This window comes from Sinohyriopsis cumingii, chromosome 1, assembly GCF_028554795.1.
Source record: "Sinohyriopsis cumingii isolate HCF-2022 chromosome 1, ASM2855479v2, whole genome shotgun sequence".
Lineage (NCBI taxonomy): Eukaryota > Metazoa > Mollusca > Bivalvia > Unionida > Unionidae > Sinohyriopsis > Sinohyriopsis cumingii.
In genome coordinates this window covers 35,598,163-35,670,251 of record NC_142961.1, presented here as the reverse complement: position 1 = coordinate 35,670,251, position 72,089 = coordinate 35,598,163, and the positions used below count along the sequence as shown (strand labels likewise).

The 72,089-nt window shown below is 37.2% G+C and overlaps 1 protein-coding gene across 1 annotated transcript; it reads left to right on the top strand.

The window, feature by feature from the left end:
• The first annotated feature begins 29,393 nt into the window (after positions 1–29,393).
• Positions 29,394–51,789, top strand: LOC149806695 (uncharacterized). The gene is made up of 3 exons (XM_089956686.1): positions 29,394–29,813; positions 47,714–47,835; positions 48,725–51,789. Exons 1-3 carry the CDS (start codon positions 29,647–29,649, stop codon positions 49,003–49,005), a joined length of 570 nt encoding a protein of 189 aa, XP_089812812.1. The 5' UTR covers positions 29,394–29,646; the 3' UTR covers positions 49,006–51,789.
• The last annotated feature ends 20,300 nt before the right edge of the window (positions 51,790–72,089 follow it).

Sequence of the window (72,089 nt, the reverse complement as noted above, 5' to 3'; positions counted from 1 at the left end):
GGATCCCATCTTAAGAGTGAGCGAATGATGACCCCTCCTAGAGTACCGCTCCCTCCAGGTTTCAAAATGATTTGTTTTTTGGTTTGAGTGTCGATGCGGGGATCGGCCAGTTGGACCAAAGCGACTTTGTTTCGATCGAAAAAGCGTTGGGTTTGATGAGGAATCTGAATGATTCCTTGGAGTAATTGACGTGCCGTCACCGTGAACCATCGTAAGACTTCTTTGAGACTAGCTTCTAAGACACGGGCTCGTGTTTGTGGATCTTTTTCTCGACTGATGCCATACAAGGCACGAATCAATTTGACGGGAAGATGCGACTGAAGGGACGTCATGTTCACACTGTGTGAGACAGACGAAAAAGGGTCTGAGGTTTTTATAGATTTTTTGATGGGGAGTGAAATGAAGTCGAGGACGGAGACGTGTACAGGACAGGCCCTCCGTCTTGGCACCAGTGGTGAAACAAGTGGGTACGAAATCGCAAATCCTCGGGGGTCGTAGGTTTCAAATCGACGAGTAAATAGGCGTGTGGCGTTTGAGTGGCATCGTCGTACGCCTGAGTCAGCCAAGGCGTTCCTAACTGTTTGGCTAAGACTTGCACTTGCGATTTATCTCGAGGGCTTTTAAACAAGACCACGTAATGCGCATTGAGACTGATGGTGCGATGGGCTTTACTTTGTTGAAACAAATTTTGGGTGATGTAAATGACACTGGCATTACGGTGATGCCCTTTGCGCGTGAACCACAATTTAATTTCTTCTTCGTCTTCTCCTAACATGTCGTCGAAAATGACCAGATGGGTTAGACGGGAGTCAGAGACGATGCCGTCGTCTTCTTTAGGAATGCCTTCCACAAACACGATGGAATCGCCTTGACTTTCTCGCAAAAGGCTGTACGCCGATTGCCACTCTTTGCAACACCACACGATCCGTTGAGGGGGCCGATCGATCAAATGATGTTTATGTTCGATCAAACGTTTGACGAATTCGGTTTTGCCTGAACCGCTAGGTCCAGCAATGAGCATGTTAAAGGGATGGCGAAGATACAAAGCCTCCCAACTGGCACGATCTAAGTGTTCGTCGATGACTTTGACAGTAGAGGAAGAGGGAGCAGAGACAGCAGAGGTAGCCATGGTATGAGAAATGTCACTTGTGACACGAAAACAAACAAGACAAGAGTTTATATACTTTTTCAGAACACGTTTATTGAATGTTTCAAATATGAACACGAAAGACAAAAATACATACAACCCAAATAGTGATGTACAGGAATATAAAACACAGCAAAGCGATCAAAGTGGAATATAAACAAGTGTCTGTACAACATGTTTTGGGTAACCAAGATGTCCTAGGGACAGTGTGTAATGTTCTTACAGTCTCTACATGAGGTATTGTCACACAAGTGTCCTCTCGGAATGACCTTTCAGGAATGTCCATGACAGTCCTGTCCTGAAGCGAGTGGTTGTTCTCGGTGACGGGTTCTTCTGGCACCGTCACTAACACAGGTTGAAAAGTAACTTTTTTCCTTGAACAACTCTTGTGCATACTGGGCCACTTCTTGGGTCCAAGCCTCAAAACCCCCCTTTTTCCAATCACGAACATCTGTCCAATGAGGGTGTAAGTCACAAGCTACACACACATCGTCATACACGTCTTGGGTCGCTAAAAGTTGACGAATCTTTTTTTCCTGTTGAGGTCGAGAAGTATCCAGATGAAAACGCAAGGCTTTGAACAAAAGGAGTTTTTCGTGACCATTTAAGGCCATGGAGGTGGTAAGTACTGATCGTAAAGAGTCCACAAAGAATCGGCTGGTAAACGAAATCCCAGAAAACAAGTCACTAAGACACACACCACTTGTCGTCCAAAATTGAATGGATACAGTTCTTGTAATAATTGATGGTAATGATCCACGGTTTGAATATGGTCATTGAGTTCCTTCCACGGAATCTGTTGGATGACATGTGACATAAACCGTGGCATGACAGCCTGTTTTTATATTCTCTTTTTTTCGGATGCAATAGACGTACTTTCTAGCCAGAGATCTTCGTTCTCCAGTAGGGAATCTAAATCTTGCATACTGTAACCGAAACGTCAGAGTTCGTTTAGGTGTTTCCTCTTCCTCTAAGTAGATTCCACGTAAAATATGTTGGTAATCCTTTAACTTGTCTTCCTCAATGTATTGCTGTAGGTGAATCTCGAAGTAACCATAATCATGAACATGTCGATCATTAGCGACCTCAAAGTTTTGAACAAGGTCTGACCATTGAAAGAATTTCTGACGAATCAGTTCTCTTATACCATTCAGGTACCAGTGGTTAAAGATCTGGTGACGTATCGGATGCAATTGTTCTTTACGTTTCACTTGTATTTTCACCAGCTCTCGGTAAATGCGTTCTCTCAACTCCACAGGCAAAGCACGAATGTTCTCTTGTAAAGTATCCATGAATAGGTCATACTAAATCCTCTTTGGTCTGACACAAGAAATGTACTCTTTGCACAAACATGGTTTCACTTCAGTGTCGAATTTAAATCGTTGAGTCACTAATCTACACATTACAATTCGTTCAGAAGTTTCCTCTTTCACCAAGTTGACATTGTGTTCAAGATGTTGGTAATTCGTTAACTCTTCCTCTGGAATTCGATGCAGTACGTTTACAATGTAGTAGATAAAATCGTCAATACCAAACCATTCCTTTTTATAACCAGGAGGTCGTTGATCAATGTCTGTCCAATGGAACACTTTCAATTGAATCAGTCCTTGTATAGCCTTCAGGTACCAGTGGTTCAAACACCGGTGACGTATCGGATGCAATTGTTCTTTACGTTTCACTTGTATTTTGACCAGTTCTCGATAAATGCGTTCTCTCAACTCCACAGGCAAAGCACGAATGTTCTCTTGTAAAGTATCCATGAACAGATTATTATGGTAAAAAAGTTACTTCAATGTCTCGGTCCCACTAAAGGTAAGTAATGACAATTCGGTGACCATCGAGCATGTTCTACGTAGGCCGAATCTTGCGGTTCCCAGTGGTGAAGTGACACACTGCAACTGAAGCACTTGACTTTATCTCCTTCGCCCAAGTAGAAAAATCCGGCTCTGGCTAATTCTTCGGGGGTCGGTCCTCCCAGATACTTAGGCCATTTTCCTTTGAACGATTGAAGACGATTTTCAAAGTCGCAGTATTCCGACAAACGCACAGGAAACGAATATTCGTTTTTCACAGGTTCATTTCGATGAGGGTTGAGTGAAATGGGCAGGAGTTTGCTCAGGGCTGGATGACATCCGTAGGGAGGTAAACGTGAAGGTCGACATTCCCCTTTAAAACGAAACCCAGTAAAATGTCCAAGAGGACGAGCAGCATCGCTTTCGCATCCCTCAGGTTTGACACGCACAGCATCACTTTCCATGACAGGGGTAGTGAGAACAAAGTTCCCATGATGCTTTACGGCATCGCTCAGGTCACAACGTACAGCATCGGTCCCATCGCAAGGCTCACAATCGCACTCGTCTGCAAACTCCGTTACGCAATTACAATGGTAACCACATGGACAATCGCAGTTTCCTTCCGGACATTTTCCGTCGCAATGCATGGGTCTTATCCATCCAGTATTAGTCACACTAGAGGAAGATACAGCTTTTTTACAATCCCCAAACTGGAACGATGTCTTTTTCAAAGTATTCATCTTGTTCGCTCGGTCTTGGTAGTCCCAATGAACTATCGATCTTGCCTAGGGTTCCTTTTTTATATACAGACCAATACCGATGTGACCGTACGGTAAGGTGAAATGATTGGGAAGTCGAACTCGCTTCTGGTACACAATTTGATAGACTTTTTCCAGGGGTCGACTGACGATGTGGTGAGTGGGTAAACGTACAATCTTGTTCGGTTGGTAAGTGGTCACTTTAAAGTTTCCATCCTCTCCCGATTGCAAGGCTTCTTTCAATACCCCAAAATTGACCACTCGACTGGTACGATAATTCAGAGTCAGTCCTTTCACTTTGCACGTCGTGTGCACTTCTCCTTGTTTGTCCCGGTATTCGTAGCCGTAATTTTTGGGACCGCCACTGACAAAACTTAGAATCTTGTCGTCGGGATGCTCGTCTGTCCAGGCTCCTAAACGGTCTCCTTCGATGTTAGGGTGATGTTGAATCGGGTGATGGATGTAAATGCAACTGTCCGTGTCAAAGTACAGGACGCGTTCTTCTAACAGTTCTAAAGCTTCGTACAATTTTAAGCGAGCATGGGCTGTCACGTAAGCCGCAATGATGACATTTCCAAAAGGGTCGTCTTGCACAAAGTCCAGATCTTCTTCGTAATTGACCAAGATCAAATTCTCTCGAACGACGTCCACGTGTTTCATGTATTTGGTTTTGTCGTGAATCATCTGGAAGTAGCGGGAAGGTTCTGTCAAATATTCCGTCTTGGGTAAACACGGTCGTTGTGCCATTTTACCCCACAAGCAATTTAACATCACTTTGGCAAACGATCGCCTGCCTTCGTTTTTCTCGATGTGGTCTAAATTGATGCCTTCTTGTTCGTAGTATTTCTCTTTGAATTGTATTTGGTCTTCGGGAGTGTGACACCAGGAAGGATAGCCGCTGGCTTCTTGCTTCAGTTTCAAAAAGGCATCCACGTAGTCTGCGAAAATGCCTTTCTGACTGGGATCACCCTTGCAATACTGTTGTGTCTTGGGAAAGTGGCAAATTTCGTACACTTCTAACAGTTGGTATCCCATGTCCAAAGCTTTGAACAATTCTACGCTGACCCAGGTTCCCGTCAAGGCCCGTTCTTCCTGACTGTGCTGACAAGGTTGATCTTGGTTGCACGTTTCGGCACAAGTACGGCACAAGGGAAACATCAATTTGCCTTGACAATGGTGAGGTAAGACGGGATGGTATAGGTTCGTGGGAGGCAAAACTTTACACTTGATCAAGCCTTCGTATTGTCGAATGTTTTTCAGGTCGATGTGTTCCGTTAACAATTGCGGGTGCCCTACAGGAAAGCGACAATATTTGCACACGTAGGGATACAGCGAACACACGTCCAAGTATTTGATTTCTTCTCCTATCTCTTCGTCGGCTTGGTACAGCAAACAGGTGGCATTGGTCCTTCCTCCGTACAAACTATCCCTCGGGTTCAGCGGGTCCATGAACTGGTAACTTTCCACGAGGCGTTTAAACTCGGGATCGGTTTTCATACGGTGATCGTACTCGTGTTCCCACATTTCCACCACTTGGTATCCTTGCTGTTCTAACTTTAGGCGTCGCTGACAAGTGTCCTGGTACAAATCTTCCATGGTTCGTTGCAAAAACTGATTTTTAGTGTCACGGTCAGGGTAGCAGACGGGACATCCGTGAAATAAGCAACCGTTAAACTCGTACACGATCTTGGGGTTTTCTAAGTCCCAACCATCGACCGAATACGTTCCGATGGTCTTTTCGCCCCCTCCGTTGCGGGCATGCTGAATCCACTTGTCTTCCTTGTCGCACAAGTAATGTAACCAACGTAGGGCTTTGACCGAGTATTGACGTTTGACAAAGTGGGTCGTTTGAGGGCTGATGACAGCCACTGTGTTTTCAGGCATGAATCGTTGTCGATACACTAAGGAACACGCTTTGGCAATGGTGCAAGCTTCTTTCAAAGGATCGACCCCTCCGTGTTCCATGAACAGTTCTCGAAATTTTCCACAGCAACGCCGTAAAATGTCCACGTCGGAACGACAATACTTTAGCATTTCTTCCTGAAAGTCGAAAGGGTCCGAGGCGTGAATCTGGTACCAAGCGTAGAAAGCTTCTCGTTGTTCGGTACGCATGTTGTCGGGGTCGTAATAGTGAGCCTCAGGTAAATGGGGTAGAACGGCGTGTTGATTGGCTTCCGTATTGAAAAAGTGTGGAAAGTACCCTTTAGCCATTTCTGTCATTCCAAACGTTTTAGGCATTCGACTCAAAGGCATGGCCAAATAGCTCATCGAATCTTTAAACTGCACTTGTCCCACTTGCATGAAAATGATTTTGGCTCCGTTCAAAGTCACTTTAGGACGCTCGGTGCCTTGTTCCGTATAGTATCTGAGAAGAAACTGTCCATCGTATCCGGAAAAATTATGAGCCATCACCGTGGCATGACGATGACAATCTCCGTAACGTTCGATGTCCTCTTGGCTCCACGTCTTGTCGACGGGGTCTAAGACCCATTGGGCAAAATCGGCTAACGTGTTCGGTCCCCGAAAGATTTTTTCACGTCCTCCAGGAATCTTGCTGCAGTGAGGGCAATGACTGAAGATAGGTTCTTGAATGCACTTCTCGCACGCTCGATGAGCCACGCAGAAATTAGGGATGTGAATGCCAGTCTCTTGCATGCATTCGAAATCGAAAAAGATGAAATTGCCTTTCTTCTTGTGACCGTCCTCTTTCTCTGGTGGGGGTTGGTATTTTTGCACGTAACATTGGTGTTCCAAGTCCACGATGTGGTGACAAATGTGACATTTTTTCTTTCCTCGACATACGTGTGCCTTGGCATTGTTGGTAAGTATGCCTTGTCCACACGTAGAGCACAATCTCAGGAGTTGACAAGCACATTTCTTCTGTGAACCTTGTGTTTTCAAATGATGTTGGTAACAGGTAGGGCTGACAAACGTGCGCAGACAAGTGGAACAAGGCACTGGTTCTTCGCTCAGACAGGGTGGAGAGGCCAAACATCCTGAGCATTTCCATCCACAATGTTTGTGTTGCTCTCGATTATTATAACCATAGTCACATTTCTCACAGTAATAACCGTATCCCAGGAATCCGGTGATACTGGTAATGGTATCGAAATGGTCATCGTGATGATAAACATGAATGTATTTTCCGTCCTTAAAATCTTGGCCTCGAAACAATAGAGGCCCGCGCATTTCTTGAGGGTGCACTTTCAAGGTGTAGCGTGGAGCTAGGGCATCTTGCAATTTTTGCATCTCAGGAATGCCACAGGGTGTGTCTTTGGGCAGTCCGGCTTGTTGTAACAGGAGTTCTGCTTCGTTTCGTTGTTTGGCTCGGTCGGAACGTTGAATAGTGTCCCAGGTTCTTTTCCATTCTACCGTGTCGTTCTTGTTGGCATAGGTTCGTCCCACCACGATGGCACGGGCTAAACACATCTGGTCTTGAGGGTTGTTAATTCGGACGAGACTCTTTTTGGTGTTGCGAAGGTCGTCCACCAATAACATCTTCTTGCGTCCTGTCCCTTGAGGAGGAGAGACGTGGGTCATGTCCAGTGTGGCTTTACCATCGGTGATGTCAAACTGATCATTAGATTGTTGTACGTGTTGAATCTTGTCCATGACTTTGGAAGCAGTCAATTCTGCAGGGGTGCTAAACTCGATCCAAACAGGGGATTTCAAACCGTCGTGTTGTATGGAAAGTCTCAAGCGATCGTCTTCTTTGGGTTGACATTGTCGCTTGAGTGCAGTGAGCAAAGAATCCCACACCTCGGTGATGAACACTTCTGCTTTCTCTAACGGCACTTCAGCCTTGAAATCTTTAAACTTCACCGTGTATTTGTAAGCCGTAGTTCTAAATTTTCTAGAGGAGCGCTTTTCCGTCTCTCGAATGGAATAATACTTTTCAGGGTTGACTAAGGGTGATGAACTTGGTTTAGAGGGTTGGGATTCTGGTTCACTCATGTCCTCTTCAAAATCACTGGCATGAATTTGTGCCAAGATTTCAGCCCTGGTACGAGGCGATAGATCACGTTTCTGCCTCTTACTTTCTTCTTCTTCTTTCTTCTCGAATGAATGGGATCGTTTCATCTTGAAAGCAAAAAGTCAAATGACTCAAGTTCAAACACCATAAACTACTTTATAGTCATAGCAGACCAGCGTATATAAAAGGGTGTGTGTCTTGTCCTTTCACTATTCATTTCACTCTCAAGCCGAGCACAACGATGGAAGAGACTAACCAGATGGAACGTTTCGTCAGAGCTTTGCGAGGGGTCATTAGAAAATTCTCTTCAGACCAGCCTACGGACTACTCTCCTTCCTTTAGAGATAAAAGTCAAGATACTTGCTATATCTGTCAGAAGAAAGGGCATTGGTCTTCAGAGTGTCCAGACCGTCAAAAAAGAAAACAGGGGATAAAAAAGACAAAAGTCAAGATACCTGTTATTATTGTAAAGAAAAAGGACATTGGTCTCCAGATTGCCCCAAAAAGAAACAAGAGGAGTCAGAAGAAAAGAGGAATTCTTCAGAAGAAGAGAGGGATTCTTCAGAGGAAGAAGAGGAAGAAAAAAGACAATTCTATTTAAATGAGGCAAAGAAACACGAGAAGAAAAGAAGAAGGGAAGAAAGCGAGGAGAAAGAAGAAGAGGAAAAGAGTGTGACAGTGAAGAAATTCAAAAAACGGAGAGACTAAAGAAGGAGAAATCAATGAACTTTTTATTAAAGTGTTGTGTTGTGAATTGTGAATTGGATTGTAAAAAATGGAGAAAAGAATAAATGAATGATATAAGGTAAGAGTCTTTGAGTTCTGATTTTAAAATAAGAAGCTACACTCACGCACTCATACACAGACACGTACTATAAGGGTAACATGGGTGAGTTTTTTTTTTTTTGAGTTATTGGCAAATTGAAATTGTATTTCTTTTCGAGAAATGTGGGTGTCCCTGAAAAGGGCCTTTTTTCTTTATGGTGCAGGGGTGAGTTTAAGCAATCAATTTTAACTGCCTTAAGCCTTTGCCACGGCCAAGGCCTACTTCTGGACTGCGTAATGATGATAATGATTGAGTTGAAATCACTAAGGGTGGTACGGTAGGCTTAGTCACAGGGTTGACATGTTTGGCTCGGGAAGGTCGTATTCTCTTCGGTCGTGATAAAGAAGTCTGATACATTTGTTTCAGACTTCTTAACTCCGCTAAAATGTCCAACAGTACCGTGACCGTTTGATTTTCACCCTCTTGTTTCTTTGCTGCTACTTCTTCTTGCTGTTGTTTTTTTCTTACCTCTTCTTCTTGCTGTTGCTGTTGCTGTAGGAGAAAAGCCTGTTCCGCTTCCTTTTGTCGTTGTATAAATTTCTCCAATTCTTCTTTCTGTCTCTGTCTAAAATTCTCCACTTGCGGTAATGAAGAAGGTAACGAAGGTTCCGGAACAAATTCTTGCGAGGAGAGAAAATCCACAAAATCCCAATTCACCTCTTCTGAAAGTAAGTCAGGGTTCCCTTGGGCGGTCTCCCCTGCTGGTGCACCCCACTGGATCGTTTTCTGAGTTTCCGTCATGTTGAATCACTATCGCATAGATTGACTGCACACAAGCGCTAGCGAATCTATATTGACTACGTGACGTCACAGACTGCTCTCTTCGGATTGGATGCGGGCTGACTGAATTCTGTAACGCGTGTTCGGATTGGTGAATGAACTCAATCCGTTTCAATCCTTTCTGTCCCTATAAATAAGCGCAGTTCACTGCATTGATTCACCTATTCTCGGAGCCTCAACATGTGGACCGACGTTGAATCTTCAACCCTTGTGTCAACGATGATGTTCAGGACGGACATGCTCATGTATGTCCGATCCAAGTGGACCGTTGTCTACAGGACCAACAGCAGCCTGTGGATAAGAAGAGTCTATATAGAGAGACAAGGTTGCCTCAAGAGGACTCTGATGTACGGCCCTGCTGTAAGACGAAGTTTGAGGAAAAGAAGATGTCGCAAATGTCCTTTATGTTAAGGGAATATTAACATAAACCAAAGGCCCTTTTCAGGGCCAGCCATATTTCTCGAAAAGAGATAGTCTTTGAATTGCCTACCCCTTTTTTTAAAAAAAATTTTTAAAATTTAAAAAAAAAAAATCCCATGTTAAATTCCCCTTGTCCGTAGAGTGTCCCACGATTTATTCCCATGTTAAATTCCCCTTGTCCGTAAAGTGTCCCACGATTTATTCCCATGTTAATTCCCCTTGTCCGTATATGTTCCCACGATTTTTCGCCATGTTAAATTTCCATTGTCCGTAAAGTGTCCCAGGGGTGTTTTGACTGGAATTTCCATTGTCCGTAAAGTATCCCACCTTACTACTTATATACGCTCCTTCAAAATGGCGTATCCACCACAAGCAATTTAAGAAAATAGAAGATGGACATAAAGTGTAATGAAGGATGTCACTTCAGAAATTGGAATTCACTTACTTGGAATAATTTTTAAACTAGAAGTATGCTTTTTGCAACAGACGAGTCTTCGAGGCCATAGTTAAATTAATCTAGAATGGGAACATAGTTCTTTCCTGTAAATGCTTGTCAAATTAGTTTCCCATCATTGCCAGGTTATATTTTGTTTCTAGTTTTAAATTCAAGATTTAAGTTTCAGTTTTCAAGGGTAATTCGAATTTTATGATTTAAGATTCAGTTATCAAGAGTAATCCGATAATGAAGATTTAAGTTTTATCTGTCAAGGGTAATCCGACATTGAAGATTTAAGTTTTATCTGTCAAGGGTAATCCGACATTGAATATTTAAGTTTTATCTGTCAAGGGTAGGCAGACAACCTTTAATTTACACAGCATTGTTAAAATATCTGGTTATTAATCGAGAGTAAGTGAATAAAATTATCCATATTATTTTCTCAATCCACGTTTAAAGTCCCCACTGGTACAACATCAGGGTGTATCTGTCTATATGTCTGTGACAAAAATATCGGCTACGAAAACGTTTATTGTATTATTATTATTATTATTATTATTTACCGGTGAAAGATTTCCACATATTTTTACAAGCACTCAGATGTTCTAATTCCTCTCGTGTAGATTTATTATTATTATTATTATTATTATTATTGAAACTGATGTCAACATTCAAAGTTTCGAAATTAATATAGTTTACTCTTCCATCGTACTTTTTATGCATCCATCAATCTCTTTTGCAAAGGTTTTGTTATCTTGCTTGGCAGCTGAAATGAAGCTATATTAACTATGATATGCATATATTAGCACATGTTAAAGTTCGGTAGATACCTTTACTAGTCGCATTTTAAATACAAAATGGTTTTAAAAAAATTAGATTTGAAAGAAAATAAAACTGAATCAGGTCAACCGGTGAATGAGAAAGGGAATCTTTCCCCAGGCTTGGAGTTGTTTCTTTATTTATATTATCTTTGACTTCAAGGATAGACATCTGTTCAGTATCAGTTGAATTATATTAGGAGAAATTAAATATACAGTACTCTCTCTCTCTCTCTCGTATTTCCTACCAGTCCTACAAATTGTAGAAGATTACCACAGCCCATTATTTTAGGCGTGGTCTCTAAAGAAGTTATTGAGAATCTGTCACATTGGAGATATGTAATTTTGATAAAAGAATTCTCCGAAAATTGCCCTTTTATCATGTATTCAAGTCATTTCTCGAAATTTGTAATGATTCTTAGAATTCATACAAAACTTGATCATGAAACGTCTTCTCTTGTTTTAAAATTAATCGGAAATGTTATATGAAGTTTCTTTTACAAAATGGGAATTTTATTAAACTCTATCGTTTTGTTTTTTTTTTCTTCTTCCTTTTATGTCTGTTCAGTCAGAATATGTGTCAGTCAGGCAAGAGTTTGTTAGTCAGTCAAAATAGTCCTTGGTGAGTCAAAATATCACCATATATACTGACAACTCGGAATAGGTGTTGATAGTCGTGATAACTCCTTGTTTAATATAAGCTCTCTCTCGCACGTGAGTGCGCGCTCCAGCATCTGGTCATACGCTGATGTCGAATTCCTCCAAATTGCACAGAACAGACTTCACGATGTTAGTAAATTTGTGTGGATCTTGTCTGTCATTAGACGTGTATTTGTCTATCTATTCACCCCCATTAAACTTCCCGTTGAGACTATAGTGTCATCGGTAATATTACATTTTCGTAAATCTTCTTAGTGATTAGAACTTTATGTTAGAATTCCATTACGATCCATTGTGTTCCAAACGTAATGTTAAATTCCCATAAGGGACCAAAGTTTCATCGTAATGTTATATTCCTATAAGGGGCTTCAATGATCCAGTTAGGTTTACTCTCATGGGGGGGGGAGGGGGCTAAACTTATTAAATTCCATAAAACAAGCCATAGCAACCCAGCATTGATAACGTTCATATAGGTATGTTGTGTCATTCATAATGTTAAATACCCATAAGTTTCCATACCCACCGAAATTCTTGCTGTAATGTTAATTCTCATGTTAGACCATAGACACCCCATTTACTACTCATCAATATTATCATTAGAAAACGTTACTATGCGGCATTTCAGCAAAACTGCACTTACGAAGTTATGATGCAGTTTTAAGAGAGTTGCAAGTTTTATGGCTTGCAATGGTGTTGCTGTTTCATATGCCTTCATTCTTGCGTCCATTACATTATTTCCTGTATATAAACCCTGGTGAATGTTGCGATGTTTACTATGTGGCAAAACATAAATTAGCCACAAAGGTGATATCTAATGTCTATGGTGTTTTCATAAACGAGATCTTCATTACCTATATTGCAAACAAATGTCTGACACAAGATCTGGAAATCAACAGATGCCACAAGTTTGTGGTTAAAGGTGAAAACTTTTTGCCTGGTGAAGCTTTGACATTCTTAGAACAATACCAGACAATGCAAATTCCATATAGTTAATAAGTAACAGAGTTGTAATTCCACATGGCACAAATGGAGAGCATACATATGGATTGATATGTCCTATGTGTAGTTCTATCGAAGGACATTCTAAGTAAAGATTTATCACAGGATGTGTTTAATATCACTCAGTCAGCTGCCTTTTAAAGACAAATATCATACTTACTATCGTGCACGTTATGCTTTCTGGACTAAGTTGCCTGAGTACATACACGAGAAGGACCTCATTAATTTCCTATGATGCATTTTAACTACTTAAGGATATAAGGACTTTGAAACTGTACGATAGCAGGGCTCAGCGCTTTCTCGGTTTCGGACGACAACTGGAAGGATTAAAGCAAATATCTACTAGAAGACCTGAAAATTACTCTCATAGCCTGTTTTGATATTATCACATTACGACGTTCAATATTTTGCTCTAGGTTAGCTTCGATGGTTGTTTACAAAATGTCCGTCTAATACACGAGGACAATGTGGGTGGGGGGGCAAAGTGTCTGAATATGTATGTGAAAAATCAATAATTGGCTGAGCAGAATGCAGAGTTAACATTCGAAATTGTGCCAGAGACTTTCTCAGGTAAGTGATCGAATATGATATATTGCGGGATGTATAACGCGAGAGAACGGTCTTAAAAGTAGCAAGAGAGAGAAAGTATGCGGTCATGCGTATCAGTTTCCAGCTGGACATAAACCTTCTGGTCATCTAGTTTGATTTGAAGGATAACGATTAGGTGTGACCACGTACAGCAAATTCAAGGAATGGAAACACCATATTGTACTGTTTCCAACCTTCCATTCATATACATCAGGGGTATACACATGAAGTTCGAGGAACGTTGGAGTGATAACTTAGTAGGGAGTCAACATGCTATTAAGGATTTTCGCACACGTGGTAAAACCCTTTTGCAATGTGCTTCATCGAACTTCATTTTGTGGTAAACCCCTTTTTTTTATAGGCGCCTCATCGAACTATTTTTGGTGGTAAAACCCGTCCGAGTTCGATAACATGTTTCAAATACGTTTTCAACTACCACATTTGGAAGGCATAAGGAAGCTCGCGCAGACCAGTAAGAGTAGGTCATCCATTTGTTTGGTTGTTTTTTTTTTGTTTGTTTTTTTTTGGTATTGGGGCTTACAACTCGTAGAGACTAGCATTAATGGTTACTGCGGGATTTCTTTGGCTTCTTTCGTTGTCCTGGGTATACATGCGAGTTATTGGTGGCCTGTGTGATCGGGCGTGTGCTAGTCTCTGCGAGTTGTGAAGAAATAAAAGAAGATCCTCATCGAAAAATTGTAGGGATGTAAAAGGCTTTGACCTAGATAAGTACCAAATAGACCCATAAATCAAAAAGCCCTATTTTGACGCTACACTTACTCAATGGAGAGTCACCATGATACACATGCATAGAGGTTTTAGCATGCTAATCATATATGAATGTGAAGTTGTGATTGTTATGCAAATTGTTGGTAGAGGGGATAAAATCCAAATGTAAATTACTACACAATAATGATATGGTGGTAGAGGGGACAAATTCCAAATGTAAAATACCACACAAGAATGATATGTTGGTCGACGGGACAAAATCCAAATGTAAAATACCACAGAAGAATGATATGGTGGTAGAGGGGACAAAATCCAAATGTAAAATACCACACAAGAATGATATCTTGGTAGAGGGGACAAAATCCAAATGTAAAATACCACACAAGAATGATATGTTGGTAGAAGGGACAAAATCCAAATGTAAAATACTACACAAGAATGATATGTTGGTAGAAGACACAAAATCCAAATGTAAAATACTACACAAGAATGATATGTTGGTAGAGGGGACAAAATCCAAATGTAAAATACTACACAAGAATGATATGTTGGTAGAGGGGACAAAATCCAAATGTAAAATACTACACAAGGATGATATGTTGGTAGAGGGGACAAAATCCAAATGTAAAATACTACACAAGAATGATATGTTGGTAGAGGGGACAAAATCCAGATGTCAAATACCACACAAGAATGATATGTTGGTAGAAGGGACAAAATCCAAATGTAAAATACTACACAAGAATGATATGTTGGTAGAAGACACAAAATCCAAATGTAAAACACTACACAAGAATGATATGTTGGTAGAAGGGACAAATCCAAATGTAAAATACTACACAAGGATGATATGTTGGTAGAGGGGACAAAATCCAAATGTCAAATACCACACAAGAATGATATGTTGGTAGAGGGGACAAAATCCAAATGCAAAATACTACACAATAATGATATGGTGGTAGAGGGGACAAAATCCAAATCTAAAATACTACACAAGAATGATATGTTGGTAGAGGGGACAAATCCAAATGTAAAATACCACACAAGAATGATATGTTGGTAGAAGCAACAAATTCCAAATGTAAAATACTACACAATAATGATATGTTGGTAGAGGGGACAAATCCAATTGTAAAATACTACACAAGAATGATATGTTGGTAGAGGGGACAAAATCCAAATGCAAAATACTACACAATAATCATATGTTGGTAGAGGGGACAAATCCAAATCTAAAATACTACACAAGAATGATATGTTGGTAGAGGGGACAATATCCAAATGTAAAATACCACACAAGAATGATATGTTGGTAGAAGCAACAAATTCCAAATGTAAAATACTACACAATAATGATATGTTGGTAGAGGGGACAAATCCAATTGTAAAATACTACACAAGAATGATATGTTGGTAGAGGGGACAATATCCAAATGTAAAATACCACACAAGAATGATATGTTGGTAGATGGGACAAATTCCAAATGTAAAATACTACACAATAATGATATGTTGTTAGAGGGGACAAATCCAAATGTAAAATACCACACAAGAATGATATGTTGGTAGATGGGACAAATTCCAAATGTAAAATACAACACAATAATGATATGTTGGTAGAGGGGACAAATCCAAATGTAAAATACTACACAATAATGATATGTTGGTAGAGGGGACAAATCCAAATGTAAAATACCACACAAGGATGATCTGTTGGTAGAGGGGACAAATCCAAATGTAAAATACCACACAAGAATGATATGTTGGTAGAGGGGACAAAATCCAAATGTAAAATACTACACAAGAATGATATGTTGGTAGAGGGGACAAATCCAAATGTAAAATACCACACAAGAATGATATGGTGTTAGAGGGGACACAATCCAAATGTAAAATACCACACAAGAATTATATGTTGTTAAAGGGGACAAAATCCAAATGTAAACTACTACACAAGAATGATATGTTGGTAGAGGGGACAAAATCCAAATGTAAAATACTACACAATAATGATATGTTGGTAGAGGGGACAAATCCAATTGTAAAATACTTCACAAGAATGATATGTTGGTAGAGGGGACAAAATCCAAATGTAAAATACCACACAAGAATGATATGTTGGTAGAGGGGACAAAATCCAAATGTAAAATACTACACAAGAATGATATGTTGGTAGAAGGGACAAAATCCAAATGTAAAATACTACACAATAATGATATGTTGGTAGAGGGGACAAAATCCAAATGTAAAATACTACACAAGGACGATATGTTGGTAGAGGGGACAAAATCCAAATGTAAAATACTACACAAGAATGATATTTTGTTAGAGGGGACAAAATCCAAATGTAAAATACCACACAAGAATGATATGTTGGTAGAAGGGACAAAATCCAGATGTAAAATAACACACAATAATGATATGTTGGTAGAGGGGACAAAATCCAAATGTAAAATACTACACAAGAATGATATATTGGTAGAGGGGACAAATCCAAATGTAAAATACTACACAAGAATGATATGGTGGTAGGCGGGACAAAATCCAAATGTAAAACACTACACAATAATGATATGTTGGTAGAGGGGACAAAATCCAAATGTAAAATACTACACAAGGATGATATGTTGGTAGAGGGGACAAAATCCAAATGTAAAATACCACACAAGAATGATATGTTGTTAGAGGGGACAAAATCCAAATGTAAAATACTACACAAGGATGATATGTTGGTAGAGGGGACAAATTCCAAATGTAAAATACCACACAAGAATGATATCTTGGTAGAGGGGACAAAATCCAAATGTAAAATACTATACAAGGATGATATGTTGGTAGAGGGAACAAAATCCAAATGTAAAATACCACACAAGAATGATATGTTGGTAGAGGGGACAAAATCTAAATGTAAAATACCACACAAGAATGATATGTTGGTAGAGGGGACAAAATCCAAATGTAAAATACTACACAAGAATGATATGTTGGTAGAGGGGACAAATCTAAATGTAAAATACCACACAAGAATGATATGTTGGTAGAGGGGACAAAATCCAAATGTAACATACTACACAAGAATGATATTTTCTTAGAGGGAACAAAATCCAAATGTAAAATACTACACAATAATGATATGTTGCTGGAGGGGACAAAATCCAAATGTAAAATACTACACAAGAATGATATGTTGGTAGAGGGGACAAAATCCAAATCTAAAATACTACACAATAATAATATGTTGGTAGAGGGGACAAATCCAATTGTAAAATACTTCACAAGAATGATATGTTAGTAGAGGGGACAAAATCCAAATGTAAAATACCACACAAGAATGATATGTTGGTAGAGGGGACAAAATTCAAATGTAAAATAATACACAAGAATGATATGTTGGTAGAAGGGACAAAATCAAAATGTAAAATACTACACAATAATAATATGTTGGTAGAGGGGACAAATCCAATTGTAAAATACTTCACAAGAATGATATGTTAGTAGAGGGGACAAAATCCAAATGTAAAATACTACACAAGAATGATATGGTGGTAGGCGGGACAAAATCCAAATGTAAAATACTACACAATAATGATATGTTGGTAGAGGGGACAAAATCCAAATGTAAAATACTACACAAGGATGATATGTTGGTAGAGGGGACAAAATCCAAATGTAAAATACTACACAAGGATGATATGTTGGTAGAGGGGACAAAATCCAAATGTAAAATACTACACAAGAATGATATATTGGTAGAGGGGACAAATCCAAATGTAAAATACTACACAAGAATGATATGGTGGTAGACGGGACAAAATCCAGATGTAAAATACTACACAAGGATGATATGTTGGTAGAAGGGACAAAATCCAAATGTAAAATACTACATAAGAATGATATGTTGGTAGAGGGGACAAATCCAAATGTCAAATACCACACAAGAATGATATGTTGGTAGAGGGGACAAAATCTAAATGCAAAATACTACACAATAATGATATGGTGGTGGAGGGGACAAATCCAAATGTAAAATACTACACAAGGATGATATGTTGGTAGAGGGGACAAAATCCAAATGTAAAATACCACACAAGAATGATATGTTGGTAGAAGGGACAAAATCCAGATGTAAAATGCCACACAATAATGATATGTTGGTAGAGGTGACAAAATCCAAATGTAAAATGCTACACAATAATGATATGTTGGTAGAGGGGACAAAATCCAAATGTAAAATACTACACAAGAATGATATGGTGGTAGACGGGACAAAATCCAGATGTAAAATACTACACAAGGATGATATATTGGTAGAGGGAACAAAATCCAAATGTAAAATACTACACAAGGATGATATGTTGGTAGAGGGGACAAAATCCAAATGTAAAATACCACACAAGAATGATATGTTGGTAGAGGGGACAAAATCCAAATGTAAAATACTACACAAGGATGATATGTTGGTAGAGGGGACAAAATCCAAATGTAAAATACCACACAAGAATGATATGTTGGTAGAAGGGACAAAATCCAAATGTAAAATACTATACAAGGATGATATGTTGGTAGAGGGAACAACATCCAAATGTAAAATACCACACAAGAATGATATGTTGGTGGAGGGGACAAAATCCAAATGTAAAATACCACACAATAATGATATGGTGGTAGAGGGGACAAATCCAAATGTAAAATACTACACAATAATGATATGTTGGTAGAGGGGACAAATCCAAATGTAAAATACCACACAAGGATGATATGTTGGTAGAGGGGACAAAATCCAAATGTAAAATACCACACAAGAATGATATGTTGGTAGAAGGGACAAAATCCAGATGTAAAATGCCACACAATAATGATATGTTGGTAGAGGTGACAAAATCCAAATGTAAAATGCTACACAATAATGATATGTTGGTAGAGGGGACAAAATCCAAATATAAAATACTACACAAGAATGATATGGTGGTAGACGGGACAAAATCCAGATGTAAAATACTACACAAGGATGATATATTGGTAGAGGGGACAAAATCCAAATGTAAAATACTACACAAGGATGATATGTTGGTAGAGGGGACAAAATCCAAATGTAAAATACCACACAAGAATGATATGTTGGTAGAGGGGACAAAATCCAAATGTAAAATACTACACAAGGATGATATGTTGGTAGAGGGGACAAAATCCAAATGTAAAATACCACACAAGAATGATATGTTGGTAGAAGGGACAAAATCCAAATGTAAAATACTATACAAGGATGATATGTTGGTAGAGGGAACAACATCCAAATGTAAAATACCACACAAGAATGATATGTTGCTGGAGGGGACAAAATCCAAATGTAAAATACCACACAATAATGATATGTTGGTAGAGGGGACAAATCCAAATGTAAAATACTACACAATAATGATATGGTGGTAGAGGGGACAAATCCAAATGTAAAATACCACACAAGGATGATATGTTGGTAGAGGGGACAAAATCCAAATGTAAAATACCACACATGAATGATATGTTGGTAGAGGGGACAAATCCAAATGTAAAATACCACACAAGAATGATATCTTGGTAGAGGGGACAAAATCCAAATGTAAAATACTACACAATAATGATATGGTGTTAGAGGGGACAAAATCCAAATGTAAAATACCACACAAGAATTATATGTTGTTAAAGGGGACAAAATCCAAATGTAAACTACTACACAAGAATGATATGTTGGTAGAGGGGACAAAATCCAAATGTAAAATACTACACAATAATGATATGTTGGTAGAGGGGACAAATCCAATTGTAAAATACTTCACAAGAATGATATGTTGGTAGAGGGGACAAAATCCAAATGTAAAATACCACACAAGAATGATATGTTGGTAGAGGGGACAAAATCCAAATGTAAAATACTACACAAGAATGATATGTTGGTAGAAGGGACAAAATCCAAATGTAAAATACTACACAATAATGATATGTTGGTAGAGGGGACAAAATCCAAATGTAAAATACTACACAAGGACGATATGTTGGTAGAGGGGACAAAATCCAAATGTAAAATACTACACAAGAATGATATTTTGTCAGAGGGGACAAAATCCAAATGTAAAATACCACACAAGAATGATATGTTGGTAGAAGGGACAAAATCCAGATGTAAAATAACACACAATAATGATATGTTGGTAGAGGGGACAAAATCCAAATGTAAAATACTACACAAGAATGATATATTGGTAGAGGGGACAAATCCAAATGTAAAATACTACACAAGAATGATATGGTGGTAGGCGGGACAAAATCCAAATGTAAAATACTACACAATAATGATATGTTGGTAGAGGGGACAAAATCCAAATGTAAAATACTACACAAGGATGATATGTTGGTAGAGGGGACAAAATCCAAATGTAAAATACCACACAAGAATGATATGTTGTTAGAGGGGACAAAATCCAAATGTAAAATACTACACAAGGATGATATGTTGGTAGAGGGGACAAATTCCAAATGTAAAATACCACACAAGAATGATATCTTGGTAGAGGGGACAAAATCCAAATGTAAAATACTATACAAGGATGATATGTTGGTAGAGGGAACAAAATCCAAATGTAAAATACCACACAAGAATGATATGTTGGTAGAGGGGACAAAATCTAAATGTAAAATACCACACAAGAATGATATGTTGGTAGAGGGGACAAAATCCAAATGTAAAATACTACACAAGAATGATATGTTGGTAGAGGGGACAAATCTAAATGTAAAATACCACACAAGAATGATATGTTGGTAGAGGGGACAAAATCCAAATGTAAAATACTACACAATAATGATATGGTGGTAGAGGGGACAAAATCCAAATGTAAAATACCACACAAGAATGATATTTTCTTAGAGGGAACAAAATCCAAATGTAAAATACTACACAATAATGATATGTTGCTGGAGGGGACAAAATCCAAATGTAAAATACTACACAATAATGATATGTTTGTAGAGGGAACAAAATCCAAATGTAAAATACTACACAAGGATGATGTCGGTAGAGGGGACAAAATCCAAATGTAAAATACCACACAAGAATGATATGTTGGTAGAGGGGATAAATTCCAAATGTAAAATACCACACAATAATGATATGTTGGTAGAGGGGACAAATCCAAATGTAAAATACTACACAAGAATGATATGTTGGTAGGGGGGGACAAAATCCAAATGTAAAATACCACACAAGAATGATATGTTGGTAGAGGGGACAATATCCAACTGTAAAATACCACACAAGAATGATATGTTAGTAGAGGGGACAAAATCCAGATGTAAAATACTACACAATAATGATATGTTGGTAGTCGGGACAAAATCCAAATGTAAAATACTACACAATAATATGTTGGTAGAGGCGAAAAAATCCAAATGTAAAATACCACACAAGAATGATATGTTGGTAGAGGGGACAAAATCCAGATGTAAAATACTACACAATAATGATTTGTTGGTAGAGGGAAAAAATCCAAAAGTAAAATACTACACAATAATGATATGTTGGTAGAGGGGACAAAATCCAAAAACACAAAATGAGATGTTACATCGATACATTTTCTGTTCAGCGGAGACTGGAGCAACTGTATTTTTGTGTGGAAAAAATGGAATACAGGCTAGATGAAAAAGATCAGAGCGTACGTTGTTTTCAGTATAATTCTCATTTAATTTTTCTCTGCTTCTCAGAGAAAACATATGTTAAATTGAGCTACTGATTTAACCTTTTCAACAAATCTGTACCCTCGTAGCACAAAGGGTGCCATCTGAAATTTTCATGAGTTGTACGGTGTTACATAAATTGTAAGGTTATTTCGTTCATAGAACACGTTAGGTATCTACGTTGTTTCATAGTATATTGTATAACGTGTAAGATCATTGAAATGTCCAAGCTGGAATGACATGGCTAAACAGGTATGTGATTGACTTCATTAATTGTACTTTCGAGGCCGCAAGACAAGACAAGACTTAATTACACTCAGGTTGTAAAGTTTGCAACATATAAGGTATGTACAAACAAGATGGCGTGTGATGTTCTTACATAATGCTTAACAGGGATTAAATGATTCAGAATACACATTCTAATACCTGCACATATTTTTACCAGCCGTACGTTACCTGTACCCACATTTTTACACGTGAAATTAACTGAACAAAATATTTCAATATATGATTACCACAGAGCAATCGCTCTCCATTACTGAAAGATATAATAAAATCTCTGTTGGTAATTTGTGTGTGTAATAATTGTAACGGTGGAGACTCAACTATATGGCCCTATGTAGTTGCCAGTTTGTAAAAAAATTATCCTAAAATGTTTTTGTTTTTTTTAAAAAAATATATACACAACCCCTCCAGCAACTTGCCAGTTATTATTGTGTCAACTGTTCAACGATTACTTGAAAATACAAATACTGATATCACTGGTCAACAGTGAAATCATTACTGACTTGAAAAGGCCCTAATCTGTAGTATTTTGGTGTGCCGAACACGAATATAACCGTGAAAAATTTGTATTGGCTCTCGTTTTGAAGATATTCATATACCTCATTTTCTACGTTTCACTGTGTAAATTTCTCCAGTAGGACTGCAGCAACATCCGGAATAATGATGTAACATTGCATAATACCATCATGCTCACATCATCCACAGTTGATTGCATCATTTTCTGATGCAATGCAATACTAATGCCATGCGGCTGCTGAAGTAAGTTGACGTCAGCAGTGTACTATACATGTGTAGGCCTATTATACTAATGCCAGGCGGCTGCTGAAGCTGACGTAAGCAGTGTACTATATAAAGCCCAATCAGATAGGTTCAGCATTTAAAATATTTTAGACGTTGTGCGAGACAGTTCAAGCTACTGTTACATAAAACTTACTATTTTATCCATTTACGTACAATAAAGAACAGTAATGCCTCGAAAGTGTGTTAATACCGCGGACAATTTTTGCTATATTTGTGGGGAAGTGACATTTGCCAACCAGAAGAAAAGTATCAATTCTCAAGTGAAGAAGGCATATCATCTTTACTTCGGATGCAAGGTTGGTGACCAAGACAAGCCTTGGGCTCCGCATATATGCTGTGCTACATGTACAACACAGCTTTCACAGTGGTTGAATTGCAAAAGGTCATCAATGCCGTTTGCAGTCCCAATGGTGTGGAGAGAGCCAAGCAACCACCTAAATGACTGTTACTTCTGCTTGGTTCCTCCTCTTTCCGGCGGAATAACGAAGCGAAAGAAGTCGAGAATAGTCTACCCAAACATTCCGTCTGCATTGAGACCAGTTCCACATGGTGAGGGACTTCCTATTCCAGAACCTCCAGCAGAATATTCTCTTGATTCATCTGACGAAGACAAAGGTGAGTCGACCTGTTCTTCTCCTGGTCCATCAGCATGCAGTGATCCAGATTTTCACTGTGGTGCATCATCAACCCCACACAGAATAACACAGGAAGAACTAAATGACCTGATTCGTGATTTGGACTTATCAAAGAACAAGGCAGAATTGCTAGGATCAAGACTCCAACAATGGAATCTTCTAGAAGAAGATGTCACAATTACTGCATATCGAAAGCACCACCAGCAATTGGAGCCTTTCTTCAGAAAGGAAAGTAATCTGATATTCTGTTCCGATATTGAGGGCCTCATGAATGCTTTAAAAATCACTCATGACCCACAAGAATGGAGACTATTTGTGGACTCTTCGAAACTGAGTCTCAAGGCTGTGCTTTTGCACAATGGAAACATTCTTCCATCTATTCCAGTAGCGTATGCTGTCCACATGAAAGAGACATACGATAACTTAAGGCAGCTACTGAATTCCATTGAGTATAACAAGTACAGCTGGCACCTCTAGTGATTTGAAGGTAGTTGCCCTTTTAATGGGACTGCAGCAAGGATATACAAAATACATGTGTTTTTTATGCGAGTGGGATAGCCGAGCAAGGGAAATGCACTACATGAGGAAGGAATGGAATCACATGCAGAATGTAGCCATTGGAGAGAAGAATATCCAACACCCAGCTCTGGTTGAGGCTCAGAAAATCTTGCTACCACCCCTTCACATCAAACTAGGTTTGATGAAGAACTTCGTGAAAGCCATTGACCGGACTTTGCCAGCATTCCGATACCTGCATGAAAAATTCCCTCGACTCAGCGAAGCAAAGATTAAAGAGGGAGTTTTTGTGGGTCCTCAGATTCGAGAGCTTTTCAAAGATGACCGGTTCAACAACTTGCTGGAAGGTGACGCGAAACAAGCATGGAATGCTTTTCGCCTAGTTTCTACAAACTTCCTCGGAAATGTTAGGGCAGAAAACTATAAGGAACTAGTAGAAGACATGTTGATGAAGTATAAGAAACTTGGCTGCAATATGTCTCTAAAGATTCACTTCCTTCATTCCCATTTGGATTTCTTTCCTAGCAACTGTGGTATTGTTAGTGATGAACACGGCGAACGTTTTCATCAAGATATCGCAACAATGGAACAAAGATACCAGGGAAAATGGTCCACTACAATGCTGGCTGACTACTGCTGGACACTCCTCAGAGATGCTCCCGAACAGCTGTACAAGAGACAGGCGAAGAAATCTAAGATGTAGTCAATGACTTGATTTTTTATAGGTAGGCTATTACAGTTGACCTTTTACTATTGGAATGCATTTCGTTATGTAAACATTAATTTCTTGCAGATTACAAAAAAACTAGAGCCAATTTTGCAATTTGACTGTCATATTCGTGTTCAGCACATAAAAATTGATAAGAATTGACTAATTTTATTTCAGTAACATGACTTTTGTAAAAATTTGTTGTCCAGTGTATTCAGGGCCACACAAAACTAATTAAGCGGAATCGGATTTGAATTTCGTCAATAAATGGGCGGAACCGGACGCGAAAAGCTTTTGTTTCCTTTCACGACTGTTACGCGGTTATTGGAAAAGATCTGGCATGAGATGATAAGATTAAACTGGCGGGGGGGGGGGGGCAGAAAAAGACCGGATTCCCGACAGTAACTACAGGACACACGGTACTAATTATACGGATAAACTGTGAACCAGTCTAGAAATGGCTGAACAAATACTAGAGTATATACGGGTTTGGTGGTCCGTAATTGGTTAATAATGAAAATTAAAATTGTAGTAAAAATATCTTTTGAGAGCTTATCCTATCTGAAATTTTAAAAAAATATAGACAAAATTCGATTCATGCAATTTTGGTACTTTTACAGGTTTGACTTATGAGTACTCAGTAATGAAAGTAGCACCTGATTCATTTGGTGCAGAATCAATAACATGTGCTTCATGTACATGTAGATTAATAAAATGCTGCGTGTCATATGGTGTTCTCCATATAGAAGCTTGCACACAAGGATAGTTGTGCATTGAGAAATATAAGTCTGATCATCAGCACCCAGAAATATTAAGTTATTGAATTTGGAATATGATGATGTTTCCATATATTTACTATGGGAGTTGAATTAGTACCGTGACTCCTATAAGTGCATCGTGATCTTTGGACACTGACAAGTCTTCAACAACTTCTTCCTGATTAAAGCATTACAAATGTTAGGAAGTTTTCTGACCTTATGGATCTCTTTTGTTGCCTCAGGACCGATACGATCTGGATAAGTGGGTAATGGAGGGTATTAACTTGTAAATGACCGCTGTACATGACCGAATATACGAATTTCAGAGACAATGTGCTTTTATCACACACTGAACGGAACGTTCTTGGTTTGACAGCGACGCCATAAACACAAGGCACCAGGCATGGAATGATTGAAAAAAGAGTGTACCAAGATTAGTTCATCGTTTTTGTTTCTGTAAAGTTTGGTCTGTTTGTTGCAGATGTACTATATGCACAGGTAGATTATGAGGGTGGACGAACACTTGAACTTGGCTCTACAAACGAAATTGTTTATATAGATGGCTACCAACATACGTACATTTTGCAAACGCTGTGAAAACTTATAACAGTTGTAAATTATGTGTGTAATGTGATATATGAACATCAAATTAAGACCGGTACATTTCCGTTCTACATTGTTAATTTATCACTAAGACTGCACAGAATAATAAAAAAGCGTATGTTTTCAATGTACTGTGGCTGGAAATTGCCAATAAGTTTTGTTCATATCTTGTGGCGTGTATCCAGGATGAAAAACCTTCATTATCATTTACCCATCCTCCCTATACTGCGTGTTAAATGTGATCTCTCCCTCAGTCAATGTAGATGTAAATTAGTTTACAAGGAAAACAGTAACAGACGGACCGTCATGGCCTATCACAATATATCTAAGAAAGTACCGATATAAAACGATCTAATAATTTTTACCAGAATTTTTACTTGCATTTGATATTATGACAAGCTTCATCACATTTCATTTGTAAGCAAAATCTGGCAGGAAATCAATAAAAATCACGAAAAGTGAAACCCTATTTACAAGTGTGTCTAGGCATGTCTATATTTAGGTAGGTAGATAGGTAGGAAGGTAAGCATGAAGCCGAGGGTTATTTGGACCTCATTTCTAATCGTTGTAGCCATTTAAGATAAGACACCAGAATATCGACTTTGTGTTTGTAATAGCCGCTGTAAGGTAAGTCACACATTTGGAAATCAAACCATTCGTGATAATACAGCTACTGCTGACGATACTGATCCGCATGATAGTTTCTGCATGCATGGGTCTCCAACTTCCATCCAACGATGCGTCTAACCGTTGGTATATTATGTCCGTTTTAGTTTAGAACATCTGTAATTTGGTATGCAGGTACACGTGTAGCTGTGTATTATGTACGCAAATTCGAACCCTACTAAGTATGTTTGTACGCATGTATGTTGATATATATGTATTGTTACGCCCTATTGGGCTTAAGCTAAGTAACATAAAAGAGCGAAAACCAGCAAATTTAGTAAAATTAAACAGATACGTTTTTTCCCTGAATACAATGTGGAAATTGTTAAAATGAATTCCAGTATTGAATGTGCTGATATACAACTAGTCTGGAATAGTGTTAATGAGCTAACAATATTGCTGCATGTCAATGATCAAATTTAAAACTGTCTCTAAATGAATTCATAATTATCGCAAAATATTGATTTAGTCCGAAACTATTAAGAACACTGTTTAATTCTAATTAATAATTTAAATAAATATATCACCTCAAATTAAAACTGAACACAACCAAATGAAAGATTTCACTTCAGCTGTTAAGATAGGAATAAAGAATTCTGACGGTAAAAAACAACCTTTAATATAAAAATCTAAGACACAATAAGAGGACTAAGATGAGGGTCAATAGTTCATTTTTAAAACAGTGTAAGTTGCCTACACGGTCAGGGTTTTTACTTAAATGTTAATAAAGAACATGGCAAATATTTGGAAGAAGAGAAATTCCCAAGGGGAAAACCGATGTCCTGAACTCAAATTCAACTAAACATGTTTACCTACAGATAATAATAATCTTAAAATATAACCTATAATCATATACAAAAATTAGCTATGTGATATGCTGTTTACAGAAACAAAGACATTAGTCAGGTAGACCCATGCTCCTATCAATGTATTTTGTCTTATCTTGTATAAACGAAATAATATCTTCTTAAATAAGATATGAAACAAAAAGTTCGTGTCACTATCCAGGCACCGTAACAATTTGAGAATCTCATCAGAATTTATGTATTTAACGTGACACTTCAAGGGAAGCTACGGAAAATCAGCCTCTGCAGAACAGTGAATATGTAAAACATAGATAGGTGACAAACTTCGGTGTGTCTAATCAGCAGACATAATTATCGCGTGGGGGAAGAGTGGAGGGGCTGGAGGTGGGAATTCGCCAAATTTGGTACAAAGGTTGCTTATGTCGTAGCCAGTCATCTACAAGAATGGCACATTTTCTTGGTCCCTTCATAATCCTTGGAGACAGATATAGGTCATATATAAACAAATTGCAACAACAGATGCAAGGGAGTTTGCATTACGGCCCATGGACGCCGGTCCCGAGATCAGGGGATGAAAATAAAATACAAGTGGACTTTATCATGTCGACTCTTGGTATTAGCTTTAGTTTAATTATTTTCGTCGGAAAGACTGTCTGCTTGTTTTATGATCACAACAGCAATGAGTATCCTCACGTCACATATCAGAGAGGTACATGTTCAAAAAGTCTACAGGCTCAGTCGCAGTACACACACACACACACGCACACACACACACACACGCATACATGCATAAATACATGCATACATACATACATGCATGCATACACACACATGCATGCATACACAAACACACACGCATACATGCATAAATACATACATACATACATGCATGCATACACACACACATGCATGCACACACACACACACACACACACACTACAATAGTTTATTAATGATAAAATCATGAAAACGTTCCAAGCTCTAATCAAGACTGTTCTAATCAAGACATTTTAAAAAAAAAAAACTTTGGCAGGAATGATGTGGCGTGTCAGTATAACCTAAGGAATTCAACAAATATGTTTCGACACAAGCCTATTTTGCAGGGATTTGATGCGAGTATTATCATATTTGACAACGAAAAATCTGTCTCGCCCTTTGCAAAGAAAAATTTTGAACAAGTAACACCCTTTCTCAACGGAATCACTAAAAAAAATACACACACACACACACACACACACACACACACACACACACACACATACATACATACATACATACATACATGCATGCATGCATGCATGCATACATACATACATACATACATACATACATACATACATACATACATACATATACACACAACACGACTTTTCAGTCTTTAAATTCATTCATCCCCCATCCCCATCCGAAAACAATTTTTTTTTATCGTGATAAGCAGATTAATAAAAGACGATTAACTTGTAGTTTACTGCAAATCGTTTTGCGTTACGGTGTCTTAAAGGGTTTCTTAACTGTAAAAAAAATAAACCATCATCACCACCTTGTTTCGTGATTTAAACTGTATGTTGAGAATTTGATTCTGTAAGTTGTAATTTTTAATTGAAATTATAAATAAAATCAATGATACTAAGAAAATCATATGAGTAACGATGGGCGAAACATCGATGCTATTAATCGATGGCCTCTTAAATGGTATTATTTATCCCAATTTTAGAATGAATCGTCATCCTTATATGCCCAACAAAAAGCAAAATATTACATATTAGCCTAAAATCATTGAGGAATGTTTCAAAACCTACCCACAGAGAGAGAGGGTGTGTGTGTGTGTGTGTGTGTGTGTGTGTGATGTTCAGATATAAATTTAGTATTAAGAAGGTTTTTATTTAACAAATATGCACATACGATTAATTTGAGCATAGTAACACTGTACCTGTACAGATGTCACCGTAAGGCGCCCCACACAAAATGTACCATCGACACGCATGCCAGGGCATGTAGATTATCCCGAATGTTTTGCTTTGTAAAGGGCGATCCATGCTCGGTTGATCGAGACATTCTCATAACCACGGTGGGCACAAGAACTTAATTCTGCACCACACTTACTGAATAGTATTAATATTTCATCAATGGGAGCATCATTTTCAGGGAGTAACATTGTATGACCAACCCTTTCTACCCACGCAGTACTCCTGACGATATTTGACATTTAACAGACGACGGTTCGAACACAATGGCAGATGTGCAAGAAATTCTCAAAATGAAACCTCTACAACATCATGTCAATGGTACTACGATCAATGGAACCGTTTCCAATGGAAAAGTTTCTAATGGGAAATTACCTAACGAAAAAGACTCGGATTCTACACCCTCCACCCCAAGATCAACGGACGGTCTTCGGTAAGCATGTAAAAAATATACAATTATAAATGTAAGGGTGACGTCTGTCGCAATTGCTATGTATATGTTGATAGATATAAAACACTTTACCTAAATATTAATTTCTATTTAATATTACAAAAGACCATGTATTAATGGTCAACAGTGAAATTATGCAGAAGAACAGCTAGTTAACTCCATACAGTTAAAGCAAATGGATGCCATAGCCAGGTACACGCAGGTAAAATAATGTAATGATGTATCAGACGACAAGTATTTTGAAATGTAATAGAGAGCGCTCATGCATGCACAACTATCGTTGTTGGAACCAAACGTGCAACTTAACCATCGACACAGATGGCGGATATCTGTCTTATCTGTTGACATTAATATGTACTGTTTAGCAATCTCATTTTGTCTCCATAGAACTCACAAAAAGTCTGCCAACTCCCCACATACATTTGCAATTTTCACGTGTCCAGTAGCTTTGTATGCACAAGCTAAGATCCTAGTACATGATTCGCAGCATGTAAGTTACTTGAATTATGTAGTGTAAAAAATTGCGTCAAACCCACATAATCAAAACCAATCCCAAGTTTTACCTTTCGTTTTTGCCTTCTATCCCGTTTGTTAGTACCCTCTCCCCTTTTAAAAGTCAATATAATCAGTGATAAGGAAAATGTACAAAACTTAGTCCTCGGAAGCGGGAGGTCGTGGGTTCGAACCCGACCGAGTCATGCCAAAGACTTACAAAAATGGTACTAACAGCTGCCTCGCTAGGCGCTCAGCCTTAAGAGGTTAGTGTTAGGAATGGTCGGCCTGGTGTCAGGATAATGTGACTGGGTGGGACATGAAGCTACGTGTCTGCGGCATGATGCCCCAGTGCTAGACTTCACTATAAACTGCCACACTTCGGACATCGTAGCGATATCACTAATTTTTTTTAAAGCTACGTTAAAAATCCTAATCACACACACACACACACACACATAGAAACTTGGTCATTTCATTCATCAATTGTTAATATCAAACCTGATTGTCGCACAATGTCCCAAAACACTGTCAACTTTTTATTGTTTCAAACCAAACTGAAACTGCCGTTGTTAACAACCAAGCAAACTGCAAGCTGTTCATTTTTGGTTGGTAGAACAGTCCATTTCATTATACCTTTCACTATACATCTGCATCCACAATTTGCAATGTTTAGTTTGAAAACATACCGAACAAATGAAAAGGAGAAACTCTTGTATATATTTGTTGAAAGAGATGTAACTATTAAATTTACGTAATTATTCAGAGCTTATCAAAGACGGTGAACAACACCACATCTGTTGCCTGAAAACATAAATAAGCCTCTGTTTGGTTTGAAACGCCAACAAGATCATGGTGCTAGAGCCCTTATGTTGGTACAGTGATGCCACACGAGCAAACCCAAGGTGTACAAACAGTTGACCATAAAAAACGTGTTCCAGGTCAGACCACCCTTAAAAAGACATCCCAATTAAAAAAACAAAATCATTCCACCCTAAACAAGGGTTCAGGGTCGTCACGTTGCACCCTTAATAATAACGCTTTCTGAAAGGTATAGCTGAAAAAGATCTGATGTACAAATTAAAAATGATGAATTAAGTGTGCTAATTTGCTCTATTTTGTTCATCTCCACCACAAGAATAAGTACATATAACGGGGTACATGTATGAAATATGACAAGTCAAATATAAATGCTCACGCAGAACGTAAATGTGATGGATTGTTTAGTTATGAACGCATATCTAACATGGCTGGTTTAGAGTTTGCCTGGCCTGAGTTTATTTTAAGTAAAGTCGCGAGGTGAATGGCCATGTATGATAGAGTTTCTTTTGTTATATGAAATATAATATTTTACTGCCAGCAACACTATACATGATCTATGGTAATACAATATTGTGTTCAATTATACATGTAAGTATAGACAAAGAAGCTTCCCTTTGCCTTTGTAATTCACATATGTTCAGTTTTCCATGAAGTGTATCTTATTCTTTGGAGCCGTGGTAGCTCAGTGGTTAGCATGCCGGACTCACGACCGAATCCTACCATGGCGCCAGCCTGGGTCAGCTACTATGGTGAGTCCTTGGGCAAGGGACTTTTCTCCAACTGCCTCGGCACTAAATAGCCAACTTGTGTTGCTTTGCCGTATAAACCAAACCAAGCCATATCACGATTAGTTTATTTGTTAAATGTACCGTGTTCACTTTTTCTTAAGCATATATTGATCAGTTTATCCTTAAAGTATATCATGTTCAGTTTATTATTGGAGTTTTTGAAAAGAAATGCATGAATTTAATATTGACATTAATTTTAATTCTCACTTGCATTTTTGTCTGCTTCGTGAATTAATCAAATTGATTTGCAGTAAGTTATGTTATCAAATGTTGCTCATGAAATACAATAATATAATCCTCGTGTGTATATTAATATCAACACGAATCCATAGCGTTACAATACATATAAAATATAAAAATAGGCTGTTAAAGAAAATCGAGAAAAATCACAGTAATCTTGTAATATAAAAGACAAAGTAACAGCCGGGCATTTTCCTTGCGGACTAATGTAATGGATACAGTAGATCCATGTTTCCATAAATCAGAGCCAGAATATATTTTTATATCCCAGGATCCCCCCACCCCGAAAATAAAACGGTAATTCCCACATGCACATGTTTATTTGTGCAACAAATATTCTTGCTCATCACTGGTGTGTCTTAAAGCCTAGTCACGCATGCTTCATATTTGTACAGTGATGGAATGTTTAGGAAGTTCCAATGCAGCACGTAATTAATTTTATACCTGCATGACACATTGTAACGTATTACATGGCATTTATGTTCTTAATACAGTTCACGAGACAAGAGGGTCACGACACATCCGATCTGTTTACTTAAACCAGCCTTTCTTGTTTTTGTTTCTTTGGTTGGTTGGTTGGTTGGATGGTTATGTTGATTTTTTTTGGGGGGGATGTCTAATAGTAATACTAAATACCCCTCCCCCCCCCCTTCAGACATAACCCCAGTTCATTCTTCTATTCTGCGCCTTGCAGTTCCTTTCCTGGTTATTGTTAGGACTGGTCCGCCTGGTGTCAGGATAGTGTGACTGGGTGGGACATCATGCAGCATGTCTGCGGCATGGTGCATCAGTGCTAGACATCACTATAAACTGCCACACTGCAGACATCGTAGCGATATGACTGAAAAATTGTTACGGCTACGTTAAAAATCCAAATCACATACACACACACAAACGGTCCCTTGTCATCGTGGCATCACAGTCAAGAACTTTGATCTAGTACTGTTGTTACATATGGTCCTCTGTCATCTTGTCATCACAGTCAAGAACGTATGGTCCAATGGCAGAAAAAAAAGATGTATTTTAAAGAAAGGTTTCTCTGAAACAAGATTTTGTAATCTGTTTGCCGGCTACTGACTGGAAACTCGCGTTATAAGGGAAAACCCATCTTAACGACAAACAGTTTCTTGGACATACAATATTAATCCATTATCTCTCTCAGTTGAACAAAATAAATTTGACTTGTTCTCCTACATCAATTTCTGCCGCAACGAATATGTTTCTGTTTGCACTCCTCCGTCTGTGGGATGATGTTCTTGTGACCGGTAATGGACCGATATTTTTGTGAAATTGTGGCTGCCGATGCTCTCTCAAGATTTACAATTCCCGGTCAATCAGTTATACCAGTTTTTGATGGCATAATATGTTCCAAGCAAATCGACGACGTCGCACTACATCTAAAGCCTCGATGAAAAGAATGAACAGATTCGTACAGAAACAGTGTTTACTGAAAACAACAACTACAAAACGGAACTTGTCTTCGTACGTGCTTTTGGAGTGAGTGTCCTCTACTTTACCTGCGTGATTTTTCAAATACTTTTATTTATTTTCAAAAGAATACCGGGCCAATGAAAGTGGACGTCTCTATCGTTCGTGTTATAGATCTTTGCCTTTTGATTTAGGTATACATGTACATTCATCACTGTTTTATAAGAGGGCTTTAAAACCATGTGAATTAAAACTTTCTTAACGAGGAAAGGGTTTGAACTGCAAACATCGGGAAAGGAAAATACTTTTTGACATTATCATGCTTGCATAAACTTTTTCTAATCATGAATGGTGTGTTTTCTCATCGTTTGAACTTCAAAGCATTGAAAAATATTTTAATTTACCACAAAATTGACGACAGTTTGCACTAGCCTGTAAAAGAAGAGAGTAAGGCCGCGCTGGTTCGCGGCCGTTAAATCCCTTTTTGTACGCGGTACTCTATGCAATTTTTGTATGGCAAAGTGGCCGTAAAAACTGGCAAATACATGTTTGAATATCTTTTCTCGGATCATTTCACCTGGCCTACCCTTAATTTATCCACTATAGTGCTTAATAATTTCCAATGCGTGGTGTGAGAGTTGATGAGAGAGATTGATTTTTTAATCAGATTTACGTTCAAAGAGAGAGTATACAATATACGGATATTGGTTTTTAAATAAACGTGTACTTTCATATAAGCTTTTGAAAAGTCTGCTTGGTAGATGGGTTGCATAAAATGATGACTCATTTTAAATTTTGGAAGCGTATGTCTCCCATATGCTGTGGACTCTTTGACTGTTTGCTTTTGTTGCGTTATGTTCTTAAATATAAAATACTGATGTTCAGTCTGGCAGACACAGATCTAAGATATGGAAACTGTTATGTAAGCAAGTTTTCTTAAGTTTTAACAATTTGTAAACATCAAGTTCATAGGAATATTAAGCCTTTCTTTCCAAAAGAAAGATAATGGTGTTCAATCATGCCGCCTTTTCTGACCTGTTTGATGTACTTGATATTAAATGCCACTTTCGCCAAGGAGCTTAACTAATGTAAAATATATTTTGTATACAAGTAACATGGAATTTAAATGATGTAAAGTATATTTTGTATAAAATAAAATTGAGTTTAAATTAGGTAAAATGTATTTTATATAAAATAAATTGTCCCATTAACAAGCGACTACCATTCCATTAGTGTCATTGACTGATTGAAAATTTCTTAGATGAAAACAAAATTCGGATCATTTGACCTTGTACGTTGAACACGTCTCCACAGCATTGTACAAGGTTATAAACCTAGATACAAATTAAGGTATTTTCTTCATAGAAAATTGAGGGTTGTGATTGTTACCTAATAAGACTTAAGACTAGACTCTTTACAGGTGCATATGTGGGCGACAAACATAATTTATAAATGAGAGAAGGCATATTTGAAATTCTTGACTAATTATGTCATCCAATTAAACAAATTACTGGTATGCTTTGTGTATTCAGATGACAGTTGCTTTTGATTTGCGAGTTTGTCCCCTTTGCTTTTTCTTTTACCATCTGAAATACTTTTGTTGTGGGTGACTTATAAAGTTTTGTATGTTTGTTACCCACACTGTATTGAACAATAACTTACCAGTATCGACCGGTTTGTAAACTGTACGTTAAGTATTATTTGACGTATATAGTCGGTGCATATGCGAAGGTCACGCTCTTTAGTACTACTGGGGGAGGGTGGGTGGGAGAAACAAACGCTTTTATACAGTGCAGAATTGTATTTAGGATTATATCGTGTACTTAGACTGGAAATCGAGAGAGTATTTATGCATTCAGACGATCACAATTAAGGTAGAAAGCCAAAAACAGTTCCGAACATAATGACATTATACTTTTTTAAAAATGCCTGCCTTGTCGGTGACCATCTGAATTAACGTGAAACTTAAAAATAAAAAGAAACTAAATAATTCCCAATCCTTGACCTTTTTTCTTTAGAATAGTTCCCAAAATACATTCTTGTCAACGAAAATTGCTTTGCATTTACTTGGTAAGAGTTGGAATAGAATACTATATTACGAAAGGTATAAATTAATACCCAATAGTTATTGTAGACTGAAAAAGTAGAGTGTTTGGGCTCTCTGGCCAAAGATGTCTATTCTCAGGAAGAATTGGTCACCGAGGAAAAAAGGAATTGGTCACGAGCGAAAAAATGTTAAAATAATAGAGACGACGCTCTCCTGTTTCGCCATCCTGAGATTAATTCCATGTACAACAACTAAATAGGGCACACCAAACCCCTCATTACCCCACGACCAATGGCTAAGTAAAATTTGTGCCTGGCCAGAACCATCAAAACACGACCCTGCTTATTTTGACGTAACAGATGCTCCACACGTCATCAAGGGCTGACCTACTCGACCTTCGTACAATATGGATGTGACGTACTTGATGCGTCATATCAAGGTCTGAATTATTCAACCCCTCCTAAAATATGCACGTTGCGTCCTTAACGCACCATGTCATCAAGGTGGATGTGACGTACCTGATGCTGCACACGTAATCAACTGCTTGCCTACGCACTCTTCGTAAAATTTATATGTGACGTCATTTATGCTCTAGACGTCGTCATGGTCTGGCGTACTCACCCTTCCAACAGGTTTGGTTTGATGATGATTTTGTAGACGTTTCCTTCGATTGACTGACCAAATGACTATGGATACTTCAAGGACAAAACCGTTCATACTAGAAGATAAATCATGTTCTTCATTGCAACATTTTGCATATAATCTTAAACTGTGCATACTGTTGATGAAGGTCGAGGCTGCAAACGTTGTTCTAAACAGAATATATATATCATCGAGGGACAAATCAAATAAAAAGTAGCAAATAGAATACAACGCATTCCTTTTTATGAAATTTGATTTCTTAATATTTATATATAATTGAATAATAAAAAATGAAAGTATTTTTCACAAAAGCTATTCATGTAGTTTTTTTTTTTTTTTTTAAAGTAAGTTTAATATGATTCTTAGTATTTTACCGGGTTCTTCATATACAATGTGTGCAAGGTTACTGGACACGATGTAATAAACCATTGGTTCAGATCCATATTAATGATATACAAACTTTAGTATGGCTACGAGAATATTAATTGTATGTGGAAGCCTTCAAAAGTAAACAAAGTCGGTTAAAAGCAGGTTGACTTGCTTTTGTAAATACCAGTTAGCATTTGTATACCGGACGTTTCATTCAATTCGTTTAGTATTGGCCCAACCCTTTCTTTAAATTCCTTTTGTTATGAGATGTTATCATGTCACAAAGACGTTGTTTTGCCGCTTTACAGGGACACAAAAGCTCTTTAAGTGCCTTTTATTCCCTGACTGAATCTATATGCTTAAGCTCTAATAAAGTCTTTCATGATTTGGATACCGTTTCGAGTTATCCCTGGATTTTTCATCAAAGACCTCGACAATTTGCAAATAGTTACTAACTATAGTACAAGTCACATGGGTTGTGTATGCGCATTTACTCATTTTAAATGAAATATAAACTGTTCTTTTAAAATTTAACACTAATTTTTTTAACCAAAGTCTATTCAGTCATGATTATTAAATACTCTGGACCTTAACTGTCACCAAGAAACTTCCAGACGAAAATTATATATCGCTGTGGACGTTTACAGTGGTGGCCATGAACTAAACTTGGGTCAAAATAAGAGCGCGTCGAGTGGAATCGTCACAGTCAAGGGTAGTACGAATTTGTTTAACACTATGCGTAGCTTTTACTGTTACATTACAGCGCGCGACATTCAATCCGGATTGTACTGGCTCACACCTTTCGGTTCATTTCGTCCAAAAATGTAAATGTCTACGTACTATAACATTGAGTTTGCCGTATGCACCTCTCATAGAGTCTAAATAATGACATCCCAAAGGAATATGGATCTTTAGGAATCCAAGTGAAGTGAGTACTTACCACTTAAAGGTATGTAGAATAAAATTCTAAAAAAATTACACCCTTTACTGAAATAGTCGGTGTTGAATGCCTACATGACCCGTGTGACTTGTACAATAGTAAACTTCCAATGCGCAATCGTAAGAAATTCACATTGGAACACAATTACCACAAGATAATTAGGACCCCATATATTCACAATGGAACCGAATTATCACAATTGGGACCCTATACAGTCACCCTGCAACACAATTACCAGAATATAGTTTGGACCCTATATATTCACCCTGGAACACAATTGCAACAAAATAATTGGAACTCTACATATTCACACTGGAAAGCAATTGCCACTAAATAATCGTGACACTATATTTTCACACTGGAACACAATTATTACACTTTATAAGTGCGCGTTCTAATAAAACAAAAGACCGAATAAATGCATTTATTTGCTGATGACTCGTGTCTTTGAAATACGACATGCATGACAAAAATAATCACATAGCACAGCCTTATGGTCTTTTTTCTACAGCAAGTAGTCGTATCTGACTATATTAGCTGTGCGCACGTCACAGAAAGTGCTTGTTTTAATTTTGAAAGGACCCCTTACCTCAAAGAAGAGCAGAATTAAAACCAAATAAATAATGAACGAAAAGTTAAATAATACGACATGCATGACGAAAATAATCACATAGCACAGCCTTATTGTCTTTTTTTCTACAGCAAGTAGTCGTATCTGACTATATTAGCTGTGCGCACGTCACAGAAAGTGCTAAAGTTAAAATACAAAACTTTTGAATTATTTGCAGTTTATTTACAGTTTATATATTCTGTTCATTAGATTGTGAAGGCGTTTTGAGTCTTTGCTAAAATACTATATAAACAAAATTGACTTCCCCGTACAACGCATAAATGGTTTAAGTTAACATTTTGGACGGATGTCCGCAAAGACTATCTGTAAGCTGAAAGTCTCTTCTCCGTTATTGATAGACCATTCATCTTCCAACTTTCACCTTTTGTCGTTCTCTTCTCGTCAGCAGTGGTAGTGTATTCGTAATCCTGAATAATGTTCTATTATCTTAAACAAACGTAGAAGGACACAAACATACGCAAATAAAGGCACACACAAACTCCAGCGTGGTAGCACAAGTTTGTATACCTGATACCAAGGTCTTGAGTCCTTCGAACATAACTTTATAGACACCTTGTTTATTATTACTCAATAAATTATTTGTTTTTTAAGCCTAATACATATGTTGTTGTAGTGGGTTTAATGCCAATTTCCAGCATAAGATTGGCTGGCTAGACATTGCGACAAAAGTATATTTTGTAGAGGAAGAATCCAGGAAAAAAACCGTGAAACCATTGACCCACGGGAAGCTACTTGCAAGCTTTCTCACATACCCAAGTTGACCGAGCCTTCGACTCAAATCCACGCGGACTGAGGTGAAATGTCAGTGGTCTGTAAAGGCGATCACTTTAGACCAATATCACCCCACTCCTGGACACCCCGAATATCTATTTAAAATAATGTGCTTGCTTCCGAAAAGCGGAGCCGAAAAAAACTACTTTCGTGTTCACGAAGTTACACTGTACACAATAAGTGTATCAGCCGAAATGTGTCAGCTGTGAAGTTTTCCTAAGTTAGTATTTTCTCCAGTAATCTTGCTAGAAATTTGCTTAGGTAAAAAAAACAATATTGATCCATATAAAGAACGACTAAAGGTGGTTTATAAACTCAGGGAACGTAATTATAGGGCAATGATTTATGACTGTTTTTGGTTGATAATAAAACCGAAGACAATGGATTTTTTGTTCTAATTTGGCTTAAAGCGATTACTGAAATATTTCCAGTTTAAGTAGATAACATTCTAGGGTGGCAACATGGCAGGCCAGCTATATAATTTATTCATTAGCTAGTTAGATCATACTGGATACAAAGCATATTAGTAGTAGTAGTAGTAGTAGTAGTATTGGTGGTGTCCCTAGTGCAAGTAGCAAATAGTTCAGTGTACAAATTTATAGGCCAGCTACGCGTCTGGCCCCCATTTAGCTAGCATTATTGTCTTCAGACTTGCAGACCAGTGACACTTTCTGTTTCCATTCCAAGCAGCTAACATTGTATTGTAAAAACATACAGGCCAGAGACACTTTTTGTTTCCATTTCAAGTAGCTAACATTGTATTGTACAAAGTTATAGGCTTGCGACAATTCTTGTTTCCATTCCAAGTAGCTAACATTGTATTGTAAAAACATACAGGCCAGAGACACTTTTTGTTTCCATTTCAAGTAGCTAACATTGTATTGTACAAAGTTATATGCCTGCTACAATTCTTGTTTCCATTCCAAGTAGCTAACATTGTATTGTAGAAAGTTACAGGCCAGCGATACTTCTTTTTTTTCAAGTTGAAGTAGCTAAGGTCCAACTACACATCGTTTCCAGTTCAAGTAGGTAATGTTAGAATGTAGAAATGTATATAGGCCAGCGACACTTGCTTCCAGTCGAAGTAGCTAGACTGATGCTTCACGACACAACTATGAACAATTTTTCATAATAACTTGGCAGCCACGAATGCACATGCGTAGTTGTAGTTCATAGTTTGACAAAGCGCTTTCATACATTATAGTGATGATTAGATGATTGTTGATATATGAAGGGAGACTTTACATGTATATAAAGCCTCATGCACTTGTGGTGACTAGAAACGATGATAAAACGTTACAATTTGAGAATGATGGATAATAGGCTCCGATATAAAGGTGACATTCAAATTGCAAAATATTGTATGTGTCCTTAGGATTACTGAGTATTTTATTGCGCATACCAGACAAGAAAGTTTTCAGTTATGAAAAAAAAATTGTAGAGAAAGTAGTGTACGCGCATTCTTCATCAATTTTTTAATTATCCTAATTTGTCACTATTACTCTATTGACTTTTGTAAGATTATACGTGTTTGTACGGACGAGAGATACATTGTTTTGGCTTGTGGTTTACGGCACATGAACACAGTGAATGTTATGCCGTCTTCAGACAAGCAGACCAAGCTGCCTTGCCCAATGACATCGACCTTGCAATGACGTATTAGTCAAACCCACACGCTTCTGGTCACGAGCAAAACGCATTAACCGCTGAGCTACCTTGTTTTGGCGTAAACCAACCAAAACTGTTTAGGACAATAAAGGAGTAAACCATCATAATTGTTTAAAGAAAAATTAACATTCAACTTTTGATGATGAAAATGCAGGCTTGCTACATATTCCTCTTCAGTATCGCTTGTATGACTTGTACTCTCTTAAATGTTTGATTATAATCATTGACTGCCTGATATATTCAAAATCTCTCAATACTTATTGAAGTTGGAATATATGCTGTGGCATATATGTTTACGTAATGCGTTTCTTTAGGCTAGGTAAGCGATGACACAAAAGCTCGTATTTCTGATCTATGCGTAGGCAGGGGTCGTATATAACCTGTATAGTATACATATATCCATTGACTTGTCGTAAAATTGCATTTTAAAAGTATGACTAAGACATTTGAATTCACTCGAATTGGAAGTCATTTCTCGATATAATGCTGTGCACTTTTCCATAATATTTTGAAAACGTTGTTAAAATGGGTTCACTAGACGTCAGTAGTTCACATAGGAGCACTTATACGAATTAGCACAAGGTACTACTATGTAGATTTAACAGCCATTAGACAAGGTGTGATCTAATGATTCACCCACAAAAACCTCACGGTTACTATTGGGTAATCCCACTTATTGACTGAGCAGTCAGTAAGTCGTATGGACATCCAGTTATATCAGATGCATATAAAATGATCGTAATAAGGAACATAAACTTAAAAATTATGAAATGAATATGTACTTGCAGTGCAAGCTCTATCATTTTCAGATGCATCCTCTCTTTTCTTCATCTTATCAATTTTAGTGGCACTCATTGTGCATCAAACAGACTTTATATTAGTTTCAGATGAAGGTAAAAGACTGACGATGAATTCCATTATTTGATATAACTGAAACTTGTTCACACTAGACATGAAAATATTCCTATATCATGAATACTAACAAAGGCCAAAAATATTGAAAAATTGTATAACCTCATGATTTGTAATTACGAAGGGGAACCACTCATGGAACATGTACAATTTTGTATTTAAAAAAAAAAAATCTTCCAAATGTGAATGGTCTACCTCCGTTCTATATAGACCGATCGGTGACCTAAGTGGTTAGAGCGTCAGTCTCGGACGAGGGAGGTCGCAGGTGCAAACCCCGGCCGAGTCATACCAAAGACTTACAGAAATGGTACTTGCAGCTGCCTTGCTTGGCGCTCAACATGAGGATGATAAATCTTAGGACTAGTCAGCCTGGTGTCAGTATAATGTGACTGGGTGGGACATGATGCAATATGTTGATGATAAAATTTAAACAACGAAGTGACGCTCAGTTAAAAAATAAAATTGAATGATTTTTCAGTTGGATGTTAATAAGGATTAAAAATTATGTTGAACCAGTAGAGAGCGATTGTCCGAATTTCACCTGTGAAGTTAAGGTGGCTATATTAGATTCCTATTCATGTTTTCTGGAACCATATTATTCACATATATTTTCTTTCGTACTGAAAAGACCCCGGGTGGCCGAGTGGTCTCTGTAGCTCGCCTTTACAGATAATTCACACGTCTCACCTTTATCCGCATGCAATCTCATTAAAATAGGATCTCCACTGTGCTACTTAGGACAGTGGACATCTGAATTTAATCATATTGGTCCGCTTAGGTCCAAGTCTCTGCTCAGCCAACGTGGGTATGTGATAAACCCCGCCAGTAGCTTTTCACGGGTCATTCGTTCATCCCAGAGATTTTCTACGGTTCTAACTTCACCAAATATTCAGGCCGTCATATATGGGATAAAAAAGAGCGTTAAACCCACTAAACCAAAACTTTCGACAGATGGGGGGAGAGCTGTCTGGTGCCTCGCCCCTCCCCCCCCCCGAAAAAAAAGGCTTTTTATATCGAGTTTGTATACCTAACAGAATAATATTTAATACAGTGTGTGGCGACATAAAATTGGATATAGACCTTGGTGCGTTAATATATCTTGTCACTTAAACAATGCCCGCTCTATCAGAACTGTCGTCTTGAAAATGCTTTACACTTGGCGTATATTCCCTAATAACCTATTAACCCAAATCCTCTGACCTGTATTCGGCGCGGTGACCACTATTATTTACAAACTTCCAACCTGTGAACGTGTAAGGTCTCACTGGACAGTTTATCTGGTGAATTTTCATCCGACGATGACCAATTACAGAAAAATGAGAATAATTTTACACTGAAGATACAAATAAAAACAAACTAATGATTTTTGTAGAAAGCATACATGTGAGATTTTGACTGCAGTAATCAGGTTAATTCCTGATGCAACTGGTGGTTTTTATACTGAACCAACACTGCCACCAAGCCCTAAATTGTACATTCATTTTTGACAAGAAATAGCTATTTTGAATATTTTTCTGTGACAAGGCAGCTAAAAGAATCAGTATGTGCCTTATGCATGAATGAAGTTCACTAGTACTATAACAAATCAGCATACTTTTCATCACCCCTCAACCATCTAGATTTTTAGATATTTACCTCTGTAGCAGACACACATAAATACGTAAGCCAAGTCGACAGCTCATTTGCAGCCCAAGTTACGCATTTGATCTCCAGTGCAAATCTAACTGTGACAGGCAGTCACCAACAAGCCAACCTATTTCCAAGCCTAACTCAAAGTAAATCTGAACCACATTATAGATTTAGCTTATGTGTGAATTTATAAATGCTAGGCTTGTGATAATTAGGTTCATGCCTTCTACCTTAAAAATTGGGGGGGGGGGGTCAAAATACGAAACTATCCAGTGAGACCTAAGAGATACTGGAAGCCGAGGGGCATAAAGCAATTATTCTTTCCACATCCTCAACTTTGGCCGATCCATGATATTAGACCGATCGTTTTCCTCGTAAAATATTTTTCTATATCGGACAACGTAATCAGGACTTATGGTTCGATAGGTTAGTCCATGTGGCATCTCTTTATCTCAAAAGAACGCATCGCGATGAAGGTATTGTGTCTCCGATTTGCGATGTGTGTGTGTGTGTGTGTGTGTGTGTGTGTGAAGCTCTTTAAGGAACCTCAGCACAGTAGTGGCTATATGGTGGAAACTAAAGGTGAAGTATAAAAAATTTACAAACAACGTATTTCACAAAACGTTGGGTAGGTAAACCTTTCGAAGAATCTGTGAAAGAAGGATAATACTGTAGTCTTTCAACGTTACTTGCACTATATAGCCTTACAGTGCTCTTGCGCCTTAAAATCCATAATCATTCAACATTTCATGTCCAGGCAAGGACTGGGGAGGGGGGTCAACAGGTCACACTGTTTCATGGTCCAGTAGTAGTTCTTAATAGCCTTAGGTTCTTCTGATTGTCCGACACTTCTGATCTTCCAGTAATTATCACCTTTAATTGAGCTTGACCAGAGCGACCGGGCAATTTGATCTCTGATTAATGTCGATTCTTTGTTTCTGTGTTTGACATGCATGCTATTTACAGCTTATAACCTGTTCACCTTATTTGCCACGCTGAGATATACAGTTTGTGTTTGTTGCCTTTACTGCAGTATGCAATATGAACAGATGAAAATATATAAAAGCCTGGGACATAATGTGATTTTTCTGACCACATCCAAAACTTTGGCCTTTCCATGGATTTGGATCAATCTCTTGCCAGTTATTCTGCTCTTAATGTTGTATGATATCGGGCAGTGCTATCGGGTCTTATGGTTCGATGGATTAACCCATGTGGCCCCTCTTGATCTATAAAATACTTATCGGGAAATTCGATTCAACGTGACAAGTCCAGGCAAATACTCTTGGGAGGCCAACAGGTCAAACTGTATCATGGTGCAATATAAAATTATATAGGGCATTAGGTTTTTCCGTTTGTTTAACACTTCTAGTTTTCCGGTTATTATCATTAGTACTTAAGTTTGACCAGACCGACCTGGCGATTTTACCTTTGATTATAATATTGCTAAAGGCCATTTTCCACTAGAGATATAGGTTACTCTTTGTTCGTATGTCTTACGTGCTTTTTATTGATAGTAGATAACTGGTTTTTACCAATCATTCACTGTACCTATTTTTCAAGTCGTCTAAATATTCCAATGAAAGGTCAAAATCACAGGTCATTCTGAAAGAAAGAGAGTGCAATTCAGAACTAGATATTTTTTAAATTCATTCAAGAAAACAAAATCGCAATCATTTTTGAAAGTCGCTTCTCTTAAAATCTCTTGACCATCTATCCATTGTCTATATGTCTATCACAACTAAAACTGAGTATTCTTACATTTTCCTCCATATCTTTCTGTTGACCAGCATTAGGACTGCGTTAATGATAAGGAACTCAATAAAATACCAAAGGATTTTCGGAATATTCATGCTTGTCTTAAAAAATAAACCAGTGAAAGCCGTACGTCATCTTGAGTTAATGACATGTAGACATTTTGAATTTCAACCACAAACATTGTTCCGGTTTTAAAAAATCAGACAGCAACAAGTAAAAATTCTTCAAGGAATTATTTGGTTGGTGTAATAAGCCGGTCAATCCATCCTATAAGTCTACCTGGCATTTCGAGTACATATGCTGCCATATGATTGGTCAGAATATTTCCAAGCAGGATTTTGAGTCGAGTAAAGTTCTTATGACAGTGGAAAAAACAGTCGTTTTGAAAAGAGGGTTTGAAGGCTACAGATGGTACCATGTGTAACCAGCAATGCACATTTTGGTCCAAGATGTTGCACATAACTGAGGTCTCTCATTAGCATTACATTAGTTTTCGTCAGAATGCTCATTGTAACCCATAATTATGCAAGTTCTGTATAGTGGGGCACTACGTCTGCTTTAGGATCGTCGTCGTTGTTGTTGTTGTTGTTGCGGCCAGTATTAATGGTGGAGGAAGAACCCGGGAAAATCCCGAAAAGAACCACCGACCCACGAGAAGCTACTGGCAAACTTTCTCACATACCCACATTAGCCGAATCCGAGACTCGAACCCTCGCAGACAGAGGTGAGATGGCAGTGATCCGTAACGGAGAGCGCTTTAGACCACTCGGCCACTCGGGGCCCCACTTTAGGATCTAAGTTATTGTTAATTTCATCATTATTGAGAACATGATGTACAAACAATGTTTAAATTTGCGATGTATTAATTTAATATTTTAAAAATAATTGCTGCTAGTGTTAATATTACAGCTGCAAGCATAAAATAATAATGGAAAAAGTATACATCCACTGGTTTTGAGAGTACAAAATTAGGACAACACAAGACCCCAGAAAGGTACAATGGCGTATTTAGTCCAAACTTCTTAGCGCTTAAGAGACACTTTTAACGAAAAAGGTCAGGGCATTCCAAATGAGCAAATCCTCGGAAGAACATAGACAGGTCCTCAATATTTGGCAACTCCCTGCCCAGCTCTCCACTCCCAACCAGCCCCCGTCAGAGCTGGGTATATGAATAAATTATAATGCACTTTAAATGAAACCACGAAACATGAATAAATATATTCAGCTTTAATTTTCTTCTTGTAACCAAACAGTGGCACATTAAATCTAAAATGCTTAATATGGAATCGAATGGAGTTCAGTTCCATTAAAGGTGTCCAAAGAGCAACACGCCATTCTTTTGAAAAAGACATCACTTTCATCAATACAAAGTACCGCACAAAATCCTGTTAAACTAATACGTGTCTTCAGACATATAAAGGATATGTTTCTATATATTTAATTTTGTGTAAAAAAAAGATTTAATATTATTGTGCCTAGCATTTCTTCCAGGAATGTAACTTTATAACATAATACAAATCATATAATTATTTGAATACGTGCAAACCTCTGTGTTAAGATGATTTGATAAATTTTGTAAAGATGACAAATGCAATTTTAATAGATTTGTTATCAGTAATAGTTTTTTTAAATTTCAAATACAGTATACATACAAGGGTTGATAAAACTCGAACATAAAATGTGAAAATGGGTCTCTCCTTGGTTTAGGGGGTTGCCATCAGATGAATGTAAAGTCAAATCTAATTACAAGGAACAAATTGGTTTCAGCCATTTTGTCGTAATGAATATCTTGTTGTACTTTCAAGAGTTACATTTCTTGTTTTATCTTTGTCAAACCTACGTGTAAACGAAAAGGAGACCGTAATAAATATTATATACTGCGTATTAAATGCTATATTGATTCTTACGGAAACAAATATCTGGAAAATAATCCAGGGTTATACCGCTTTAAATTAAGAAAATAGATGGTGCTATTATTTTTTCATTTAGGTCAGTATAAACTATGTTGCCATTTTACAATCCAGTTCAGATTAAATAGGCAAGCCATTTTAAATTGTCAAACATGACTTCCATTAGACATAATCATGTAAATGTTTGTAAATTCAAAGCATATTATGTTTTTCTTTTGTTTTGTTTGTCTGTTTTCTAATTGCCTTCCATAAAAACCCGGCAAGATTTTCTAATTATACATGTATGTCTTGTATATTTATTTTAATTGCAGGGACATACTTTAAACTAGCAGTTAATTATGTCTGCCTGCATAAATAACGGATGTTATTATTATTATTATTATTATAGCGCTTAGGTTAGTTAGAAACTAAGATTGTTTATATATGAAGTGTCTGTTGCTTTTTATGTCTAACTCAAGTCAACCGATTTTACACTGGATCTAGGTACATATATAGGTGAAATATGAAGTGTGATTCAAATTGAAAAGTGAATGGGAAGTGAATGGGTAAATTTATAAGTATAATTCTAATTGAAAGTAAATGGGTAAATTTATGAGTACAGTTGATTATGATGCAAGGTAGTTCAGCACATATTAAGTGCTTAAAACGAAGGGATTTAAACTTGAAAACTATTCTAAGAAAATTTCCCGACGTCATTAATCAAGCTCAGAGGTCTTTGCCTTCTTAGACTGGAAGAACGGGATTCAATGATTGCACAACCATCTTAGAAATTTGTTAAATCAGTCAACTCATATAAGCAAACAAATACATAACGATCGATGTTTTCTCCTTACAGGAATTTGCCACCAATTCCAAATCTGAAAGAAGACATACTACCCCCTCTGCCTTCCATCCCTCCGAAAAACGCGGAGAAGTACCTATCACAAAGGATTCGCTCTGGTTATCCTCCAAGATCACGTGAGTTCACTTTCGAAGAGTTTTTTTTTTTTAAATTTTTCCTTCTGATGTAGATTTCTTTTTCAAAGAGAACATTGTAGTAACTCTCCGTTGACGTAAGTAGGCAGACTAAATAATTAAATGGCCAAATGCCGTTGGTTCTATGAAATATCAGCGATGCTATAATCTGCTAACGGATTGTAGAATTCACCCTTGACTTTGCATCAAGTCACCTGGTGTATGTGCTAGTTAATATTGTTAGGTCGGGGTAATTACCTTTTTGGGATGCTCTTTCTATAGGGAAACTAATTGTAACAGCCGCATTCCGAGGCAGTGATAATATATTGATCATGCACATTAAGCAGGTACTACATCAGTTGACACCCCCAAAAAAATTCATACTATCGACTTCTATAATTCTCTAGAGATAAAAAAAGACAAAATATAAACCCAATTTTCCTTTTTCTACAAATTTGGAATACGACCAAAAACATCAAGAGCTTTTTACACATCTATCTGCCCCGAAACTCTGGCACGTACGATTTGCTTTATTTTCTATGAAGCATCAACAGAAATTGGTTATTCTTCTTTTACTTTTTCTTCACCTTTCAAGTAACGTGAAACCCAAATTCTAACACGTGCATCATTGAAATGTCCCAGGAAAATTTGTCATTATAAAGGAACAGAAATAGACGCAGGTAACAGCAGAAGAGCAATATAGCGTTCTTGTAAAGCCCAGTTTGTTACATTTGGGAGCCTATGTGTTAACCTGGAATTCATTGTATCCAAAACATTGTAACGTGTCATAATCAGCTTAACATGGAACGAAGCTGAGCATGTAATTTTGATTAAACACTTTTCAAATAGTGCAAGATTACTTGTATATTACGTGTTCGCTTTCTTGTTTCAGAGACTACATTGCTCATTCCGGAACATGACATAGTCATCCCCAAAGATGGGTCTTTATATGAATTTTCCACGGACGATATGTCAACGTTTTTTCGTTATTTCGGCATTGAAGAAAGAATCATCTCTCACGTGCACAAAAAGGGCCTTGATGGAAAACGCTTTTCTCGCATGAAAGATTCAGATCTAGAAATTCTTGGAATGAAAAACCCATTAATCTGTCACTTCAGAGATAAAAGCATCAAGGAAAAGACTGGAAAGAACAAAATGATGTTTGTATTGTGAAAAAAAAGATGGTAGTTGATAGCTGATGTATGACACAATACATTACTCAAACACAAATATCCGATCAAAATGAAAAATACACGTTTCATGCAAGGGAAATTTAGTGTTTTAATTACAAATGAGGTATTGGTGCTGGGTCAGTATATATTACAAGTTGCATTTAACAGTATGCATCTCTTCATCCAGCAGACTTAAAGATGCAGTGATTTAAGAAACCCTTTCATTTAAATGACTATCAATGACTTGTCTCTACTGTAGATGTACTTTGTGATTTGCATCGCTACCTTTCCACTGCCTTCTAAGCAATGAATCGATTTGGAGCATCCCATTATACAAATTTTGTACAAAAGGGTGAAATTTGTACTGCATTTATCATTAATGATAAAAATGGTCAGTGACAAAACTTGATATAATCTTTATGTTTTGAAAAATATTTATTTTATTACTTAATTTTATTCCATGGCCAGTTTTATCCAATCAGCTTTTTTTTGTGAGTGTATGTGTTTGTGTGTGTCCCTCACGTGCAGGTGCAGCGGGACATCTGGATTTGTTCCACTTGATTGTGGCTCAAATTTTAAGGTTCTGTACACACACTACCAAACGGAAGCGAATTTTTAATTTTGCCAGGAACAGGTCAGGTCGGACACGTGGTTTGTCTGTGGGGCAATTCACTATACTGCATTTGCCTCCCCACAATATAAGCATGAAAGTATTGATACAACAGTAAAAGCAATTGACAAACAAATTTGTCTGTCCTTTTGTATATATGTAGCACTTCAATACCATTGTCAAGATTCGATTTTTGCAATTTGAAAAGAAATTTACCAGTTTTATCAGGTTTATTGCAGAAATTTTAAGACATAAAACCTTTTTTTTAATTACTTTGCCATCAAGGGTGGCATGCATGTTTAAAAAGCCATAATTGTTCAGGTTATTGTAGCTTGCTTTTCTGAATCATACGCCATGAACATATGAAATATATTCTCAATAATCAAATGACAAAAAGTATGCTAGTCTCACTAAAAAGAACTATGTGGGCCTTCCAAAAAGGCAAAACTAATCATTTCGGAAAACTTTTCTCTGACAGAAAAAGAAGTGATGAGAGTGGCAGTATGCCTCAATCTTCAGTACAATTCATTCAGTGTAGCTTTTGTTCTAACACAGAATGTGAAGATGATATGCGCATTATCGGTAAGGGACAGACCATTTAGTTCGGGGTTAAGAAGCTTTGATTGATTGCAACAGAAAACAGATTTTTTGTCCGTTGCCAACCTAAACCATCTCTCAACCCTCCTAAATATAAATTTTGGGAACAATTGCCTCTCTATTAGATTATGGTGAAGGTGAAATACTATGAAATTCAGCGGCCCGGGGGCAATTGAACCCCTTCTTCCCCAACCTCGCACACCAGTGTTGACTCCATGTTCAGATTCAAGGAAATATTAACTTTTATTGGATAAAGAAACCTGTTTCTTTAATATACTTTCAATATTTACCATGCACAATGTATTTTGTACTTAATATATACACTTTATAATTCAGAAAATTGTGTTTTAAGTACAAAAGGGACGCATAGTTAACAATAACTGGAGTCAGCATGCGCATAGCATATTGAAAATTATCGGTTCATATATGGTCATAATATATACTTTTATCTAAACTAATTAGTCAAGGTATTCGATATTACCTATGCTGACAATCAGTTTTGAACCATTTAATGAGAAAAAGTTTTGTTTCTGTTGTTTACGCCAATGACTCTCTCTCTCTCTCTCTCTCTCTCTCTCTCTCTCTATATATATATATATATATATATATATATATATATATATATATATATATATATATATATATATATATATATATATATATATATAACTAAAAGGTTATACTAATAACAAGAATATCCAAAACTTGTGAATTATTTTTTTTTTCTAGAAGGGGATGTGAATGTTTTGTTTTGTATCAATCAGTCATAGGCGAGAAAATGTACTGACACGGAGTTGAGCGCGTGACCTTGTTTAGTAGAAATATTTTAATTACTACAGAAGAACAGTAGCTTGTAATCAAAGAATAACATTCAAACTATTGTTTGGATATGTCATTCCTGGAATCCGTGACTTTCGGATACGGTTCACAAATCTATTTTCAGTAGGTGAAAACAATATATTTACTTTGATCCAATTACCAGCCCAATATCAGAACTCTTGACCCAGTAATGTATGTCTTTTTGGAAATAATTATATTTCATAAAAAAATTGGCGAGAGGATATTGTTATGATATAATGCGATATGCATGTCTCGAAAAACTAAAACAGCGCAATTTAAGGATGGTACAAAGTACAGAGTGGTCAGTCTTTTATTAATAAAACGGACAACGCCTAGTTAATCGCCTGGTATAATGAATTAACAGCGATATGTGTCTATATATGAAAATATTAAATCCGTTTGTGACATTTTATTTGAAAGTTGTAGCGTTTAATGTCCCACATTGTCATACCTAGTGTGTATTGTTGATTATTCTTTTCAACTAATATTTCTTGAAGTCCACATGTTTTAATTTATTGTCAAGATTCATTTTGCATGTCATTTTAATAAGGAAAATATCAAAGATGTTAGTGATAGGAAAACTTAAATTTGACAGTTTTTATAGTATGCTATATCAAACTTATTTTCATTTATTATTCCATGTTAGTGTGTAATTAATGTAAATATCGGTGAGATGTACGATTCTACCTGTAATTGGTAGGTACATAATACAATAAATTTATTTTCTATACAAAACCATTTTCTTGGTTGCTTTTCCTTGTATATATGCCAGCATTTCTTTATTTTGTTTTGTTACTCACCTTTAGATTTATATTTGAGAGAGAATGCTTGAAAGTCTGCATATATGCGTACATGTGCAAATGTATGCATGTCAAACTAAATGCACAGTTTAACTTTAGTAGAAAATCTTTAGTGTTCCCATGTCAGTATCTTCAAAACTTAAATAGCTAAAAAGTCAATCTTGTATAATTACACGCACAATAGGGGCTCTGAGTGGTCTAACACGCTCTCCGTTACGGATCACTGCCATCTCACCTGTCTGCGTGGGTTCGAGTCTCAGATTCGACCAGTGTGGGTATGTGAGAAAGCTTGCCAGTAGCTTCTCGTGGGTCGGTGGTTCTTTCCGAGGGTTTTTCCAGGTTCTTCCTCCACTATTAATACTGGCCGCCAAGTATAGCCTATCGTGTACTGAAAAATGGCGTTAAACCCGACAACAACAACAACACGCACAATAATTTCATTTTGCTGTATCTTCTTGAAATAAATTGTCATTGTGGCCTCTTAAAATGACGTATTGGATTACATCCTGGTAGTGAGTTCTTCAAAAGCATTGCCTGACGGACACGATATAGAAGCCGAATAAATCCGACAATATCCGAAGGAAGTATATTAATCAACCAATGAAAGATAATTAACCTGAAGAAAATTGCTCTAGAAATGCTTTCCATGAAATTTCGATGTTTGGAAAAGAACTGATTTGAAATCGTCCTGAAATATTTTAGTCAAATATTCATGCTGGAAAATAACATTTGAAATCGTACTGAAACTGTTTACTCAAATCTCCATGTTGGCAGAAGAACTAATTTTAAATCGTACTTAAAGCTTTTACTCAAATCGATATGTTTGAAAAAGAAATGATTTGAAATCACACTGGACGCTGATTAAATCGTAGGTTCAAAATAGTGATAATTTCGAACGATTTGTTCTCATTTGTTGTATTACTGACGATTTTAATAGTCCAGTTTCTTTTGTTTTAATTCAAACTTAAGTAATAGTGTTTTATTATGTACACGTCAATGAATTATTGCTGTTTTATTTTATTCTTTTTTTAAAGATACAAATGATGGACATGATCATGTCTGCAATAAATTGCTAAGAAATATTGCCGACGAGATTTCAGTCTCTTATATCTTGCATGTTAACAGTCTTTCTGTCCGTGTACTTTCGGTGACGTCACGATTTCCATATTAATTGGTAATCATACGACACGACAGATTTGGATGGATCATGCCCATCAAACCATTTGAACATGGGTGGTCATTTTTCAATATGATGTGTTGGAAAATGACCACCCATGTTTAAATGGCTTGATGGACATGATTCGTCCAAATCTGTCGATAAGTATCTTTATTAGATACCTATTATTTTCTACCCAAGGATGAGCTAGAAGTTTACCTTAAAATTCCCAAAGCAGGTAAACGATACTATCGTTTTCAAATCCCGTATTACCTGCCATAGCTCTCAATCGAGGCTAGAACTACTTTTTCCTCAAGGTTTTCTGATTACAACTGAACAAGCTTGAATGGCTATGTCGAAGCCTCACTGGAAATACGAATGGAAATGAGTAACATTCTCTGTATCAACAAGTTCTAACAGCTTGTCCAATCCTGCTGTAATGACTATCCAAATAATGCTGTCATTCTCGTGTCAAGTCCCCATCGGAGCCTCTCTGAATGTCTAAAACAGTTGTTGTTGTTGTTGTTGTAGGGTTTAACGCCATTTTTCAGCACAAAATAGGCTATACATGGCGGCCAGTATAATTGGTGGAGGAAGAACCCTGGAAAACCCCGGGAAGAACCACCGACCCACGAGAAGCTACTGGCAAGCTTTCTCACGTACCCACGTTAGCCGAGCCTGAGACTCGAACTCACGCAGACAGAGGTGAGATGGCAGTGATCCGTAACGGTGAGCGCTTTAGACCACTCGGCCACTCGGGGCCCCTGTCTAAAACAGTACAAACGCGATCAGCCCGGTTTCAGATATAACGTTCACCAGTTATTCAGCTGTTGAAATCTTCTGTTTTGCAAAATTTGACAACTGCACAATAGCCGAAAAGCACTTGTATAGGTCACAGCCCCAATGCGTTGAAGACCTGGTGTTATTAACAGTGATGGTAGTGAAAAATGGTGGCTGTTATTTCACACGCTTCTTTCATAAAATTGATATTCATGCTCTTATCAGCCGTTCAAAAATTATATTTATGACTTAACACCGTAATGCCTACGTTTTCATACATTTCACCGTTCTTCCAACACATTTAATCAATATCAGGCTGTCTAGATTTTAAGACTGTTCCTACATGATCGAGACAACGCGAGCAAACAACTGGAATGAACTCATAAATTAGTAATTTTCCACTGCCAGTCCGTGTATGTACAGATACATCATTTCCCCCAAATACACGTGTAATATCTTATCTTTGGTAGGTAGTTATACATTCGATGTTAAACTTATAAAGTAGCCTTTATATGTCAATTGCCTCCACTGTTTTCGGACGATCTACAATGTATTGCTGTTGGACGTCATTGGTTAGTGGTCAATATATCCCAAGGGAGGCAACTCATGAAATACAATTGCTGTCGCAAGGAAAAGACACTAAAATATCTGATCGATCCGTAAAGGTTAGATAGGTTAGCGTATTGGCAAGAGAAGATGGGTGAACTTGGACTGACAACAAACCCAGCTGTTGCGAATTTCCATATTAATTGGTAATTATACGACACACACTTGTAAAAAGTATTGTACGTCAGTTACGCCTAAAGACAAAAACAAAACCCACTCGTAAATGCTAGTCCGAGTACTGCATCATCTCAAACGCAAAATAAAAATAGATTATCACACAAGGATCACTTACCGTATCCGACATAGCGTGGTGTTGGCTCCATATGTTTACATCGGTGACATCATTAAAGCTAGCGTTCCAGCTTTCGACTGAAATCGGTTGACCCACGGATGTTGTCATCCTAAATCGGATTAATTCGTTCGCATCTGAAAAACGGACAAGTTTCTCGGTTCGAGAGAGAAAATACATTGCTAATTGTGTAATGAAACAGCAATATTAATAAGTTTTAAGCGCACCAAACGAATTTTAGGACTAATATCTTTAAAAATTCAGCATCATTCATATGACTTGGCATAAATGACTGTTTGCAAGTAACTTCGGCATTTAAAGATATAAGATAAAGAATAACGTTTTTAGATTTGTATTAATTAATCTGAAAATTGCAATGCGTTTAACACACTCACACATAAACACATTCTACTTATAATCATAAAATAAATAAGTATTTTATAAATAATTAATCATAATATATTGAAAATTAATTTTAAAATGCCCTTTCATTTTTAAAGAATTAGTCAACTTATTTGTAGATGTTAGTTTATACTTTCACTATTTAAGTTATTCTGTAAATTAGAATAATTCAAAAATATTATTAACTAATTTTAAACAGGGGACATAATTATAAAAAAAATGAAAAATGAATGTCGTACAGAGCTTTGGAATTTATACCTTTTAGATATACCGTATTAAGACGGTGATTCCAGTAAGTATTCTTTAGCAGACGTTTCATCACAGAATCAGCTATAACATCAGATGATTTGAGTGTTGTTTATTTTATCATATAATATATATATATATATATATATATATATATATATATATATATATATATATATATATATATATATATATATATATATATATATATATATATATATATATCACATACATTAATAATAACATGGCATTTAAAGTGTTGGTAAAAAGAAATTCATGTACCAATACTCATGCATAAAGGACAAACTACGCAGAAATATGGAGTGAGAGAGAAATGGAAATTGGGTTGGATTAAAACCATGAAATAGAAATTGCACCAAGTAACCTACAAGAATATTCTTCGTCGTGACGATATGTGTGCACTTTCCTTGGGATTTACCTACAGTGTTTATCAATGATACAAAGTTTCAAGTCATGTCGACATTATACGGCAAATTTCTCAGTTACTGTGATGTATTTAATGTTTTATTGTTGTTATTGTTGTTTCTTAAACATATTATGAAGTTCTAATAATCGATTATTATTAAGCAAATATGAAAATGTCCAATGCTCTCCTTCTCTCTCTCTCTCTCTCTCTCTCTCTCTCTCTCTCTCTCTCTCTGGACCATCGTAGTAAGATACGGGCTAAAATCAATGAAATGACGAGCGTAGCAGATTTTCGTTTGTGTCACTCCACGATGACTCTAGACTTATGAATTATGGTAAAAGTTAAGTCAAACTGACCAAAGGATGAGAAACAAAGAGAGAGAGAAATTGCTAAAAGCGACAAGTATGAATCTTGCAACGAGTCGTAATGGGATTCACAACTGCAAAACATGGTTCCACGTGTCAATAGTAACAGTTTCTACACGTCCTCCCTACCTTTATCTCATTTTTTTATAGGCTCAAATGATTAAAATGTAACTATCCAACTTCAGACGTATACAGTAGAAAAAGAAACAAAAACATACCAGTTAGATTTTTTTATCGTAACAGACAGAAAATATAAAAGATGTTTTTCATCATCTGCACGTAAGAGACTTCGGTGGTCGAATGTACAAATATTATGGAAAGAACCCATTACAGCAACTCCAATACAAAATAATTTTCTCTACATTATAACACTGTCTGCATATCAACTGATGTAGGACCAATTTATTTGACAACCTGCAAAAAATGTAAAATGCATTATATGTTGGAGTAACACTTCAACATGTTTCCAAGAGAATAAATTATCAATGTTTCCGTATAAAAACATATGGGTCATTAGTTCTGCGCCAGTGATTCAAACATTTTAATGCAAAGAATCACTCTTTACGTAATTTATCCTTAATGCCTATCGATAGTGTACATAGAGAGATAAACAGACTGAATAAAGAATGTTACTGTATTCAACGGATAGATACTCTGTATCCCAATGGCGTTAGTATTGTAATGGGCAAGAAATCTATTTTTTATCCTTCATTAATCGTAACCATCTTGGTGGTAAAGTAGGGTGGGTGATAATACTAACATTGGTACCCATACTTCGTGGACGGGGCTACGACATCCTAGCTTGGTGGGTGGATGTTGTAAACATGTATGGTGGATATAAATCTAGTCATTAATACCTACAGTTATCCAATAATAAATGATGGTTGGTATGATTCTCAATTATATTGCATATTTACATATAAAACGGATCATAAACTATCCTTTGAACTTTTAAATTCATGATGTTTTTATGAGGGTCGTTGTGGGGTTTGGTAGGGTTAGGGTGGGGTGCTCCCAATATATTATTTAAATTACTATGGAAGTCCCACCCAGGCTCGTTTTTGAAGGAAGTGAAATTAATGATAGAGAGAGGTAAAGCTCCGAGCCCCCAGTCAGTACTGCCGACAGTTAAATTATTGAGAACACAAAGGTGAAATTTAAAAGAATAACAATTTAATACAACTCAATATTCAATGATAATAACTTCCCAATCACTTTTCTTCCTCTCGACCAAGTGATACCCTATTGCATCCTGTGATTTATAGTGTGAGATCGCTTTTCTACCTGTCCTTGTTTTCTACTCAAATGTATCTCTCCTATCCCGCCAATTCCTTCTCTCCTTCCGACTTCCCTCCTAACTTCTTTTCCTTGACTGCTCTTCTCCAATTTCTCCGCCTAGACTCCTTTTCCTTCTTCTCCTTGACTCTACTCTCCGACTAGCATTCGATTCACAATCGACTTCTCCACTAGTCTCTATTCCGTCTCTCTCCTGGAGACTCGGGACTAACTACAACGAATGTCTGTCCCCTAAAAGCTTCCTGTGAAAACTCAAGGACGTTATCATATTTCCTTAACCATCTCGTCTCACACTAAACCAACAATCAATCATCAGATAAAGGTTATTTTATTTTTCGGTCACGCATTCGTGAACATCGAAATACACATACGCCTTGTATGGTAAACAACGTCGTAATAAAAGCACTGTATCAACTATTTAATCATACAGGCATCAATAATTGCATCAAATCCGTATATATATATATATATATATATATATATATATATATATATATATATATATATATATATATATATATATATATATATATATATATATATATATATATTCTAATCTCAATATCCTGAACAATAGCACAGTAATCAGACGCATCTCTGTACATTACACTCCACAAGTGTATACAAATATTCAAATATCCATATTAACTAATTTTACACATTGCAACCATTTTCCAAAGTTACAATTCAGTTCAACAGTTGCAAAATCTAGATTATCACATGAATAAATGCACTAGTTTACTACGAATTAACCAAACAGCGAAATACAATATTAATTCTAACTACGAGCTAGCAATCTACATAATTCTTTACATAATCATAGCTCATTTCTCAAATACGCATGTAAATTAACACTACAAAGGTAATTCTACGTACTAACGATTCTAGTAATGAAGTATGCATACTGCACATAATTACAATTACGATGCCGTAATATTCTGCAACAATCGAGCAAATAACTCACTGACCTTTACGAAGCTTTGTCTTTTTCTTATAATTTCCTAAGTTTTCCCGCCAATTCACTTTTTGGGGGTGGGGGCACCAGACAGATGCCTCCCCCCCCACCTAGCCAAAGAAGTGGAAATTGGTTATGTATTGTTGTTTCACCCAAAGGTGTGTTATATGGGTTATTTTTATAAAACGAATTTTGAAATGAAATATTTTTTAAATTTAGAAATTTGTTGGGGTATTTGTAAAAATCCATAGTGTTTCTATAGGGAAGTTCGTCCGAGAATGGTTTCTATCACCTCCTCGGAGTTCCTTCCCCACTTCGCACAAGTTGACCTTTGCTAGGGGTCACCCTATGTCCCATGTGTGCTATATGTGTATGCTATATGGTATGATTGCTATATATGTGTTTATGTTGGGACAGCAAATTATTGATCAAATTCCAGTACCCAGCTGTCTTATCTTTTCCTATGAGTAATGATCTCAATAGGAGATTTGTGGCAATTTTGAATTTTGGCGAGTCAGCGATGTACTGTTATATAAATTAAAACCCTAGTGGTTTATATGTGTGCTATTTTGTGTTCGCTCTCACTTTTTTATCATGAGATTAACTGTGCTCGAAGTGGGATCCATACTTTTTTATTAATTGTACTTCTCCCATCTCGAGCAGGTTATCTTTAATTTATTTAGTTGCCAAAGATAAAAAAATATATTTTTTTATTTTTATTTTTTATTTTTATATATATGTATATATAGAAAGAAAAGTGAGATTTGTGAGGAAGATAATATAATCCTATAGAAGGGGTTAAGGTCTGGGGGTATGTAGTATAGCTGATATGTCACACACTGCAAAGCATAATGACAAAACAGGTATCTGATGAACAGAATTTGTATTTTTAGTAAATGTGCGTTTAGTGTGTCGGTTACAGATAAAATAAGTAAAACCATAACCGATTCGTTGAGATGCACTATAATCAACACAGAAAGAAAGCCGAATAAGTTATGGAAAGATCATGGAGCAGAATTAAATAATTGAGCAGTTTCTGGAACAAAATAAAATCACCAAATACATCACGGAAAATTAAGGGAAAAGTGTCGTCGTCGAGAGATTTAAACGTACGCTAAAAGAAAAGAATTACAACAACAGCTAAAACACTAACATGTATGTTGACGATCTGCCAAAGATTTTGTCAGATAACAATAACACAAAACATAAAACACTTGGAATGTTACTAAATGAAGATGTAAATAACCAAGTATTAGCAAACGAGAATATGAACCGAAGACATAAGTTTGGACAGGGTGACAGAGTTGGAATTTCACTAGTGAAGAAAACTTTTTTGAAAATTATTCACTCCGAATTGGTCCGATGAAGTATTCGTTGTGGATAAAAATTTTACAACAATACATGTTACGTATAAGCTGAAAGACTCAGCAGGAAAAGAAATTATTGGAAGTTTCTACGAACAGGAGCAACAGCGGACAGAGCAGAATACATTCGTCATCGAACGAGTGATAACAAGAAAAGGTAAGAATAGTTTGGTTAAAAGGAGAGGCTACTGCGATAGTTTTAATAGCTGGATACCAACTAGTATAATACAAATTCGTTGATTAAATCGCTTGATGCATCGCATTCGACGATCCAATCCAGTCACTATAAATCTGTTCGTATTTCAAAGGGACATACTTACATTTCACTGGCCTGCACAACGATATCCAATATTGTCTTCATGCTGTTGTTAGTGCGCACTTTCACATCAAGTCAAAGATCTTAACAACAGAAAATTAAGTTTTATATTTTGTCGACGGCCATAAACTTCTATCTGTCCACGGTTCATAAACGGCCTTAACAACTCCCAGAATATCTGATTCTCAAAGAATTAAACTATTGTATCTTCTTGGCGAGGTGATATTTTAGATTATAGCATGATTTTGCTGCGATATTAATGTGTTCATCTTCTTGTACTATACATGGCCCATCAGCGACTTTATCCTCAATGACAGGTAATAAATATGTTTCTAGATCGAATTCGGAGTGCTTCGCACTCTGATTCTTCGAACCCTAATGTTTTACATGCTGACTGTTATTGGAATGTGCTGAATTCTGATGCGCTGCAGTATTTAGATTTCTAGCAATCTGTTTTACATGCTGATTGTCAGTATTGGAATTTGTAAAATTCTGATTCGCTGTATAACGGTCGATATTGATGTAAAAATCAAACAGTCTTTTCGCAAACAAGAAATTTGTATGAGACATCTTATACATTAGACTTTTATCTAATTTACTGTAATAAAATGCCGGATGAAAAAAGAAGGATTGTTAGAACTAAAATCGTAAATATGAACTTCGTTTTCAACGCTGTCAAGTTGTTCATGAGCAATCAAAAAACAGACAAAAAGTATGTGAATTTTCTCGTTGAATACGATCCTCACTCAGCTTTTGATGTAATACTGACAGATTCTGAGGTATCAGAACTTGAGAAATATAAAAAAAATATTGGTTAGATTCGATAGAGATGCTGTTTTAAAATGGGCTCATTGCTGTTTGACAAGGGAAAATCTAAGAAATATTATGTAAATTGATCTATAAATTAACTGCAATTTTGTATTAATTAAGAAATATGGACAGATTTGTTACTCGAGCTAATATTATAAATCCCTTTCAACTGGAACAGGCTGTAAGAAATGTTTCGTCCTGACAATAACGTGGTAGCTCGCTTTGAAGTAGAAAAGAAAAAATAATTTGATTTTGTTAAGCAGCATAGAACTTAATAACTTTCTTCGAAATGGACAGATATTTGTCGAATGCGACAAAGAAACCTTAAATAAATATCTGAATTTATGCTTGAAAAATAGCGAGTAAGCAAATATTTTAAAAAGCAGGTGAATAACGAAAGACGATTCTATTTCCACTCGTTTTTGAGGAAGCTGAATTTTGTATTTCATCAGCAGCAGATTTTATTGATTGTGGATGAATGTTAAAATGTCTTGCTGCAGAGCAGATTGATGGAAACAATATTTCTTCACCTGTAACAGAGTTGGTTCATACAATGGATCTAAGATTTCTGAAATTATTAATAATTCCAGCATTACCAAGCCTGCTGTTTTCTTTCGGAGTAAAAGGTCATGATTTTGAAGTCAATTATCAACTCGGATAGTGTCGAGATGATATATTACCAGACAACATGAGAAAGGCTCATGACAAATCTCATAAACAAAACGATGTGAGACCCAGTTTGTGTGCCTCTAACTGCCACCTTGAAAATAACCAGTATTACCGACACGACCAATATTTTTTGCTTGTTTTTATGTTTCTAATAATACCTCTGTCAGAAGCTTCGTAGAAATTATAAATCAGATGTAGTTGAAATTCATCCTGCAAAGATAAATAGACGATAGTATTGTCTGTCACTTTATCGTTTATTTGATAGACTCTCATTCCGTCTGAAATCTCCTCACAAAACAACAAATAAATAAAGTCCTTGATCAAAATCTCATTTTTTATCATCATTCGTCGATTTCACTTTTATTATATTACCAACCGGAGTTCGAATCCCAAAGGAAACATTAGTTTTAAGATTAATCACCACTCTTAACATATTCTATGCATAGCAGTTGTACTTCTCGTGAACGCAGAATATCTCCCGTTCGTTAACAGTTGATATCAGTCCACTAAGCATACTTTTTTCCATAATATACTATTGTGTTTTCCAAATTTGACAATTTTCACTGCACACTCAATTAAATAAAAATAAAACAGCAAAATATAGGATGTTGATACTTGCCGAGATAGTAAAAAAAGGCTGTTCTTGGTAGAAAGATATCGGGCTATATCTCAACCGCTTTTGCTGGTTTTGATAAAAGTTTTTGATTCGATGAAAAACGTTTACTTACAAATTTCTCTTCAACAAACTTATATCATCTGCTTCAGCCAACAATTAAATCCCATCTTGCCACGCACACAGGGTCTACAGATCATACTGCAGCTGCGTGTCAATCTTTCTAAGCTAAATGTGTCTCTGGAATCCCAACAGAAAGCCGAGGATGGTCTAATCGATCAGCCTTTATCAGAGCACCTTGCAGCAGAGCAGCTTGCTGCTAGGCAACGTGAGGAATTTGCTAATCCTTATATTACATCAAAATCTAATCGAACTCAAACAGGGATAGATTTAATGTCATCGTCAGATAATATATTTCAGGAGAGATGGAAGAAAATAGACGAGTACACAGCATCTGGTTCTGCTGGAAATTTGATAAGATAACGGAAATACTGTTCCACACTGTGAAATATAATCCACTGCGAGGTAGCTCATATGTCGAGCTCACGACTAAAAGCAAGAACTCGAAATGTGTAAATATCCAGAACAGTGACAAAAACGTTTCCAATGGACAATATTATCGGCGTTATTTTCTTCACGAGGGCATCCTTATCGAGTATTTAATTATACTGGTTATATTAACAACCTAAACTTTAGCGGGTTTGTCTTTCTTGTTTCTGAATATCAAATTCCAAAATTCATAAAGCATTATAAACAGCCGTTACCTGGAGGCATTAATGTATTTGGTATCGATTCCAGATATATCAGCGATCTAGCATCACAAAAAAACAGTAAATTTATCATTTTATAAAAATCATTACGCGTGGATAGAAAGCTTCAATAGGCTAGTCGGAGATCAGTATAACAAGCATAAGGAAAAAAATTATTTCTGTGTCAGGTTCTTGCACTGATGTATATCCAAACATGTACTTGACCGACACCTCGAATACTGTTCTATTGTTCAGAAAATATATATTCCTGCTGAGGATGAAAAAATATTACAATTTAAAAATTATAGACACAAGATAAAGGTGTCTTCTATAGTATACGCAGATTTCGAGTCCATTTTACTTCCATTGCAAAGAGCAGAAGAAAAAAACCCTGATAAATCTTCGACAAGAAAAATACATGAGCATATTCCCTGTGGAGTGGAGTATAAAGTCGTTTGTGTTCTCGATAAATCTTTATCAAAACCAGTAAGGATTTATCGTGGAAAGAAACCTTCTGTCTATTTGCTAAGGAACCTTATCGATGAAATTGATCTCATCGTGATGTTACTCGCTAACGCAGAAAAAAATGAAATCACTAACAGTAAAACGAAGCTGAATTCGAGACAGCAAAAAATATGCCATATTTGTGACCAGGTACCTTTTCCTCAAGAACAAGTAAAAGATCACTTCATATTACTGGAAAGTATCGTGGTCCAGCACATGACAGACGTAATTTAAAATATACCGCACCAGATTTCGTTCCTGTTGCGTTTCATAATTTTAGTCGATATGACGCTCATATTATAGTTGAAGCGTACGGTAATAAAGATATAATATACCACTCAAAATTAATAACAGTACAATAAAGTGCATCCCAGAAAATCCCACTGAAAAGTACATGTCAGTGACACTAGACAAGCTGAGATTTATTGATAATCTGCAGTTTATGGCAGCATATCTGGACCAGCTATAAAAGGCTGCAGTAAATTTGATAATTTGACTGAACATTTCGGTGAAACTGCTGCCATTTTTTTGACACGAAAAGGAATTTTTCCCGACGAGTATCTTGATAACAGGGATAAATTTGATGAAACTTATCTACCTGACAAAGATAAATTTTATTCTAGGTTAAATCTTGATGGTGTTAGTGACGATAATTATGCCTACGCTCGATCGATTTAGGACTCCTTCGGGTGCAAACTCTTGGGAGATTATCATGATTGATATCTTATCACAGATGTACTGTTACTCGCAGACGTATTCGAAAATTTCAGAGATGTCGGCGCTGTTAACTACGGACTCGACCCAACTTGGCACTATTTGGCACCCGGACTAAGTTGGGACGCATTACTCAAGCACAGTAAAATAAAACTGGAGTTGTTAACAGACCCATATATGTTCAACTTTATATAACGTGGAATCCGAGGCAGGATTAGCGTCATAACGAAACAATATGCCAGGGCCTATAATAAGTATTTACACTACCACGATAATACAGCGCCAACAAGTTTTATAAGCCATCTGGTTGCCAATAATCTGTATGGTTACTCCATGTCGGAGGCTATGCCAGTTGATCGGTTTAGGTGGATCAGCGAAGAACAGCTTTTCAAAGAAACTGATAAAGCTATACCGGATGCTGTTAGCAGCAGGGAAGTTCTACAGACCAGACTGTACAGACAAAATAAAGCTTCCTACGAGAACTTTCTCCGTAGAAGCCTCAGATTTCAAAAATAAGCCTTCCTACGAAAATTAATTTGCGTAAATTCACTCCCGACTGCAATTTTTGTGTGCAAAAATCATTGATTTTGGACAACGATTTTAGGGGGGGGGGGGAAATTTATTCTGGTGTCGATGAAGTTTGCAAAGATTTGATCCTAATTTTACCTCGCATTAAAACAATATACTTGAAAATAATATGAGTCCGAAAGCTAGTACAGTTGGAGAGCCTCATTCTGCCAGATTAGCGCGAGAGCAATTAGCGGCATTAAAGAAGCTTATCCCGACAAAACAATTATTCAAGAGAAATGTTCGTGGTTACGAAGATGTACAACATGGAATTTCCGAGGTATCATCGAAATGGTTGAAGCCAGTTACCGGAACAATCGAGCAAGTTGTATTTGGTGACGAAAAAGATCCAGATACCAGGAAAAAGGGAATTTTTCCCATGTTGAAAGGTATTGAGGAACAATCACGAACATTACCCGAGCGATTAGCAATAGCAGCAGCACAACAGGGGCAACAACTTGCAATTGATTCTGGAGCAGATAAGGGAAAACCTGTAAGAGGAAAACCTGTAATGATAAAAGGGAAGTTTAATATCGAGAATTTAAGAGAAAATTTCACCGATGAGGGATGGGATATGATATCACGACCGCTCTCGTCACTGTATACCATAGATCAAATTGGCGATTTTGCAGAAAATTATTTTAGAGATCGAAATGAATATTTGACTGCAATAGGAAAAAAAAGATACGGAACTCGTGATAATTGGTACAATATGGTATATAAAGTTTACTCGGGAAAAACACATGTGAGTATGGTAACGGATCCGCGTTACAGGAGATTTTTAGAAGCAGCAAGAGACACACAAAGATATAATAAGCAAGTAGCAGAAGAAAGAAAACAACTGGAGAAGGAAGAAAAGAGGAGAGCGAAAGAAAGAAGACAACAGGAGAAGGAAGAAAAAGTTAAAACACGGAGAAGAAAAGTAATACCACAGGAAGAGGATATTCAACCACAGGAAGAAGTTTTTCAACCACAGGAATTAGGAGCTAGACCAAAAGAAAGAACTCCACCTCAGAAAAAAGAGAGAAAATCAAAAAAGAAAAAAGATCAGAGTGATCAGGAATCAGTAACTCAACCAAGCGAATATAAACCATCTGTGTACAACGGCTCATTAATAATTGATCCTAAATTACCCGCAGATAATTATTTGAACAAAGAACATATGAATTTAATCGATGACGATATTAAAAAAATGGTAGTTGCTGCGGATGATTCTCAGGAAATTAAAAATTTAATTTTGAGAAAAGATATTGCTGATAAAGTCGGAGAAATTGATTGGCAGGCGATAATTTATTTTGGTAGTTTAGGAAAACCGATAGTTTACAATGATGAAAATTTTGCAAAATTTTTATCGAAGGTTGATCAATACAAATCAACAAAAGCGGCAGCGGCAAAAAGTCCACCATCTACTAGAGAAATAGCGACAGCGACAAAAAGTCCACCATCTACTAGAGATGTTTATACGTTAGTCAGGCCCTACATCCGCCCCCCCGAACCATTACCCCCCTTCGACCCCGAACTGACAAACTGGAAGGGTCCCGTACTTCCCCCCAAATTAAGATGGGGTATTCATCCCGAGGGTAAAGCACTTAGGGGTACCCCTTCACCTCCACAAATCTATTCGCCAATGTCGTCTGATTCGCCAGTTCTATCGTCAGATGAATCAGAACCAAAAACAGGAAGCGGATATACCGTTTGCCCTGACAGTGTTGTCAACGACGTGTCTCGCCTCGAGGTATTAATCGGAGGAAAACGAGCCGGAAATAACTCTCGCGAAGTAATCAACGAAGCCTCAGATATTTGTCAGCGGTTATTCCGCGGTGGCATCATTAACTCTCACATTTACAAGGAACTTGTCGATGAGCTCATCGATTAAAACAACACAATTGAAATAACATGATTGTTCACAAACATCAGCGCAGACCCAAACAGGTCCGCATAGTAAACTCTAGATTGCCCGTGTACAAATATATCCACGGCAATGGATTCGGTGATATCATTGGAAGTCTCGTTACGCGAATAATACCTAAAATTGGACCCGTGGTCAAACAGTTCGGGTTAAAAGCAATAGGAAAGATCGGCGAGACTGCTCTCTCTGGTATCGGTAATTTGGCCAGTAAGGGCTTCAATGTTGTCAAAAGTAAAATATTAAATTTAGTGCGCAAAAAACAACCCGTCAAATTACCTATCACCAGAGAAATGCCACCCGAAGTCAGCAAAGTCATAAACGACGCAGCAAATAAAAAAATAAACGATCTAGCGCAGGAAGTTGTTAAGACAAATATAGCGCAGGAAGTTGCTAACACAAATCTAGCAAAGGAAGTTGCTAAGACAAATCTAGCAAGGGAAGTTGCAAATACAAGCTTCATTTCAGGCAGCGGTCTTCGTTTTAGATGATATTCTTAATAATAAATGTTCGCACAAGTGTCAAATGAAGTGTTTGACATGGACGAGCCTGTAGGTAGGGATACATCCGTGCGAGATTTCCAGTATTTCTCGTACGAGGCGGTGACACCGAATATGAATAATCGCTTGGAAATTCAAGTTCATGATACAACAAGATATTTTCTTCCATCTGAGGCGTATATCGAAGTTGTTGGTAAAATTATTAGGACAAACGATACCAATTATGAAAGAAATTTTCAAGTCGGATTCGTTAACAATGGTATCATGGCTTTATTCAAGAGCGCCACTTACATGATTGACGGAAGAGAGATCGAATCAATTACGGACAACGTTGATGTAGCAACGACGATTATAGGCCTAGCCAGGTACTCTGATGATTTTACCAGGTCGGCCGGTCCTAGTATGATGTTCGCCAAGGATAATTCCGACTTTCCTGATTCTACCTTGTATGAAAAAAGACGACCTGTTGATCGCGCTATTCCTCCTGTTGTTGTTGCTGCTTTTGAGGATATAATAGTTGGCTCCAATGTCGATTATAACCTCGGATTTGCCACGCGGAGAGCTATGCTGACTGGCGATGAACGAAGATTCTCCTGTGCAATTCCGCTATCTCACATTTTTGGATTTTGCAGACATTTCAGAAAAGTTATTTACGGGGCAAAACACACGATGACTTTTATTCGAGACCCTGAAGGTAATAACAGAGCTATCTGGAGAGAAGTGAGCGTGGATAATGTTAATATTGGTAAGGTGGTCCTTGAAAAATTTACCTTGTGGATGCCAGCGATAACTCCATCGATGCTCGAGGAAGAAAAATTATTATCATTTATGAATCAAGGCGGAAAATCCGTCATGTCCTGGTTGACAACGATGACCGACTCCTGCGATGTTAATATCAACGGAATATTTACCTGGCGAATTGCGTCACAACAAGGCGTTTCGGCGCCTAGGCACATCTTCGTTGTTCTCCAAGACGCAGATAGATATAATCAAAATCGCAGTCACATGATATTTGATAATTTCGATGCAACAAACGTTTCACTAAGGATAAACGGCCAGCAAGAACCATCGGAGGAAATATCAATTAATTTTGACAACTATTCGACTGCCCGCGCGTATCATCGCTTGCTAAGTTTCATGGGCCGTGATCAAAATATCGATACCGGATTGCAAATATCACAGTTGGATTTTAATACTCGCTATCCTATCTATTACTTTTCCCTGGAACATCTCGACTTGGTAAAACAATCCGTTGTCGATATCCATTTCAAAGCCAGAATTAACACAAACGGACCTGCAAGAGCCATCGCGGTAATCCTCAGCGATAGAACAATGATCCTGGAAGGCATCAGTGGTAGAATGCGAGTCATCGATGCTCCTGTCGAGAATATGTGATAAATTCCAAATTTAGATTAAGCGATTATTAATATGCCATACGAACACGTCAGTGTAACTCTGACCCCAGGTCAGATGAAAAAACTCCAAACAGCGATATCAAAGCGATGCGGTATGAAATTAACACTGAAAAACGATCAGATTCACGGTGGGCCTAACAAACTGTCGCTAACTAGAGGTCAACGTGAACGATTTACCAAGGCCAAATCAGCAAATTCCGGTGTTCATGTGAGCATTTCTATAGGCGCCATCAGAGACATGGTCAAAACAGGCGGAATTCTTCCTCTATTGGGGCTAGTGAAAATGGCTCTTCCGGTGATTGGAAAGACATTAGGATTAGGCGCGCTAACAGGCATAGGTTCCCAAATAGGTTCCGCATTAACAAGTAAAATTACAGGAAGTGGATACCGTAAAAAAAAGGGAGGGTTACTTCCCGTCCTCTCTCCCTTAATCGCGAAAATGTTGCAAAAACAACAAAAAGGATCCGGCCTTTATCTAAGACGCCCCCCATACGGATCCGGCCTAAGACGAGTCTACCAGCCTCAAATTTAGATTTGATCAACGAAGCAAAGAATAAAAAAATAAAATTTTTCAGAGGCGTATTTATGCGAGATCAACTACCAAACAAACCAAACCCTACCGAGACGGGAATAATTAATCTCGATAAAAATACCGGCCCTGGCACACACTGGGTTGCATACGCGATTAATCCTCGCGAAGTCGTTTATTTTGACTCTTATGGATTAGCACCGCCAAATGAATTTATCAGCTATGTGTCAAAACTAAATCTTCCGATTTGGTATTCGACACTTCCAACGCAGACATTAGCGGATCCACCAATATGCGGTCCGGAGTCAATTAATGTTCTTGACGCAATTTCAAAATCATCCGGTCCGTATCACAAAATTGTATTTGAATACGCCGTAGATAAATATCATGGTTGATATTTACGGTAGATTTATCTACAGGAAGGAAAAGGCAGAAGTGACTGACGTCGATCTATCAAAGTTCGCAACCAAGAGCGATATTAACAATCTTCTATCGCTGTCAGAGGTGGACCCTGGCGAAGTTGCTGTTTTTCAAAATACTGAAGGAAGATTACAAACCAGCAACGTCAAAATAACTGATATAATCAAGCGAGACGAATACCGCGATCATATTAGTCAGTTTACTCGTCAATCGGAGATGGTATTAAAATCTATTGCTGATATCGCCGATATTATAGCGAAGTTACCCCTGAAGGCCAATATCGCGGATGTGGAAAAATCCGACAAAGAGCTATCAGCGGCGATGCTTCTAAAGGCTGATAAAGCATCACACGACGATCTTCAGGATAGAGTGACAAAAAGATTTACCAAGCTAACTAACGATCTTAAAAAACTAGACGATACATCAAAAAATCTCAGTAAAAAACTCGACGAGGATATAAAAAAAATCATCGATACCTCTTCAACTACACATAACGACCTCAACGAGAAAACAAGAAAAATAAACGAAGATATTGCCCAAATCAACAGAGAGATTGAATCGGCACGTGCATTAATATTTCAAAAAGCCGATAGAACATCACATAACGATCTTACCGAGAAAACAAGAAAAATCAACGAAGATATCGCCCAAATCAACAAAGATATTGAATCGGCACGTGCACTAATATTTCAAAAAACCGATAGAACATCACATAACGATCTCAGCGAGAAAGTAAAATCCATCAACGAGGAAATTACCAAAATAAATACCGCGATGGGTCAGAAAATCGATAGAACATCACATAACGATCTTACCGAGAAAACAAAGAAAATAAACGAAGATATCGCCCAAATCAACAAAGATATTGAAGCGGCACGTGCATTAATATTTCAAAAAGCCGATATAACATCACACAGCGATCTCAGCGAGAAAATAAAATCCATCAATGAGGATATCGCCCAAATCAACAAAGATATTGAATCGGCACGTGCACTAATATTTCAAAAAACCGATAAAACATCACATAACGATCTCAGCGAGAAAACAAGAAAAATCGACGAGGATATTACTAAAATTAACGATGATATTAACGCGGTACGCCAAATCGTAAACGAAAAAATCGATAAAACATCACACGACGAGAAAACAAAATCCATCAACGATGATATTAACGCGGTACGCCAAATCGTAAACGAAAAAGTCGATAAAACATCACACGATGATCTCCACGAGAAAACAAAAAAAATCAGCGAAGATGTTACTAAAATATCCGAGGAAATTAACGTGGTACGAGAATTAGCAAATAAAAAAGTCGATACATCAGTTTACGACGGAGAAATTCAAAATATCAACGCGAAACTTCTCGACGCAACTACAAAAATTAGTGATATTAACTTAGAAATATCATCGTTGGATATTCCTGCGTTGATGCGTATTTCGATACCAGATCAGGTAGAATCAAAAGATCTTTCCTGCAATGTATCATTTGTGCTGAGGACACAAAATATTACCTGGACACCTGATAATGATTCTTTTAACTTTACCGCGCCAATTCAGGGTGTATATCGAGTATATATTATTTCGAAGTCAATAAAATTTAACGTGACGGCCGATAATCATGAAATTTATGAATACTATCCTGGATTTTTCGTTATTTCCATAGATGAAAATAACATCGTAAATTTCACACTAGAACCACAAGACAGAACCACCATGGGACCAGTGTATTATTTTGTAATTTTCGAATATTTATCGGTTTGGACCGTAATTGGTCAACCCGAGCCGGTTGTAGTTGTCGAGATAGGGAAACCCCCAACCATTTGAAAACGGAAAACTGACTTACCAAGAATTAGTCAGGTAAATAATTTAATAAATGACCGCATCGGATTACCGTTACAATCAGGCGCGATCATGGCAGGATTCGCTAAAAAAACTCCTCGACGAATATCAAACAAAAATAAAAAAATACCAGCGTAGATTAGTTACCATTGACGTCGCCGTGTACGCGGTATCCGCGGTAGTCGCTGGTGCTGGAATAATTTTATCCGCGGTAACAACAATCGCGCCGATCGTTGCAACGATAATAATCTCGTCAACAACGACAATCGTAGGTGTTCTCAATATCGTAGCGAAAAAGATATCCTCGTGCACGAGTGAGAAATTATCGTTGTACAAAAACAAACTAACCAAGATCAACGACGCGTATTCGAAATTATCATCGCTTCTTTCTGAAAGTCTCAACGATGGCGTTATCTCCGATCTAGAATTTTCGGCAATGATCGGTATTTACTCGGAGATTGAACAAATGAATATTAATAATGTCCGAACTAGCCCAGATCGTGACAAACACGACACCGCCGACAACAACGTTAATATCGTTAAGCTCAACCAAACCTGAATTTAGTATTAATTTTCCAACACCAATCAGCGTCAAAGAAATTGCGTTAACACAATTGCGTGTCTACAATAGTTGGCCTAATGTTAGATCGAAATCATTTGGCAGATTATTATCAAATAATTCGCTTGTTTTTGCCAACAAAAACAAACCCGATGGAACGCCAGATTGGATCGTCGTTGGCATACCAACAGGCAGTTACGAAATTGATCAGCTGGATAAGGAATTTACCACCAGAATATCAA

Bases quoted from the DNA above. Each gene is read 5' to 3' on its own strand.
- LOC149806695 (XM_089956686.1), top strand. From the start codon at position 29,647: ATGGCAGATGTGCAAGAAATTCTCAAAATGAAACCTCTACAACATCAT. The intron at 29,814-47,713 runs GTAAGCATGTAA...TTCTCCTTACAG, and splicing joins AGATCAACGGACGGTCTTCG to GAATTTGCCACCAATTCCAA. The intron at 47,836-48,724 runs GTGAGTTCACTT...TTCTTGTTTCAG, and splicing joins TGGTTATCCTCCAAGATCAC to AGACTACATTGCTCATTCCG.